Source organism: Rhinoderma darwinii, chromosome 3, assembly GCF_050947455.1.
Source record: "Rhinoderma darwinii isolate aRhiDar2 chromosome 3, aRhiDar2.hap1, whole genome shotgun sequence".
NCBI classification, from domain to species: Eukaryota; Metazoa; Chordata; class Amphibia; order Anura; family Rhinodermatidae; genus Rhinoderma; species Rhinoderma darwinii.
This window is the reverse complement of record NC_134689.1, coordinates 53,866,847-53,938,935: the sequence shown is the minus strand read 5'-3', so window position 1 is coordinate 53,938,935 and position 72,089 is coordinate 53,866,847. Positions and strand designations below refer to the sequence as shown.

The 72,089-nt window shown below is 43.4% G+C and overlaps 1 protein-coding gene across 1 annotated transcript; it reads right to left on the bottom strand.

Moving 5' to 3' along the window:
* Window positions 1–23,800: 23,800 nt before the first annotated feature.
* Window positions 23,801–51,619, bottom strand: LOC142748488 (uncharacterized). Its single transcript, XM_075855577.1, has 6 exons — window positions 51,448–51,619; window positions 51,085–51,232; window positions 50,801–50,970; window positions 50,293–50,625; window positions 24,920–25,253; window positions 23,801–24,710 (listed from the first exon to the last, which is right to left on the bottom strand). The coding sequence occupies exons 1-6, from the start codon at window positions 51,617–51,619 to the stop codon at window positions 23,891–23,893; spliced, it is 1,977 nt and encodes a 658-aa protein (XP_075711692.1). The 3' UTR covers window positions 23,801–23,890.
* Window positions 51,620–72,089: the final 20,470 nt, after the last annotated feature.

Genomic DNA, 72,089 nt, shown 5'->3' with positions numbered 1-72,089 from the left:
CGTGTGAACATACCCTAATAAAACACAACCATTTTCAGACTCTTTCCATTCTCCTGCTACTAGCTACAGGGGACATCTCTCCCAACCCTGGTCCTCCTTTTTCTTCTGCCAAGCTCAACTCCTTACCTGCCACACATAGAAACCCTGCAAATCTTAACATTCCTTGTATGTCTACTCCTGTCTCTTAACTGTGATCTCTGGGATTCTCGGTCCGTGTGCAACAAACTCCCCTTTATTCATGACTCATTAATTTCTAAATCTCTCAACCTCCCGGCTCTTACAGAAACATGGCTACACCTGTCTGACACTGCTTCCCCTGCTGCTCTATCTTATGGTGGTCTCCACTTCTCTCATGCCCCCAGACTTGAGAACAGGCAGGGTGGAGGAGTACGTACACTTCTTTCCCCCCACTGTACTTTACAGGTCATTCCCCCGGTACCCTCACTCACACTTCCCTCTTTTGAAGTCCATACCATCAAACTCTTTCGCCCATTCTCTCTCCAAGTGGCAGTTGTCTACCGCTCCCTGGGATCACAGCATCAATTCCTGGATCATTTTGCTGCCTAGCTTCCACAATTCCCATCATCTGAAACACCAACTCAGCATGGGTGACTTTAATATCCCCATTAATAACCCAATCACCTCATCTGCCTCCCAGTTTTTATCTTTAACCTCCTCCCTAGGTCTGTCACAACTTTCTAACTCTCCTACACATGAAGACAGGCATTCACTTAACTTGGTCTTCTTCCGTCTCTGCTCAGTTTCTGACTTGAATAATTCTCCTCTCCCGCTCTCTGATGACAACCTTCTCTCCTTTACTATCACAAATGCTCTGCCACCTAAGAACACACCTACCCATCAGACAAAGAAATCTACATGCCATTAATACTCAGCAACTCAGACGGTCTACAGTCTACATTGTCCCCACATCTCTTCCCTCTCCTGTCCCAATCTGGCCACCAAAGATTACAATAAAACCCAAAAATGCTTTGGATGAAGAAGCCCCTCCTAAAATCCAAACCACCCGGCAAAGACGTCCACAACCCTGGCGCACACCTCAATCCCGCTTTCTTCCGCGGTGCTCGAGATTCGCCGAACGTCTGTGGAGAAAATCTCACTTGTCAGCAGACTTCCTCCATTACAAATTTATGATGAGAACTTACAACTCTGCCCTTCACCGCGCCAAACAAGCCTATTTCACCTCTCTCATCTACCCTATCTAATAATCCAAATATGCCTCTTGTTAATTTTCATTCCCTCCTTAGTCCTAAAGTGCAGACGACAATCACAGAGCTCAGTGCTGAAGACCCGGCCACTTATTTTAAAGGTAAAATTGACAACATCCAGCATATTATCTCCCACTCCCCTAGTAACATCGATCCCCTACCCTCCCTCTTCTTCACTTTCAGCATTTGACCCAATAACAGAAGAAGTAGTCTCTAGGCTCATCTCTTCTTCTCGTCCTACTACCTGTCCTAGTGATCCTATCCCCTCACACCTCCTCCAGTCCCTCTCCTCAGCTGTCACTAGTCACCTGACTAAAATGTTTAACCTCTTTTCTTCTGGTATGTTTCCCTCCTCTTTTAAGCAGGCCATTATAAACCCATTACTGAAAAAAAACAACTCTTGACCCATACAGCGCTGCTAACTACCGGCCGATCTCTAATTTCCCCTTCATCTCCAAACTCCTGGAACGCTTGTTCTACTCTCGCCTCATCCGCTATCTCTCTGCTAACTCCATTCTAGACCCCTTATAATCTGGTTTCCGCACTACACTCTACAGAGACTGCCTTTACTAAAGTCTCAAATGATCTCTTGGAAGCTAGATTGGACGGTAAATACTCTCTCATGATTCTTCTGGATCTCTCTACAGCCTTTGACACTGTAGACCACAAACTCCTACTTAACATGCTCCACTCTATTGGCCTTTAAGACACGGCTCTCTCTTGGTTTTCCTCCTACCTCTCTGACCGCTCGTTCAGTGTGTCATTTGCAGGTTCTATTTTTTCTCCTCTTTCTCTTGCTGTCGGGGTTCCTCAGGGATCAGTCCTAGGTCCGCTCCTCTTCTCTCTCTACACAGCTCCTATTGGACAAATTATCAGCAGATTTGGCTTCCAGTACCATCTCTACGCTGATGACACCCAATTATATGCCTCTTCCATTGACATCAGCCCTGTTCTAATAAAAAACACCAGTGATTGTCTGTCTGCTGTCTCTAACATCATGTCCTCCTTCTCTCTGAAACAATCTACTAACCTACCTAAACCCGATATCTCTATCTCAGTGTGTGGCACTACCATAACTCCTAGGCAGCACATCCGCTGTCTCTGGGTTAGTTTTGACTCAGATCTTACCTTTACTCCTCACATTCAATCACTTACATGCTCCTATCATTTTTACTTCAAAAAAACATCACCAGAATCCGCCCTTTTCTTACTGAGGAAACAGCCAAAACTCTCATTGTTGCTCTGATTCACTCTAGTCTTGACTACTGTAACTCATTATTAGTCGGTCTTCCTCTCAGTAAACTCTCCCCTCTCCAATCTATCCTCAATGCAGCAACCAGGCTCATCTTTCTGACCAACCGCTACACCAATGCCTCTACACTGTGCCAATCACTACACTGGTTGACCATCCACTTCAGAATTAAATTCAAACGTATTATTCTCACCCACAAAGCTTTCCACTGTGCTGCACCGCCTTACTTCTCCTCCCTCATCTCTGTCTACCAGCCTACTCGCACTCTACGTTCTGCCAACGACCTTAGATTAAAATCCAACATAATCCGAACCTCCCACTCCCGTCTCCAAGATTTTTCTCGTGCTGCACCAGTTCTCTGGAATGTGCTACCACAGACAATCAGATTAATTCCCAATATCAAGTTTTAAACATGCCCTGAAAACACATCTTTTTAGACAGGCCTATAACATTCCCTAATCTGATTCCTTTCCTTGGCCCCATTAGTCATCAGAATAAGATTCCCTCACACTCCTAGCACTGTACTGCATTTCATGTCCGTCATACACGGATACTGTCTGGTGACCGGCTCATGCAGCTTTGTGTGTACCCAGGGGCGTAGGTAAAGGCTCATGGGCCCGGGTGCAAGAATTCAGCTTGGGCCCCCCTACCCCTCCCCAGCACCACCATCATCATCAGAACCCTGCGCGCTCCTATGCCCAGACGCCTTGCCCAACAGCCCCCATAGTATAATGCTCCCATAGCTGCCCCCACACAGTATAATGCCCCATAACGTATACTGCCCCCCCATAACAGCCCCATACCGTATAATGCTCCCCATATCAGCCCCCCATACAGTATAATGTCCCCCCACACAGTATAATGCTATGAGTGACTCAGCGAGGCAGGCGTGATGATGTCGCTACATCCCGCCTGCCTGCGTCGAGCCGCTCAGGGCACAGGGAATGCTGGATCAAGGAGATGTCAGCTCCTTGCTCCAGCATTGATTGGAACCGGGACCTCGGTGAGTGACTCACGAACCCCCAGGGGGACGCGACCCACAGTGTAGGGATGTCACGATAACAAAATTTGGACTTCGATACCGATACTTCGTTTACTTTGCCAACAGGCAGGCAGTACAGGCAGTACACAGGCAGTTGTTAGTACATACCTCAGTATGCCCTAACAACAGGAAATATGGTAGGACAGCCCTGGGGTCCTTCAATAGACCCTGGGCTGTCTGCCCATATATGGTATGTCCCTTAATCGCGTCACAGGAATTCCCTGTGATGCGATCCATGGGCATCCCCCCTTCTCATTTTCCCCTGAATGCTGCAGTCAGCTTTGATCGCAGCATTCAGGAGAATAGCGGCGGAGATAAGAGGTTTCTCTGATCTCCGCCGTTATAGAGCGGGGCTGCGGCTGTGTAATACAGTCATTGCCCCGCTCCTGACAGGAAGTGCGCGCACGGTCAGCATGGGGTGATGCGGCCGGCGCTGAAGTAATGAGCGGCGGTTCAGGCACTGAGGACAGAACATGGGGGTGTTTTGCAGTGTGCCCGCCATGTTCTGTCTTCAGTGCCGCAGATCATTTGTGCAGCGCCGGCCGCATCGCATCATCCTGACGGCGCGCACATGTCAGGACTCAGGAGCGGGGCAGTGACTGTATTACACAGCCGCAGCCCCGCTCTCATAGTCATGTGTACTATACTGTATTGTGCAGTTTGCGGTGGAGGAGGGGGGGGGGCTGTGATTTAACGCCCCCCCCCTCTCCACCGCAAACAACACAATACATTACAAGGCATCACAACACAATACATTACAATACATAACATTACAACACATTACATTACACTGCAGCTTACCTGGAGTCCTCCGCACCGACTCTTCTGCTCTGTCTGGAAGCCGTGTCACGTGACAACACGGTGTGACCGTAACCAGGAAGTGCCGGCTTCACGGTACAGAAGATTAATAGGAGACATGCTGTATGGCAACGGGGGCCCGTGGGCCCCCCAGGCTTAGGGGCCCGGTCGCAACTGCGACCGCTGCGACCCCTATAGCTACGTCACTGTGTGTACCACCCATATGTATAAAAGATGTCTGGACCCTTGTACTGAACAAAACACTTTTACACTTTGTGTCTCCCTTATTTCCTCATAGATTGTAAATGCTTGTGAGCAGGGTCCTCAATCCTTATTATTTTTATTACTGTCCTTCCCCCTCATGAATTCAGAAAGCGTGTGCGTATCCAATCTCAGATTCACACAGTTTGTAGACCTTGATCCCATATGTGCAAATATTGGCAAAACTTTAGCCTGCCCTTGAAGTTTACCAGGTATTCATCAATTGAAGTTTCTTTTTCGGGGGTGTACATTTCTGAAAAATTTTGGGAGAAAATATTAACGAGAATTGGGATCATCTGGGGAGCACTGGAAGTTGTCAGTAAAGTGCAGAAATTTATGGAGGGCCTCAAAGCGGGTTCTAGTCATTGTATTTTGGTACAGCGGACAATGATACAAAATGTCCGTGGACTAGTAGGATCTCACTTAGGGCTTTTTAATGAGACCCATGTTGGGGACTATCCCCCAATACTTCTGCATTTCTGCACTATTGGTTGGTTGCCACCGATTGGGCTGGGCATAAAAGGAGCTGGGGTGTTCAGAAATAGATTGGTGGACATAAACGTTGGTCTGGTCCACCATAAGCTGGATCAAATTGTCGGTGAAGAACAATTGAAACAAAAAAAGACCATTAAAGGTAGCCCTTCCGTCTGCACACGAATTCCTGCCGCAGCGGTAAATTCTAGGATTGGGGGGGGGGGGTGTAATTTGCTGGGGGTGACCAGTCACTGCCAGCAGTACCAGGGTCAGGCAGAATGGCAGCTTCAGGGTCTGGCAGAAAAATTTAGTGTTAATAACAAATAAACATGAATAATTATTCATGTTTATTTGTTATTAACACTAATTTTTTTGTATCATTATAGATCCTAACAAAACTCCCAACAAAACTTCGGGACCACCTTTTCACGATATCAAAACCATTTGTTAAATTGACAATGTGCATTGCTGTGTGTTGAGTTTGGTTCTAAACAATTCGACAATGTAATTTTTACGGTAATTTGTTCCTAGTCTCCATTTGAGGATAAGCAGCGTTGAGATATTGAAATTATATATATATATTTTGAAATCCTGGAAGTGAGATCGTTCTGACCACGTGATAGTAGTCAGAGATCCACATACCCACGTGTGGACCAGATATAACATTATTCTTATTTCAATGATGAACACGTTGATGTGCGCTCTCTTTTTATATATATCTCCACTGCTTACCTTTAGGAGCACAATCATATATTGGTCTTTCCTATTGTGTGTTGTATGGAACTAAACTACTCACAATAGCAATGTTACTGGAACGATACAACAGCGATGTTGGCATTCTACTTATTTGTTGTGCGGTGGTTCCGAACGGGTTGCTTGGCACCGGAGGACGCCACTATCCATGATGTTTACACAGTGGAATACACTGTGTCGTCACCACGCTACTTGAGCGTCCTGTTGCTTGGCAATGAGACACTTCCGCTTTTAACTCATGCGCACTCTACACTGTTACAACTTGGCGTGGAGCGGTGTATCACTACGAACACAACCTGATAGATATACATATTAATAAAAGTTCTGAATGAAGTTCTGATTGGTGAGTGGATCTTCTGCACAACTGATGCATATTTGATTATGTCATAATCACATGATTTTATGAATTTTGTATTTTTTATCGCTGTTTACGGCACATTGTATAAGCACATGCACTTTAAGTATCAATTTGTCATTTTGACTGATACCTTAAATGACTTGTTGAGTATTTTTTACACTATGTACTTTATTTGTATTTTAATGAGATTAATTATTCAAGTGGATCTTTGCCCTATATACGTCTGTAGTATTCGATGTCTCACTATGCTTGATAAAGGTCCTGTAGGACAGAAACGTTGCTTTGTGTTTGACTGAATAAACCACCACTTTTTAATACTGGAGTGCTGCAAGTTCTCTCTTTTTATATATAATACTCCATCCTAGGATCAGGACGACTTGCTGGGCACCCGTATTACAGTTTTTTTTGAGTGCTGCGGCTTTCTGCATATATATATATATATATATATATATATATATATATATATATATAGCAAATATTGGCAAGGTTTACATATACACACACACACACACATATATATATATTATACATAATGCATATTTATTTATATTCAGCGGCTTAGGTGACATTGGTGTTAGAAGTGTGCTTCGCCATTTTTTGTGTGCTGTCGAAATTTGTAGTCACAGGCGCGTGTGTGTATATATATATATATATATATATATATATATATATACACACACACACACACACACACACACCTATACATACACACACACATATATATATATATATACACACACACACACACATACACAGTAGCTCCGTTAACTAACAAACAGTTGTATAACAGATTTTTTTTGTTTTTCGACAAAGCACTAATGCGAACACACGTTTTTGTTTACACTTTTCACGTAAAACACTAAACATGAACACAAACAAAGAATTTTTTTTTGGGGGGGGGGGTGGGTGGGTTTATAAAACACTTTGTAACACTTACTAACTGACCGTGATGGATTGACGCTGACAACGGATTGACGAACTGACAGTGAATAATGAAGAAAAAAAAATGAAAAAAATAAATAAAAAATCTCCCTTACACAGGGAGGTGGTGGGGTCACACACCGGGAGCTGGCAATGAGGGTTTATTCAGTTTTTTTCACTCTGAGGGGCACACAACACGTCACAGGCTCTGAGCTCTACAATTTCTCTTCACCAACAAAGAGATCAGAGCCTGTGTCAGGTAATTTTGACTCACCCTGGGTAAAAACGCACTGTGATTGGTGGGTCTGTTCAAACCCACCAATCACAAAAATTACCAATAATGGACCACTGCTATTGGTCCATTGCTGGTCATATGGGACATGGGGGGGGGAGGCGTCCATAGTCACCGTTCCTGGACTTAACTAGAAGTCCCGGGGATGGTTTTTTAAACACTTGATTCTTCGATACAATGTGATCGGTGGATCTGTGCCGGTGACTGGGGAGTGTTAACGGTCGCGAACAGCTGCTCTCCAGTTTCCTGGTGCACACTGTCACAAACAGTGTGCCACGGGAATGTCTCAGTAACTGTACGTCCTAGTGCGCAATGTAACCTCCCGCTAGGACATACAGTTGCGTCCTGATGCGCATAGGGTTAATCATTGCATTCAGGTGTTTCATTCAGTCCCATTGCCACAGCTGTATAAAATCAAGCACCTAGCCATGCAGTCTGCCTTTACAAACATTTGTGAATTAATGTTCTGTTCTAAAAAGAGCTCACTGAATCGGAGCATTGTACTGTATGTAACAGGATGCTACCACTGCAACAACACAGTTAGTGAAATATCGAGGAGGGAAGAAATTTCACAAATCAACTGTAAGTGGTATTATTGCAAAGTGGAAGTGTTTAGGAACCAAAGAAACTCAGCCACAAAGTGGCAGACCACGAAAAGTTAGAGCGGGGACATCAAGTGCTGATGCGCATATTGCATAAAAGTCACCAATGCTCTGCTGACTCAATAAATTCAGAGTTCCAAACCTCTGGCATTAACATCTGCCTGCACAAGAACAGTTTCCTGGTAGCTTCATGGCCTGGGTTTCCACGACCAAGCAGCTGCATACAAGTCTTATATCATCAAGAACAATGCCAATTGTGAGATAGAGTGGTGTAAAGTACCCCACCACTGGACTCTGGAGCAGTGGAAACTTGTTCTGTGGAGTGATGAATCACACTTCTCCATCTGGCAGTCTGATGGAAGATTCTGGAATAATGCCGTGGAGTTGGTTTTCAGGGGTTGGCCTAGGCACCTTAGTTCCAGTGAAGGAAAATCTTAATGCATCAGCATACCATTTTGGACAATTGTATGCTTCCAAATTTATTGGAACAGATTGGGGAAGGCCATTCTCTTCCAGAATGACATTGCCCCAGTGCACAAAGGCTGGCCCATAAGGGCATGGTTGGGTGAGTTTGGTGTGTAAGAACTTGGCTGGCCCATACAGAGCCCTGATCTCAATCCCATCGAACACCTTTGGGATGAAATAGCACGGAAATTGTGAGCCAGGTCCTCCCATCCAAGATCAGCGTCTGACCTCACAAACGCTCTTCTGGATGAATAGGCAAAAATTCCCAGAGAAACACTTCAAAATCTTGTAGGTGTCCCATTACTTTTGTTCATAATATATATACACATATATATATATATATATATTTATGAACACCCATTCTTTAACCCCTTCACGACATTTGTCGTATGGATACGTCATGGAAAGCTAGTGCTTCCCGCATTTTGCCGTATCCATACGACAAATGGTGGACACCTGCTCAGAAGCGGGGTTGATGCCACCATCCACTGGTGTCAGCTGTATGTCACAGTTTACACCATGGGGTAATGGCGGGGACCAAAGCTTGCTCCGAACCCCGCCATTAACCCCTTAAATGCAGAGGTCAAAAGCAATCGCTGCATTTAAGGGGTTTGCAGCTCATCGGCACCTCAGCAATGAAATTGCCTGGGTGCTGGTGGCTGCAAAGGCAACCGGAGGCCTAACACTAACCTCCCGGTATGCCTAGTACAGAAGCATTTCAGCCACCGGCAAGATGGTGCCGGCTCAGGAGCTGAGCTGGCGTTATACAGCTGACATCCACCGCTGATATTATAGAAAACATCCACCTGTAACAGCTTGTACTATAAAAATATTATGTTATTTATTCCACGCGGTAAACTGCGTAAAAAAAAAAACGAAATAAGAAAAAACTTGAAAAACAATGCCAGAATTTCAGTTTTTTTGGTCACTTTGCAGTACAAATATTGGAATAAAAAGTAATCAAAAAACCGCATATATCCAAAAATGGTACCTATAAAACTATAAATCTTATCGGAAAAAGCCTTGCTCAAATACAGCTCCGACGAAGTTATGGCTCTCACTACATGGCGACAGAAAAAAAAACACATTTTTCTATACACGTTTCTATACATATATTTCATCAGGGGTCTATAACTTCGTCATTCTGGCTATGGTGCCAGCGATATTCAAACAGTAGCAGATATTCTGCTATACAACACGGAAGCTGGCATACCGCTGGCACCATAGCCAGAATGACGAAGTTATAGACCCCTGATGAAATATATGTATAGAAACGCGTAGGGTCAGGTTAGTGAGGGATCATAGCGTAGGTGACAGCGGCACTGTTGTCCACCCTAGCACCAGGTGATTTAGGAGCGGTAACTGCAAGCTCTGGTGTGTTTTAGGGTCAAATCCACTGATTCACCAATGTTGAAACGCTGATCGCATATATGTATCTTTCAAGTATACTCGGTTAGAGAGGGTTCACAAATGAACCAGTAATTGGAGTATTTGTTTAATACGTTTTTAATGCACACGGTGGGGCTTCCTCACAGTGGTGATTGTACCCCTGTTTTTAGAGAGTTATGAAATAAAATGTATACGTTTTACTCATTTATCACTTCAGTGAATCACAATTTCTTATACCTTGTGGGAGCAGTAAATACAGTGAATTACCACAAAATAGTACCAATTATAACTACAGCTCGTCCCGCAAAATAACAGCCCTTATGCCACTAGGTCTATGAAAAAATAAAATTACTTAAGGCCCCAATAAATCAGGAAAGAAAAAATATGCAGTTGTGCAGGCCCGAAGGGAACATTTCTTCTGTTTCAAAAGGCGATTTATCAAAGCCCTAAAAGTTAACCAGGAAGGGGAGGGCCCAAACATACCTGCTGGAAGAGAGGGTGCCCGTATTATACCAGGACAACACTTCCTAGCAAAATTCTTCAAACCGCAAAGGTGCAGAGTGTGGACCAAAAGTAGGATAAAGACACTGTTTATCAGTTTGTCACTTGCCTGCGCATAAAGGATTGCTTCACAGCGTAACACACATCTATGGATTATTTTATGGTTTTTCTTTTACCCATTATACCACCTTATTATGCCCTGATGTACTCTGCCCGGTTTACATGTGCACCCACATTATAAATCGAAATACCAGTGAAACTCCAAACAAAACTACTACCAAGCAAAATCCAAGCTCCAAAAGCCAAATGGCGCTCACTCCCTTCTGAACCCTACAGCGTGCCCAAACAGCTGTTTACTTCCACAAATATACCCGGAGAACCCTTTTAACAATTTTTGGTGTGTGTGTGTCGCCAGTGACACAAGCTGGGGACGACATAATTGCCACTGAAATGGCATATCTAGGTAAAAATTTTACTTTTTACTTTGCACCATCCGCAATGCATTTATTTATGGAAAAGACCTGTGGGGTGAAAATGAGAACTACACCCCTTAAACGGTCTAGTTCAAAAATGGTGTCACTTCTCAGGGGTTTATTTTATTATTTCACATCAGAGCCTCTGCAATTGTGAACCAATACTTTGTAAATTGCCAATTTAGGCCTAAATTTTGCATGGTACTCTTTCAACCAGGCTCAGGAGTGAATGTCCAGGCAAAAGATTAGGGATTAGGATTAGGGCCACATGTAGGGTGATTGTAAAACCGGGAAACACCGCATAATAACTAGGGAGCGGTCTTGTTATGGTGGTAGAAGCTGGACACCACATATTGACATATCTATGGAAAAAAATCCCATTTTCACTCTGCAACATCGAGTGCACGCTAATTTCTGCAAACCACCTGCGGGGTTAACATGCTCACTGCACACGAATGTGAGTACCTTGAGGGGTGTAGTTTCCAAAATGGGGTCACTTCTGGGGGGTTTCCACTGTTTTGGTCCCTCAGGGGCTTTGCAAATGTAACATGGCCTCCGCAAACAATGCCTGCTAAGTTTGAGCTCCAAGAGCCAAATGGCGCTCTTTCCATTGTAAGCCCTACTGTGTGTCCATACAGCAGTTTATAACCACATGCAGGGTATTGTTTTACGTCGTTTGTAAAGAAATTTCTTCCTTTTGTCCTTCTGGAAATGAGAAAAAATTTGCTAAACCTATATTTTCTTTGAAATAAAATTTAGATTTTAATTTTCACGGCCTTCTTCCAGTAATTTTTGCAAAAAACCAGTGGGGTCAAAATTCTCACTACACCCCTAGATAATTTCCTTGAGGGGTTTCGTTTCCCAAATGGGGTCACTTTTGGGAGGATTTCCACAGTTTCGGCACCGAAAGAGTCCTTCATACCTGACATGGTGCCTAAAATATATTGTAATAAAAAGGAGGCCCCAAAATCCACTAGGTGCTCCTTTGCTTCTGAGGCCAGTGAGTCAGTCCATTAGCATACTAGGGCCACATGTGGGATATTTCCTAAAACTGCAGAACCTGGGCAATAAATATTGAGTTGCGTTTCTCTGGTAAAACTTTGTGTTAAAGAAAAATGTTGATTAGCGATGAATTTTAAAATGGGGTAACTTATTGGGGGTTTTTAATATATAAGGCCCTCAAAGCCACTTCACAACTGAACTGGCCCCTGTAAAAATAGCCTTTTGAAATTTTCTTGAAAATATGAGAAATTGCTGCTAAAGTTTTAAGTCTTTTTACATCCTCGAAAAATAAAAGGATGTTCAAAAAACGATGCCAAGCTAAAGTAGACATATGGGGATATTGATTAGCAACAATTTTGTGTGGTATAACGGCCTGTCTTACAAGCTGCTACATTTAAAAAAACTGTAAATTTTTTAAATTTTTCACAAAATTTTGGTGTTTTTCACAATTAAATGCGGAATGTATCGAGCAAATTTTGCCACTAACAAAGTCCCGACAAAATCTCAGAATTACTTGGATAGGTAAAAGCTTTCTGAAGTTATTACCACAAGTGAAACATGTCAGATTTGAAAAACGAGGCTGTCAGGAAGGTCAAAAGTGGCTAAAGCAGGATGGGGTTAAAGAGGCTCTGTCACCAGATTTTGCAACCCCTATCTCCTATTACAGCAGATCGGCGCTGCAATGTAGATAAGGGTATGTTCACACGTAGTCAACCAAAACGTCTGAAAATCCAGAGCTGTTTTCAAGGGAAAACAGACCCTGCTTTTCAGACGTTTTTTTACCAACTCGCATTTTTACCAACTCGCATTTTTACCAACTCGTTTTTTTACCAACTCGTTTTTGGAGCTGTTTTCATTGGAGTCTATGAGAAAACAGCTCCAAAAACGTCCAAAGAAGTGTCCTGCACTTCTTTTGACGAGGCTGTATTTTTACGCGTCGTCGTTTGACAGCGTTTGCAGGTAAGTAGCTACATCGATTTACCTGCAAACGCCGATGCTGCTGCAGAATCAAATGTAGCCTCTGGTGCCGATGTGTACTCGCTCGTCCGACACGATGCAGGACCTGGGGCAGGAAGTGAGTGACGTCACAGCGTGATCTCTCGAGAACACGCTGTGTCTGTGCACTGCCAGAAGCTGGGCGTTGTGTAGAGAAGTGGATGATACTTCTATTCACAACGCCCAGCTAGTAAAAGCAGTAAAAACGCCCAGATGTACATACACAATACACGCCCACTTGTACATAACGTTAAACACGCCCAGTTGTACTTTAGAAAGCCTAATTTGCATAAATATAAAAATGGTCATAACTTGGCCAAAAATGCTCGTTTTAAAAAAAAACAAAAAACGTTACTCTTATCTACATTGCAGCGCCGATCTGCTGCAATAGGAGATAGGGGTTGCAAAATCTGGTGACAGAGCCTCTTTAAGCATGAGCTGTTACGAACAGCTCCTGTTCTTAGAGAAGCCTAGTGAATACAGCTGGGATCAGAGGAAATTCCGACCCCATCTGTTTAACCCCTTGATTCCCACGGTCTGACTTTGCGTGAATGGGATAGTGATGCAATACCTCGCACAGCCACTACAAGTGTAACGGTGCGCGCAAGTACGAACGAGAAGAACCACGTAAACAATAAGGTTGTGGCGCTCGGATAGGCCATCAATTTTAAAAACCTGGATAACCCCTTTAACTGGTTTAGTACCGGGCTATTTTGAGCCTTCAGGACCAGACACCGCTTAGCCAGGACGCGTTCGTTAAACGGCTATTACTTTTTTTATTTGTTTGGCTAGCGACATAATTTTTGCGACGTGTTTTTCGTAGACAATACAGGTTTTTTAAAAAAATATATAATTTCTATACACATCCTTTTTAACTATTTTAGAATTTCTAGGCTTAAAGAGGCTCTGTCACCAGATTTTGCAACCCCTATCTGCTATTGCAGCAGATCGGCGCTGCAATGTAGATTACAGTAACGTTTTTATTTTTAAAAAACGAGCATTTTTGGCCAAGTTATGACCATTTTTGTATTTATGCAAATGAGGCTTGCAAAAGTACAACTGGGCGTGTATTATGTGCGTACATCGGGGCGTTTTTACTTCTTTTACTAGCTGGGCGTTCGGACGAGAAGTATCATCCACTTCTCTTCAGAACGCCCAGCTTCTGGCAGATCACGCTGTGACGTCACTTCCCCAGGTTCTGCATCGTTTCAGACGAGCGAGGACACATCGGCACCAGAGGCTACAGTTGATTCTGCAGCAGCATCAGCGTTTGCAGGTAAGTAGCTACATCGACTTACCTGCAAACGCCGATGCTGCTGCAGAATCAAATGTAGCCTCTGGTGCCGATGTGTCCTCGCTCGTCCGACACGATGCAGGACCTGTGAGTGACGTCACAGCGTGATCTCTCGAGAACACGCTGTGTGTCTGTGCACTGCCAGAAGCTGGGCATTCTGAAGAGAAGTGTATGATACTTCTCGTCAGAACGCCCAGCTAGTAAAAGAAGTAAAAACGCCCCGATGTACGCACATAATACACGCCCAGTTGTACTTTTACTTTTAAACACGCCCAGTTGTACTTTTGCAAGCCTCATTTGCATAAATACAAAAGTGGTCATAACTTGGCCAAAAATGCTCGTTTTTTAAAAATAAAAACGTTACTGTAATCTACATTGCAGCGCCGATCTGCTGCAATAGCAGATAGGGGTTGCAAAATCTGGTGACAGAGCCTCTTTAAAGTTTGAAAAGAATAGCAAAAAAATTAAACTTTTCAACTACATTTTTTTCTTGTTATAATATAGTTTTACACAAAAATAGACATGTTATTTGTGATAATTTTGATATATTACAAGTCTTTTTTAGGGTAACTGGGTCAGGGCTAGTGTTACAACTGTGATTGGTGGTGTGGGCTTTTTTTGGGTGGGTATTTTATGCGTTTTTATTATTACTTTTTTTTTTACTTTATTTTTATTTTTGTATTATTATGGTCTGTCCCTCAAAGGTCTGACGAGATCTGGGGGGATGGCTATTTTTTTCTTCTTACACAGCTTATTTTTCCACTGTAACTGGGGCGCACAGCGGGAATGGGGAAATCAGCCCTCCTATAGTTACTACTGTCACTAATAGGGCTGAGCAGCTTGCCGTTAGTGGCAAGCTGCTGCTGGGTCTAACTAGACCTAGTTAGACCCAGCAGCAGGTTGCGCCACCAATGCAACCAGCGATCATACGACCAGTCACATGATTACCGGGACCAATGATCACCAGGACCAATAGAGCGCGGTGTACAATAGAACGGAGAAGAAAGAAGCAGCGAAAGCTGCTTCTATCTTCTCCTCAGAGTCTCAGTCAATCACTGACTGCCGGGGACCTGACATTCAGATGCCTGACCGCTCGGGCAGCCAGCTAAAACCCCCACCGTAAATGGAGAGGGTTTTAAACATCCAGCGGTCAGGTTCCTTATATACAGCTGGCTGTCTGGAACTGGTTAAGGTATTTTCAGGTCTGGTCATTAAGAGGTTAATACATTACTAGATGTTTATTTTACAGACCGGTCATATTAATTCTGAACATTTTTCAAAACACAACTACAAGACTCCTAACATATTGTTTCTCATAGCAGTCATTGAGACACACGTTGATATTTACTGTTCTTTTACTTCCCATTAACAAAAAAACTGGTTTTAAACACCATGTTTATTTAAGATTATAGGATACAAAGCCTTTTGAGGGTATTATTTATAGTACAATGTAAAGAAGAGAATACAATACAGAGCATATTCTATTACCAACACAATCTAGCATGCACTAGAAAGTACTATTTCCTAGTCATGTAAAAATGTAATCAGGAATATGACTCCCTTTTGTATACCGGTTTATCAAACCTACAGATGCACTAAGAGTTTTTCTAAACTAAAATTGGTCTGCTTGTGCCATTCGTGCATGCGCAGAAATTAATATAACTTTCATCTGCACTGCAAGTTTACTTCACAGACTAGTAATTTTAAGGCCCCAATAATTAGTTTTTGCAGACACTCATAAGGTCATGGGATGAGAATGACCCATTTACTATACCTCTAGCAGTTCCAGTTACTATAGAATTCTTTTATGAAAACATTTGTGTAAATCCACCATCAGAAACATGTGGGCCCCTTAAGCCAGGTACTCTGAACTCTTATGTCTATTAATCTCCAGGTCGTACCCAATTGCATACAGTGTTTGGCACAGGAGGAAAGCGGTTTTACTCAAGCACAGTGAGAAACTAATTTTGAAATAAAGGGTAAGAATATGATTTATATGCAATCGCTCAATCATGTGCTATATATATGAGTCCGTGCCATCATCGCCGGGTGTCAGCTGTATGTTACAGCTGACCCCCAGCTGTAATGGCGGGGACCAGAGTTAGCTCCAATCCCTGCCATTAACCCGTTAAAGAGGCTCTGTCACCACATTATAAGTGGCCTATATTGTACATGATGTGATCGACGCTGTAATGTAGATTAAAGTAGTTTTTTTTATTTAGAAACATTTTTAACAATTTTTGGGGTGTGTCTCCAGTGGCACAAGCTGGGCACGACATATTTGCCACTGAAATAGCATAGCTAGGGAAAAATAGCAGATTTTTTATTTGCACCATCTGCAGTGCAATTTATGGAAAAGACCTATAGGGTCAAAATGCTCACTACATCCTTTAATAAATGCCTTGAGGTGTGTAGTTTCCAATATTGGTTCACTTCTCAGGGGTTGCTATTGTTTCACATCCAAGCCCTGCAATTGTGAACGAATACGTATTAAAGTTGACAAATTAGGCCTCAATTTCACATGGTACTCTTTCTTTTACTCCTGAGCCCTGTCGAATGTCCAGGCAAAAGATTAGGCGTTTCTAAAACCGGGATACACAGCATAATAATAAGAAAGCTTTCAATTCATGGTGGCACAAGCTGGGAACCACATATTGGCATATCCATGGAAAAATTGCCATTTTCACTCTGCAAAATCGAGTTCACACTAACTTCTGGAAAACACCTGCGGGATTAACATGCTCACTACACCCCTGGATGAATACCTTGAGGGGTGTAGTATCCAAAATGATGTCACTTCGGAGTACAGTTCGGTTGTACTGTTTTGGTCCCATAGGGGCTTTGAAAATGCGACATAGCACCCAGAGACCAATCCAACAAAATCTGTGCTCCAAAGGCCAAATGACGCTCCTTCCCTTCTGAGCCCTATGAAACACCTGTGGGGTCAAAATGCTCACTGCACCCCTAGATACATTCTTTGTGGGTGTAGTTTCCAAAATGGAGTATTTTTTGGGGTGTTTGCTTTGTTTTGGCATCACAAGACCTCTTCAAACCTGACGGTGCCTAAAATAGAAATAAAAAAATATCCCAATATCCTCTAGGTGTTCCTTTGCTTCTGTGGGATATTTCTAAAAACTGGGCAATACATATAGAGTTTGGTTTATCTGATAAAACCTGTGTTACAGAAAAGAAAAATTGGATTAAAAATTAATTTCTGCAAAAAATAAATAAATAAATTAGTAAATTTCACTTCTACATTGCTTGAATTCTTGTGAAACGCCTAAAAGTTAAGAAACTTTGTAAATGCTGTTTTGAATACTTTGCGGGGTGCAGTACTTAAAATGGGGTGATTTATAGGGGACTTTTTAATATACTAGGCTCTCAAAGCCATTTCACAACTGAACTGGTCCCTGTAAAAATAGCCTTTGGAAATTTTCTAGAAAATTTGAGAAATTTCTGCTAAAGTTCTAAGCCTTGTAACGTCCTAGAAAAATAAAAGGATGTTCAAAAAATACTATGACAATCTAAAGTAGACATATGGGAAATGTTAATTAGTAAATATTTTGTGTGGTATTACCATCTGTCTGGCAAGCAGATATAGATACGGATTGTATCGAGCAAATTTTACCAGTAACAAAGTCCAATGTGTCACAAGAAAACAGTTTCAGAATCGCTTGGATAGGTGAAAGCATCCCGAAGTTATTACCACATAAAGTGAAATATGTCAGATTTGAGAAAGAAGGCTCAGGAATGTCAAAAGTAGCTGCAGCGGGTTAATTTGTAGGGTTACAGTCTGTTTAGAAATGATCGTACTAAAGAGGCTCTGTCACCAGATTTTGCAACCCCTATCTGCTATTGCAGCAGATCGGCGCTGCAATGTAGATTACAGTAACATTTTTATTTTTACAAAATGAGTATTTTTGGCCAAGTTATGACCATTTTTGTATTTATGCAAATGAGGCTTGCAAAAGTCCAAGTGGGAGTGTTTAAATTAAAAGTCCAACTGTGCGTGTATTATGTGTGTTACATTGGGGCGTTTTTACTACTTTTACTAGCCGGGCGTTCTGACGAGAAGTATCATCCACTTCTCTTCAGAACGCCCAGCTTCTGGCAGTGCAGACACAGAGAGTGTTCTCGAGAGATCACGCTGTTTTTGCATCACCGCATTCCAAGAGCCGTAAGGTTTTTATTTTTCCGTCGATGTGGCCGTACGTGGGCTTGATTTTTGCGGGCCAATGTGTAGTTTTCATCCGGCGGTTTAATTAATGTGTTCATTTTATTGTTCAAGTCGTTACAATCGCGGGGATACCATATATGTGTATGTGTGATTTGTTTTGACACTTTTACTAAATAAAAGTTTTATTTGATTTTCACTAATTATTATTTATTTTTTTTCACCAACTTTATTTAACTGATTGACATTTTTTTTTTTAGGTCCCACCAGGGGACTTCACTATGCGATGTGCCGATCGCATATATAATGCTTTGGTATATTTAGTATACCAAAGCATTATTGCCTGTCAGTGTAAAACTGACAGGCAACCTGTTAGGTCATGCCGGAGGCATCGCCTAACAGGCAGATGCTGAAGGCAGACCTGGGGGTCTTTGTTAGACCCCCGCTGCCATGGAAACCCGACGGCGACCCGCGATTTCTTTGCGGGGGCGCCGATGGGGTGACAGAGGGAGATCCCTCCCTCTGTCAAACACATTAGATGCCGCTGTCACTATTGACAGCGGCATTTAATGGGTTAAACTGCCGGAATCGGAGCGCCCTTCGATTCCGGCAGTTGCAGCAGGAGCCAGGCTGTGTATAACAGCCGTGCTCCTGCCGCTGATCGCGTGGGTACAGTGGCAGTACCCGCGCCATCACAGGACGGATATATCCGTCCTCCTGCGCGAACTAGCAGCTGCAGAGGACGGATATATCCGTCCTTCGGTGTTAAGAGGTTAAATAAGATGTGTAGTAGAGCAGCTACAAAAACACAAGTTCAGAAAGACCAATTTTCATTGGCTAAGGGGAGACCTTAATGGCATAACCTTGGAAAAAGTCCTAAAAAAAACAAACAAAAAAGTAAGAGGTTTTTAAAAATGTCCCATTTAGATTGTGTTTTTTTTTTAAATACCAGTGCGATTGGGTCAACTTCCAATATACTTTTCATTAAAAAAAAAATTTGATTTGAGATACAGCTGCTTTGTATTCTGTAAACAGAGAAGATATATCGTGTGGTAAGACCTGAATCCATCAGTACCGCGGGACTGGTGGGGTCAGGGACAGTGGGTCCTGCATGTCTCTGAACGCAGGACCTACTGATACTGAGCAGTCAGTCTCGCGGACCAGACAGATAAAAGGTTTTAGCAGTAGATACAGCTGCTCTGTATACAGTATGAAAAACAGCTGTATCTCAAAATAAAAATACAGGCACGAATCACACTGGTAGACATTTATAAAAAAATAACTATTTAAAAAAGGCGTATATGAAAAATATATACCCTATCCGAATAAACAAACCAGAAATTGGACAAAATCGATGTGGTTATAAACAAAAACAGTAAGGCCTCCCACAAACAAGCGTGTTCGGTCCGTGATATACGGACTGTATGTCGGCAGTATTTCCCAGACCGAACACAGTGCACACTAGATTCATAGTTATGTACAATGCCACGTGTCACTGCCTCGCTGCGGAAAAACTGTCCTGTATTGTAATCATGTTTTCAGCACGGGACAGTACTCCCGCGGGGATGCAGCGACACCTAGCATCAAACATAACTGATGCTAGAAGCCCGGCTCCCTGCACGGTGTTCTGTCCAGGAAACATGGCCGACATGTGGTCTGTATCTCACGGACCGAACACGGTCGTGTGAATTAGGCCTGAATGCGGGTAATAAATGACAAAAAAAAAGAAAAAGGTAAAACTTCTAAAGATGAAGAAGTTGTGAAAAAGACAAATAAAAGGAAGCAAAGATTGAAACTTGCTGGCAAAGAAAGTAGAAATAACACAAAAATATTTTTCAAACTACATAAATAAGAAACTAAAAACTGAAAAAGTGTTGGCCCTCTCAAAAGAAGATCTGGGTGTAATGAGGACGAGTAAAATCCAATCTATTGAATGCCCTTTTCTCTACAGTATTTACACAGGAAAATCCAATGTCATATGACATGATTAGGGATACAGATTTAGGCGTAATGCACACGACAGTATCTTTCACCAGTAATTACGGTTCGTAATTACGAACCCATTAATTTCTATTGGCCACGGACACCTTTCAGTATATTTACGGATGAGTGTCCGTGCTGAAAAACGTATTGAACCTGTCCTATTCCTGTCCGTAATTACGGCAGACTCTCCCATAGAAGCCTATGTTGGCTTCCATACATACGGACGGCTACGGATGTGCATCCGTAAACCATCCGTATTTATGAAAGCGTTGCTAGGCAACATGTTGGTGACAATTTGCAGCCTTCCTTTTTTTTACGGATCCGTATATACGGATCAAATACGGATGCAATACGGACCGTATTTGTGGATACCATTCTTGATGAATTACGAATGCCTACGGATCTGTAGTTGATGTTCTGCTGCTTCATTTATAATTGAAGACTTAGGCCCCATGCACACGACCGTAAAAAGCCTCCGTTTTTGCGGACCGCAATTGCGGACCGCAAAAACGGACCCATTCACTTCCATTGAACGCGGACACCTTTCCGTATCGCTACGGATGAGTGTCCGTTCCGCAAAAGTGGCCCGGGAATTATGGAGCATGTCCGTTCTTGGTCCGCAATTGCGGCACGGACTCCTCCATAGAAGTCTATGGGGGAAGCCAGAATTGCGGATGGCTACTGAGGTGCATCAGCAAATACGGATAGCCATCAGCAAATGCAGAAAAGTTGCTAAGCAACACAAAGGGGACGTCCCATCAACCAGGTCAGATGCCAAACCACAGCACTTCAACCAAGATGTCTCTCACCAAACCACAGGTGGAAAAACTCATTTTGGCCATCCAGCATCGCCCAGTAATTTGGGACAAGCGCCTGGATGATTATAAAAGACACTCTTTTGAAGGACAAGGCCTGGATTGAAGTGGTGAAGGAGCTTCTCCCGGAGGAGTGGGATACTGCCTCAAAAAAGAGCAGAAAAAGTTATGTAAGTATACACCCCACCCAAACTTAAACAACCCTCACTCCCCTAATTAACTTTTAATTGCAATCTTATTTATTTTTTAACAGGTCAAGATCTAAAATCTAGGTCTAGAGATCAGTTCAGAAGGGAGCTGATGTCAAAGGGCCGCAGTGGGGATGGTTCTTTGAAAAAAAAGCCATATCTCTATACTGAGCAACTGCGCTTCTTAAAGGACGTCATGCATATTGGGCCGTAAGTATAAATACACATTTGTAATAATTGTTGAATAATCTCCTACCTATCGTGTTCTTCTGGCTCATGGGTGCACATCAGGCTCTGCTATGTTGCACGGATACCTGCTCAACATTGCATTGATTTTGCAAGACATGGAAGTATGTAAAGTTGCACAGTTATCTATGCAACATAGCAGAGCCCAATGTGCACCCATGAGCTATAAAAACCCTACTAGATTGTTACAATTATGCAACACTTGGAAGCATGCAACCTAGTTGTGTTCTTCTGGCTCATGGGTGCACATCGGGCTCTGCTATGTTGCACTGATACCTGCTCAACTTTGCATGAATTTTGCAAGCCATGGAAGCATGCAACCTAGTTGTGTACTTCTGGCTCATGGGTGCACATTGGGCTCTGCTATGTTGCACTGATACCTGCTCAACTTTTGCATGAATTTTGCAAGCCATGGAAGCATGCAACCTAGTTGTGTTCTTGTGGCTCATGGGTGCACATTGGGCTCTACTATGTTGCACTGATACCTGCTCAACATTGCATGAATTTTGCAAGCCATGGAAGCATGCAACCTAGTTGTGTACTTCTGGCTCATGGGTGCACATCGGGCTCTGCTATGTTGCACTGATACCTGCTCAACTTTTGCATGAATTTTGCAAGCCATGGAAGCATGCAACCTAGTCGTGTTCTTCTGGCTCATGGGTGCACATCGGGCTCTGCTATGTTGCACTGATAACTGCTCAACTTTTGCATGAATTTTGCAAGCCATGGAAGCATGCAACCTAGTCGTGTTCTTCTGGCTCATGGGTGCACATCGGGCTCTGCTATGTTGCACGGATACCTGCTCAACATTGCATGAATTTTGCAAGACATGGAAGTATGTAAATTTTGCAGATATCTATGCAACATAGCAGAGCCCAATGTACATCCATGAGCTATCAAAACAATACTAGATTGCTAGAATTGTGCAACACATGGAAGTATGGGCTAGGTGTGTATGTGCAAATCAATATAGGTGTATATCAGGCGATTCATTATTTATTATGTATTAATTTTATGTTTTCTATTCTAGAACTAGAGACAATCTCCAAGAGGACTCTGATGAGACACAAACAGAGTCTACACATGCGGAACCCTCCCAAGCTACGCCAGATGCTGTAGCACAAGACCCAGAAGGCCCCGTTGACCCTCCTTCGGAACCTCAACCATCAAGATCAAGAGGGCGCAAGCGTGGTCATGCACAGGACACTGGGGCCATGATTGAAGCCCAGGTGCTGGCCCATTTGAACAGGCGTCAAGCGGAGACCATGGAGGATACATTTGCCATAGCGGTGGCAACGCACTTGAAGCAGGTGCCACGGGAACGCCTCTTCAAATGCGAGTCAGCCATTCTGGGGTTGATAGAAGTGTTTGCCTCCAGTGCTTCTCCGATGGAACTCTATAATTCCATAGAGTTTCATCGGAGCAGGCTGGGTGTGCAAACAGCCCCCCTGCCAACTCTACCACCACCACCGAGGCCTCCTCAAATATAGGGATTACAACCCATCACAGCCTCTTTTCTCCCAGGATAGGGGTATGTACCAGACCCCAAGCCCCTATTCAACAAGCCAGTACCACTATCCACACTCCTCACAAGGGCAGGTGGCGGATCAGTCTGGAAGCACAATTCATGGTGCTTTGTCACCACAATTTTCAGAACTATAATTTTATTTTGTGTTCTTTAATATATAGCGTTGTAATTTATTTTTACATTTACAAAAAGATTATAAAAAATCTTTATTTTTTTTGTTAAAAAAATAAGTTAATAAAAATGTATAACCAGTTAACTTTGCCTTTTTGTAGTTTCATTTTGGTGTACATCTGATGTTTTGGAGTGTTTGGTGTTGTATGCATGATATATTGGCTTGTGTGATATATGTAGGATGTATGCAGAATTGAAGTACACCACACACCACTGATTTTTATATTTTTTTAATTTATTTTTTTAACACTATTTTTGATCTCTGGTAGTTTTGACCTTTTTCTTTTATGTAAGGTTTCATTGTGAATGAAATTTTATTTAATTTTCTAAACTATCTTTCAATGTGTATATATAATGAGGTATTTGTTTGTATTTCTGCACAAAATACATTGATTTTTTTTAAATTAATTTTATCACATTTCTAACATTTTTATAATTTATTTTTTTTGTATTTTGTCAGAAATGCATAAGCTCGCAACCCACGTCAACGGTCCTCATTCTATTGCGAGTCCCTAACTAATAACTAAAACCGGGAACAACTAACTAGCTAAAAGCAACAGTCCAGAACAAACAAACAATCGAAAGACAACTGTCCAAATAAAACTATCTACTGCCGTGGATTGCATCCATCTGCCAAGGTACCGCCCCGGCCAAGGACACAAAGTAGTCTGCATAGAAATCCCGAGTCAACATTCCAGCTGTCCCGGGTCTTCCATGCGTGGAGTAGTCCACTGGATGGTAGAAGTGGTAGGAAACTGCTCCAGGTCAATGTCTTGCATAGACTCATGAAGCCGACAGAAATTATGTAGAATGACACTCGTTTGGATAACAAGCATCACGTTCTGTGGATCCATTTGAAGAGGGCTCTGGAATACCCGCCATTTGCTGCTGAGAATCCCGAAGGCACACTCGACATACCGTCTGGACCGTGTGAGCCGGTAATTAAAAACATGCCTCCTTTCATCCAAACCACGCTGCGGGAATGGGCGCAACACATGAAGGGAAAGTCCAAATCCTTCATCTGCCACGATGACAAATGGCGCTGGAGGTCCAGTAGATCCAGGCAGTTGTCTCGGTTCTGGAAGGGCGAGCTGGTTAGACTGAAGCCGTTCACCCATTTTGGAAGCCCTAAAGATGCCAGCATCCGAAGAGCTCCCATAGGCCCCTATATCTACAATTACAAATCGGTAGTCGCTGTCAGCTAAGGCCAACAGCACCACCGAGAAATATTGTTTGTAATTAAAATATAGGCAACCTGAGTGAGGCGGCTTCTGCACACGAATGTGTTTCCCATCCAGCGCGCCGACACAGTTGGGAAACTGTGCAGATTGGTAGAAGCCCTCAGCAATCCGTAGCCAATCTTCTGCCTTGGGCTGTGGCATCACCGCCGCTCTCAGACGCTGCCAGATGACTTCGCAGGTCAGACGGATGATCTGCGAAATGGTGGAGCAACCCAGCAGAAACTCAAAATGCAGTGATGCAAATGAGTTGCCAGTTGCCAGGAATCTGTGAAGAAAATAAATATATAGTACTGCTGGTACAGGATGACAGGACATCAGTACACACAGGGGACAACGGTTATGCAGGACATGGGACAACTACAGTTATAACAGCTAGCGGTGCATGGCGGGAATGGGCACAGGGGACAAGTACTGTTATACAAGCTGTAGCAGGGCATGGCAGGAATGGGCACAGTGGACATCATGTGTTCGTACCGCAGGGTGACGATGAGCCGTTCCTCTGGAGAGATGCACTGTCGCATGTTGGTGTCCTGTAAGGTGATTCCAGGACCGAGGTCCGACAGCAGACAGTCAAAGCTGGAGATCGACATGCGGCAGAAGTTGTGAAACTTCTCCGGGTGCTGCCGCAGGTCATCATACAGAGTGTGGAAATGCCCCTTCCTGGGCCTTTGGGAGACAATGGGGTGAACCCAGTACCTCCTCCTCTTCCGCAATGGTTCTTCATCCAGCATAGCTTGCTGTCTGAAACGTCGATAGATGAGCCAGTCCAGAAGAGCATGATCCGCAAGTGTGTAGGGCATCCTTTCAACTAAATAAAATGCCAGAAATCAAAGCTATAGCAGCCGAGAAATCCAACACAGCTCTCTCAAAGCACAAATACCAGAGAAAATGGGACCAGAGAGATCATGTGACCGTTTTAAGGGGTTGGAACTTGTTAGTGACATAATTTGCACCCTCCCTCTTTATTTTGCGGATCCGTATATACGGATGCACTACGGACCGTATTTGCGGATACTATTCAGCAGAAATGTGTACGTTGCTGATGATTATAAAGCAATACGGAACCGTATTTGCGGTCAGTATTTGCGGATACGGTCGTGTGCATGAGGCCTTAAACTCCATCAGTATTTTATTTTCTCCTTCCACCCATAGGAACTCCCATTTCATCACGTAGGATGGGATTTAGACAGGATTTACATATAAGCAAACCCTCGCCCTTTCCTATGATCATCATCAATAAGAAAAATGCACAGAAGGTGGTGCAAAATAAAAGTTGTATTTTTTCTTTCAGTCACTTGAAATTACTACATTTTGAAAACTACTGCAGAAAGGAGCTTTTTTTGCACAGTATTTTCCTTTATACTTTTCGTTCTTTTTGATACACTCCTGTGTTGGTCTCAAGAAACTGCGTGTGTGATTCCAGCATAAGGCCCCATGCACACAACCATATTTTCATTTATCCCGAAATACTGTCCGTAAATACCGTAGAAATCTGTATTCCATCCGTATATAAGGATCTGTAAAAAAGGAGGGAGGATGCAAATGATGTCATCAGCATGCTGCATAGCAACGCTTCAGTAAATACGGAGGGTATACGGATGCATATCCGTAGCTGTCCGTATTTACGGAAGCTCCCATAGACTTTTATGGGAGAGTCATTGCCGTAATTACTGACAAGAATAGGACAGGTTCTATAATAATTTTCAGCACGGACACACATCAGTAAAAATACTGAAAGGTGTCCATGGCCAATAGAAATGAATGGGTCCGTAATTACTGCTGATGAAAAATACGGTTGTGTGCATGAAGCCTTAGGGCATGTTCACCCGCACAAGTAAACACGGCTGAAAATTAGAGCTCTTTTCAAAGGAAAACAGCCTCTAATTTTCAGCCGCTTCTGAAGCTGTGAAAGCGTTTGAGGCCTTTTTTTCTTTTTTAGAAGTTTTTGGAGCGCTTTTTCAATTGACCCTATGAAAAACCGCTCCGAAAAAAACGGCTGAAAAAGCGACATGCTTTTTTTTATGGAGCGTTTTTTTTACCCGCCTTTTTTTTTTTTAAAGAGGCTCTGTCACCAGATTTTGCAACCCCTATCTGCTATTGCAGCAGATAGGCGCTGCAATGTAGATTACAGTAACGTTTTTATTTAAAAAAAACGAGCATTTTTGGCCAAGTTATGACCATTTTTGTAGTTATGCAAATGAGGCTTGCAAAAGTCCAAGTGGGTGTGTTTAAAAGTAAAAGTCCAAGTGGATGTGTATTATGTGCGTACATCGGGGAGTTTTTAATACTTTTACTAGCTGGGCGCTCTGATGAGAAGTAACATCCTCTTCTCTTCAGAACGCCCAGCTTGTGACAGTGCAGATCTGTGACGTCACTCACAGGTCCTGCATCGTGACGGCCACATCGGCACCAGAGGCTACAGTTGATTCTGCAGCAGCATCAGCGTTTGCAGGTAAGTCGATCTTACCTGCAAACGCTGATGCTGCTGCAGAATCAACTGTAGCCTCTGCTGCTGATGTGGCCGTCACGATGCAGGACCTGTGAGTGACGTCACAGATCTGCACTGTCAGAAGCTGGGCGTTCTGAAGAGAAGAGGATGTTACTTCTCTTCACAGCGCCCATCTAGTAAAAGTATTAAAAACGCCCCGATGTACGCACCTAATACACACCCACTTGGACTTTTGCAAGCCTCATTTGCATAATTACAAAAATGGTCATAACTTGGCCAAAAATGCTCGTTTTTTAAAAATAAAAACGTTACTGTAATCTACATTGCAGCGCCTATCTGCTGCAATAGCAGATAGGGGTTGCAAAATCTGGTGACAGAGCCTCTTTAAATAAACAGTTTTTCCTATTGAATTCAATGGGCAGATGTTTGTAGGAGTTTAGCTAGCGTTTTTCAAGGCGTATTGCGAGGCGTTTACACCTTGAAATACGCCTGAAAACTCTGCGTGCGAACATACCCTTAGAGTCCTATGCTAATTTGAGGACATAAGGAAACCCCTAAAATGTGACCCCATTTTGAAATCTACAGCGCCTAAAAGTAAGTTCTATATCCAAAAAAATAAAACAAAAAAATATACATACAGCAGGTAGTGAGAGAATTATAATTAGTTCTTAGGAGTGGGCAAGGGGATTAACTCTCTCAAACCTTGCCCAGTTACCACCCATGTCACATTGGCAAACATAATATTTGTCACATTTCTTACATTCCCTACCCACCCCCAAGCTCCCATACACGGCTTTTAAAACGCTCGGCTCTGGACACAACAAATGAACTCTCTACATGTTCTACAAAGCTTCTTATATCCCAAGTATCATAGTTTATGTCTTAATCATGAGTGATTCAAATCTGCATAAGATACCCCTAGATAGAGAAGATATGATAATTATCAGAAGGTCCTCTAAACCAAGGGCGTAACTAGGAAAGACTGTATGGCGCTATCTACGGAGGGGGCTGTATGGCGCTATCTACGGAGGGGGCTGTATGGCGTTATCTACGGAGGGACTGTATGGCGTTCCCTACAGGGGGGGACTGTATGGCGTTCCCTACAGGGGGGGACTGTATGGCGTTCCCTACAGGGGGGGACTGTATGGTGTTCCCTACAAGGGGGGACTGTATGGCACAATCTACAGGGGGGGGGGCTGTATGGCGCTATCTACAGGGGGCTGTATGGCGTTCGCTACAGAGGGGGCTGTCTGGCGTTCCCTACAGGGGGGGGGTCTGTAGGGAACGCCATACAGCCCCCCTGAAGGGAACGCCATACAGCCCCCCCTGTAGGGAACGCCATACAGCCCCCCCTGTAGGGAACGCCATACAGCCCCCCCTGTAGGGAACGCCATACAGCCCCCCCCTGTAGGGAACGCCATACAGCCCCCCCCCTGTAGGGAACACCATACAGCGTCCCCCCCTGTAGGGAACGCCATACATCGTCCCCCCCTGTGGAGAACGCCATACAGCGTGTGTCCCCCTGTAGGGAACGCCATACAGCGTCCCCCCCTGTAGGGAACGCCATACAGCCCCCTGTAGGGAATGCCATAGAGGGCCCCCCCTGTAGGGAACACCATACAGCCCCCCCTGTAGGGAACGCCATACAGCGTCCCCCCTCCCAAAAAAATTTGACCTACAGTGTGTCCTAATAAAAGACATGTATCCCCTATCCACAGGATAGGGGATACATGTGTGATCGCTGGCATTGATAGGGAGAACGGGGGAAAGTCCCCCAAGTTCTCCATCACTAACCTCTGACTTCCAGCGTCTGCGCAGTTCACTAAAAATGAAAGGAGCGCTAGTCACGCATGCGCACAAGCGGGACCGGCGCTCCATTCATTTCTCCAGGGCTGCCGACACAGACCCCGGAAGTCCGAGGTTTGTGATGGAGAACATTGGGGGACTTTCAGTCCACCGTTCTCCCTATCGCTGCCAGCGATCACACATGTATCCCCTATCTTGTGGATAGGGGATACATGTCTTTTGTTTAATGGCAGAGCGGGGAGATACCTACCTGCTCTGCCGTAGTGTTAAGTGGCGTCCCGCTGTAGTAGCCATAGCGGCTGCTAGCGGAGCCTCCGGCCATGGTGGGGGCCCGTGCCGGCGGGCGACACGGGCCCCCTCAAGCCGCGGGCCCCGTAGCAGCAGCTACTGCTGCTACGGCGGTAGTTACGCCACTGCTCTTAACCCTTTCCCGTCAAAGACCTTTTTTATTTTTGTTTACATTTTTTTCCTCCCCTCCTTTCAAAAGCCATAAAGTTTTATATTTTTCTGTTGATAGAGCCATATGAGGGCTTGTTTTTTGTGGGACAAATTGTTGTTTTTCACGGCACCATTTATTGTACTGGGAAACTGGAAAAAAATAAATCTTTGTGGGATGGAATAGGGGAAAAAAAAAACAGCACTTCCTCAATCTTTTGAGGGGTTTTGTTAACTTTATTTTACCTATCAATACGATTATGGCCATACCAAATTTAAATTTTTTATGTTTTACTACTTTTACAAGAAACTAGTTAAAAATAAAATTTGTATTTCGTCGCCACATTCTGAGCCAAAACTTTTATTTTTCCATCGATTGAGCGGTATGAGTGCTTATTTTTTTGCGGGGTGAGCAGTAGTTTCTATTGGTAACATTTTGGGCTAGATGAGGCTTTATCACTATTTAATTTTTTGGGGGATATGAAGTGACCGAAAAACAGCGATTCTGGCTTTTACATTTTTTATGGCGTTCACCGTGCTGGTTAAATAATGAAATATTGTAATAGTTTGGACTTTCACAGATGCAGCGATACCAATTTTGTTTATTTTTTACATTACTTTAGGGGGAAAAGCACGGGAAAAGTTTTTTTTGGGTAACTTTTAATACAGCCTTTGTAATTTTTTTACACATTTTATCAGTCCACCTAGGCGACATGAACCAGCGATCGTTAGATTGCTGGTACAATACACTGCAATACTATTGTATTGCAATATATTTACATTTTTACAGGCTCCTGATAAGCCTTAAGGGCTTAACAGGAGATAATGAAAGGCAGTGCAGGAGGCCTTCATTATGCCCCTGGGCTGCCATGACAATCATCGGCACCTACCAATCGCATCGCGTCTTAGATGCTGCATGTAAGGGTTTAAACTGCCAGGAACAGCGCAATTGTTGTTTCTGGCCATTAGTATCGGGTGTCAGCTGTAATACACAGCTGACACCCGCTGTGTACAGAGCGGGCTCAGCAAGTGAGCATCAAACATCACCCCCCTCACCACGCTGTGCTATTATGTCTTGGTGCGCGAACACGTTAAAAACAGATAGAATTTCAATAATCTGGAGAGTAAAGACTCCTGGGATACCAAATATCACCTCTGCACGCTGCCAAGTTCACCAAGAGGCGTTAACGAATGGAAAAGGTGAATGGATCGGATATCGGACTGCTTAACTCCAGAGCCCACCTAACGTTTCTGAAAATGGCTTGAGTCATCGAGAAAGTACAAAAGAAAACGTAATAGTTCAAAGCCATCCCTCTCATAATTCAGGTTGGAAATAACTTATGTATTTATGATCATGGAACTCAGCCGCTTCTCTTCTCTCCACCGCAGGGGAAGTCGCGCTTTGGAAACCACAGAACTATAAATTGGCTCAAAACATGGATATTTCATATTCATGTTTAGTATGCCTAGGTTGGTGAAAATATGCTTTTCAACTTGCAGGTCATATTATTTAGCTAGCAGATTCCTATGAGGACATGGGATATAAGCTTGAATTATGTCCTGCTACTGTGTCCTCTAGCATATAAGTAGCCGACTTTCTGTGACCTGAGAAGGACGTAGGGGAGCTGGGACCCTTTAAAATCTTATATTAAGATACTAACTCGGTGAGACACAAAAGATGCAAGCCAAGATTGTAGTTCTGTCCAAACTTCAGCCATTCTTCTCAGCGGGATCTCTAAGCCGATCCAATTAGTAAGAGCACAGTTATTCTTTATATTAATCCTTTTTATTTTTAGAACGGTTTTGCCTCGATGTGTATGTTGTTTTTATCATATAATTTTTAAGCACGGTTTTGGTCCTCATAGGCTTCCTGTCAGCGTGACTGCCACGTCACAATGACAGTTAGAACACATTACACTACGTAGGTAGTGAAATGTATTCAAGCAGCAATCAGAGCTGAAAGACTTGTAGTCCACTAGTGGGACAAGTAAAAAAAAAAAGATAAAAACGTTTTCTAAAAGTTTAAAAATAAAAAAGTTCTAAGTTACATAAACAAAAAATGCTTCTTTTCCTATAAGAAGACTTATTATAGGAAAAAAAAATTAACACGTTAGAAAAAGTACATATATTTGGTATCACCGCGTTCGCAACGACCCAAACTATAAAACGATAATGTTATTTTTCCTGCACGGTGAACACCGCAAAAAATATACAATAAAAAGTGATTAAAAAGTAAAAAACTAAAAATAGTACCAATAAAAACTACAACCCGTCCCGCAAAAGACAAGCCCTTACACAGTTTTATTGACTGAAAAAATAAAAAAAGTTATGGCTCTCAGATTATGGTGACAAAATAAATAATTTTATAAAAAAACACAGACGCTGCAAAACATAAAAAAAACAAAACAAAACTATATACATATGGTATCGACCCTCAGAATAAAGTAAAATTGTCATTTATAGCCCAGTGTGAACGCCGTAAAAATAATGAATAAGAAACAGAATTGATGGTTTTTGGTCACCTTGCTTGCCAAAAAATTTAATAAAAAGTGATAAAAAAAAAAACGCATGCACCCCAAAATGGTACCAATGAAAACCACAGATTGTCCTGCAACAAATAAGCCCTCACACAGCTCCGTTGGAGGAAAAAAAAAAGTTCTGGCTCTCAGAATATGACGGTGCAAAATGTGCAAAGTGTCCCAAAAGCAGATAACATCTGGTACCATTTATCAGTGCGACACTGGCCACACATCTGCGGATTATTATTTATTTACCCCATTATTATACCCTCTTATGTCCTGATGTACTCCGATCAGATTACATATGCCCCAACATTATAAACTGAAATACCAGTAAAACCCCAAACAAAACTATTACCAAGCAAAATCTGCGCTCCAAAAGCCAAATGCCGCTCCTTCCCTTCTGAGCCCTACAGCGTGCCCAAACAGCAGTTTACGTTCACAGATATGGCATCGCCATACCCAGGGGAACCAGATTAATATTTTATGAGGTATTTGTCTTCAGTGGCACAAACTAGGCAAAACATATAGTGCACTAAAATGGCATATCAGTGGAAAATTTAAATGTTCACTCTGCACCATCCACTAGGCATTAACCCTTTCATGCAACACGGCTTAATAGCATGTGGTGGTTTTGGTGGTAATGTATGGAGCCGGCTCACGCTGCGGTTGTCAGCGGTGTATTAAATGAACAATGATCGCGCTGTTATAGGAGCCTGTAAAAATGACAATATGCTGCAATACATTAGTATTGCAGTGTATTGTACCAGCTGTATACTGATCGCTAATTCAAGTCTCCTAGGGTGACTAGTAAAATGTGTAAAAACAAAAGTAAATAGTTTTTATTGGTAAAAAAATTTTTAATAAAACATTTAAATTCCCCACAAAAAAAACAACCTTTTCCCATTTTTTTCTCAAGTAATGTAAAAAAAAAATACACAAAATTTGTATCGCTGTGTCTGTAAAAGTTAGAACTATTACAATATACCATTATTTAACTCGCATGGTGAACGCAGTGAAAAATAAAGAATTTAAAAACGGCAAAATCGCAGTTTTTTAGTCACCGTGGCTCTACCAAAAAAATGTAATAAAGAGTGCTCAAAAAGTTGTATGTATAAAAAAATTGTACCAATAAAAAAAGACCGCTCGTGCCGCAAAAAATAAGCCCTCACACCACTCCATTGTTGGAAAAATAAAAAAAGTTATGGGTCTTGGAAAGCGGAGAGGGAAAAAAAAAAAAAAAAGCAAAAAAATGTATCAGTCCGGACTGTGTTAATTAATTTCTAATGAAAAAACATTTATGACCACATGTGGGGTATAGCCGTATTCGGGAGAATTTGCTTTACAAATGTTGGGGTGCTTTTCCTTCTTTATCCTTTGTGAAATTGAAAAAAATTCTAGCATTTTAGTGGAAATAATGTTGATATTAATTTTCACGGCCTAATTAAAATAAATTCTGCAAAAGACCTATGGGGTCTAATTGCTCACTATACCCCTATATAGATTCCTTAAGTGGTGAAGTTTTCCTAATGGGGTCACTTTGGGGGGGGGGGGGGGGGGTTTCCACCGTTTTGGCCTCTCAGGGAATTTGCAAATTCGACATGGCACCCGAAAACCATTTCAGCTAAGTTTGAGCTCCAAAAGTCAAATAGCGCTCCTTCCCTTCTAAGCCACGCGGTGGGTCCAAACAGCAGTTTATTACCACATACGGCATATTTCCATAATCGGGAGAAATTGTTTTACAAATGTTGGGGTGCTTTTTCTCTTTTATTCCTTGTAAAAATTAAAAGGTCTAAGTTTTTTCCTGAAAAAAAATGTCAATTTTCACCTTTACAGACTAATTCCAATGAATTCAGCAAAACAACTGTGGGGTCAAAATGCTAACTTTACCCCTAGAAAAATTCCTTGAGGGGTGTAGTTTCCAAAATGGGGTCACTTTTGGGGGGTTTCCACTGGTTTGGTCCCTCCAGTGCATAGCAAACGCGACACGGAACTTTAAACTATTGCAGCAAAATCAGAAATCCAAATGGTGCTCCTTCTCTTCTGAGCCCTGCTGTGGGTCCAAACAGCAGTTTATTACCACATATGGAATTTTTCTATAATCGGGAGAAAATTGCTTTACATGTTGGTGTGTTCTTTCACCGTTATTCCTTGTAAAAATGTCAAGTAGTTTTTCATCTCCACCTACTTAGGCCTTATTCACACGAACGTGTCAGTTTTGCACGCGTAAAAAACGCAGCGTTTTTCCTGCATTGCTGTTCCGTGTGACATCAGTGTATGGTGCCTGTCTGCGTTTTTTACGCGCGTATGTCATCAGTATATCACGCGTTTCACGTGAGCAAAATAAACTGAGGGAGGTATTTTTCTTTAAAAATCATTCCTTTAGCAACTGTTGCGTGAATCACGCACAGCACATGGATGTGTGTCCGTGTGCTGTCCATGATTTGCACGCACCTATTGACTTCAATGCGTGCGTGATGCGCAAAAAACGCACAAGTATAGGACATGCAGTGAGTTTCACGCTGCGGAATCACGCGGCGTGAAAAACATGTCTGAATGGCCCCATTGACATGCATAGGTCCGTGTGATGTGCGTTATTTTCACACGGGTAACACGGACGTGAAATACGCTCGTGTGAATTAGGCCTAATTCAAATAAATTTTGCAAAAAAACTGTGGGTCCAAAATGCTAACTATACCCCAAGATAAATTCCTTGAGGGGTGTGGTTTATAAAATGGGGTCACTTTTAGGGGGTCTTTACGGTTTTGGCAATACACAAGATCTTTTCAAACCGGACATGGTGACTAAAATATATTCTAAAAAAATTGAGTGCCCAAAATCCACTAGGTGCTCCTTTGCTTCGGAGGCCTGTGCTTCAGTCCATTAGCACACTAGGGCCACATGTGGGATATTTCTGAAAACTGCAGACTTTGGGCAATAAATATTGATTTGCATTTCTTGGGTAAAACCTTCTGTGCTACAGAAAAAAAACCTATCACAAATGAATTTTGGCAAAAAAAAAATAAAATAATTTTTTTTTTATATACATTTCACCTCTACTTTGCTTTAATTCCTGTTAAACACCTGAAGGGTTAAAACACTTTCTGAATGCTGTTTTGAATACTTTGAGGGGTGCAGTTTTCAAAATGGGGACTTTCTAATATACAAGGCCCTCAAAGCCACGGTTTGCATCCGTTTCGGGCCGTGTTGCCGTTTTGCATCCGTTTTTTTCCCTGTCCGTTTTAAAATCGCATGAATTTCATTTAAATTTGTAGCCACACACAGCCCTTTGTAGATAATGCCACCCAGCCCCCTGCTGGTAATGCCACCCAGCCCCCTGCTGGTAATGCCACCCAGCCCCCTGCAGGTGATGCCACAAAGCCCCCTGTAGGTGATGCCACAAAGCCCCCTGTAGGTGATGCCACACAGCCCCCTGTAGGCGATGCCACACTGCCCCCTGTAGGCGATGCCACACAGCCCCCTGTAGGTTGCACCCACCCCCCCCCCCTTCCAGGAGTAGTCACTGACTTCAATGTCCATATATGGACAGTGTAGTCACTGACTTCTCCTGGAGAGGAATTCCCTGCCACCGGGCGGGAATTCCGCTTCAGAAGTGAATGACGTCACTGTGTCCATATATGGACAGTTTGGTCACTCACTTCTTCTGTAGCGGAATCCCCGGCCACAGGGTCAATGATTCCGCTTCAGAAGTGAGTGACGTCACTGTGTCCATATATGGACAGTGTAGTCACTCACTTCTCCTTTAGCAGAATCCCCGGCCGGGGATTGGGGATTCAGACTCCTACATGGAGCAAAAAAAGACCCTCCTCCTCCTCCTCCTCACATGCACTCTGCACTGTGAGGAGGAGGAGAGAGAGCGCGACGGAATACATGGCCATCACTCGGGCATGACCTAGCAGGCATTCACTATAGGCAAACCGGCTGCCATCGGAGACACAGAAACTCGGCGGTCTTATTGCCGGGTGTCAGTGGGAAGAGAGGGAGCTCCCTCCCTCTCTCCAAAACCACTCAGATGCGGCGCGCGCTATTGAGCGCCGAATCTGTGGGGTTAAACGGGTGAGACCGATACGGATATCGAGCTCACACGTTCGAGCAGGTATGCCCCCAGCTACCTCTGGTAGCTGAGAGCAGGGAGATTTAATGGCTCCCTGCTTGGTTTATTTATTCTGATGCAGCGCCGTAAAAAGGCTTATGCATCAGAATAAAGCCCATTAGTGGCCGCCGTGAAAAGGCATATTGGCAGCCACTAATGGGTTAAATCTCCCTGCTCTCAGCTACCAGAGGTAGCTGAGGGCATCCCTGCTCGAACATGGGAGATCGATATCAGTATCGATCTCACCAGTTTAACCCCTCAGATGTGGCGCTCAATAGATTAGATCGCCGAGTGTCTGTCGCCGATGGCTAATAAAGGCCCCCAGGTCTGCCTGTAGTGAATGCCTGCTAGATCATGCCGGAGGCATGGCCTAGCAGATGCCTGCCCGTTTTAAACGGACAGGCAGTAATACACTGCAATACAAAAGTATTGCAGTGTATTATAAAAGCGATCGGATGATCGCATATTAAAGTCCCCTAGTGGAACTAGTGAAAAAGTTTAAATAAAGTTAATAAAAAAAAAAAATGTGAAAACAAAAAATGAAAAACCCACCCTTTTCCCCTTACAAACTGCTTTACTATTAAAAAAACTAAATAAAGTAAAAAAGTTACACATATTTGGTATCGCCGCATCCGTAACGACCCCAACTATAAAACTATTAAAATTATTTAACCCGCACGGTGAACGCCGTAAAAAATAAAATAAACAATGGAAAAATTGCTGTTTTCTGTGAATCCTGACTTTAAAAAATTTTTAATAAAAAGTGATCAAAAAGTCGCATCTACTCCAAAATGGTACCAATAAAAACTACAAGTCGTCTTTCAAAAAAAAAAAAGCCCTCATACAACTGCATCGGCAGAACAATAAAAAAAAGTTATGGCTCTTCAAATCTGGAGATACAAGAACAAATAACTTTGAAAACAAAGCGTTTTTACTGTGTAAAAGTAGTAAAACATTCAAAATCTATACAAATTTGGTATCGTTGCAATCGTAACAACCCCTTGAATAATGTTAGTTTATTTATACCACACGGTAAACGGCATAGATTTAGGACGCAAAAAAGAGTGGCGAAATTTCAGTTTTTTCTATTCACCCCCAAAAAGTGTTAATAAAAGCTAATCACTAAATAATATATACCTCAAAATGGTGCTGTTAAAAAATACAACTTGTCCCGCAAAAAACAAGACCTTATGCAGCTATGTCGACGCAAAAATAAAAAAGTTATAGCTCTTGGAATGAGACGATGGAAAAACATAAAAAAATACCTTGGTCATTAAGGTCTAAAATAGACTGGTCATTAAGGGGTTAAATGAGAATTCAAAAGTGATTTTTTATTTTTTTTGAAATATAGAAAAGGTCAGTGTGTTTTGTGCAATTTTAGAATTAAAAACTTACATTTGAGATACAGCTGCTTTGTATTCTGTATAAAGAGAAGCTGTATCGTACACTAGGGTTGCACGATGCATCGAAACGTCGATACTGTTTCGATACCTCAAACGGTTCAATACCGCTAATTCATGTCTTTCGATATTAAGCTGCACAGCTTAGTATAGTAACAAATGAATGTTATTAGAGTGGGGCTGCGGCTGTGTAATACAGCCATTGCCCCGCTCCTGAGTCCTGACAAGTGTGCGTGCAGTCAGCATGATGTGACGCAGCCGCTGCTGCACTAATGAGCGCCGGCACTGAAGACCGAACATGGCGGGTGCACTACCAAACACCCCCATGTTCTGTCTTCAGTGGCTGCACCGCCGCTCATTAGTGCAGCGCCAGACGCATCCCCTTATGCGGACCACGCGCACACTTATTGCTAGGAGCGGGCCAATGTTCGTATTACACAGCCGCAGCCCCACTCTAAGGGCTTGTCCACATGTAAAGAAAAACTGCACCATTTGCGGTGTTTTTTTACGGCAGAAAACTGCGCGTATTTTGCTGTGTTTTTGTCAATGTTGGGAGATGGGGAAAAACGCAGCATTTCTGTCCACTTTCCGCAGTAGGAATGGACATGCTGCGGTACGAAAAATATGCACCGCTGGTCAATTTTTGCTCTGAAATTTTACGCAGCATGCGAATGAGATTGGTTTAATCTCATCTACTATGCTGCTACTGTATTCTGCTACGTATTTTCTGCCCGCATTTCCGGACGGAAAATACGCAATTCCGCTACGTGTGGACAATCCCTAACGGCAGCGATCAGAGAACCTCTCATCTCCACCGCTATTCCCCTGAATGCTGCGATCAAAGCTGACTGCATCATTCAAGGGGTAAATGAGATGGGGGGATGCCCTTTGTATCATATCAGAGGGAATCCAGGTGACGCGATCGAGGGACATACCATATATGGGCCCAGGGTCAATTGAAGGACCCCAGGGCTGTCTGACCATATTTTCGGTTAGGGAATACATACGAATGTCCTAACAACTACCTGTGTACTATAAGAACACATGCTAATGTACTGGCATATAGATATATGACAGTACATTAAAGTTTAAAAATTAAAGTAAAAAATACAAAAAAAACAACACTTTTTTTACAATAAAATCATTAAAATAAGTCTCAATACATAAAACATACACATTCGGTAGAGTCGCGACCGTAATGACAAATTTATAGCGTCATTTGTGATGTTGATATGGTGATAAAATAAAATAAAAATAAAAAACTGTTTTCTTTCACTTAATAACTAGAGGAACGAGGTATTATGAATTTTGAACCTCCATGTGCCTCACATTAATATTAATTAACACCATCATGTACCTCACACATTAACCCAATGTTGACTATTATGACTGAGGAACATGAAGTTAACTACTATTAACGCCTTCCCAACATTTGTCGTATGGATACGTCATGGAAAGCAAGTGCTTCCCGCATTTTGCTGTATCCAGAAGATGAGTCGATGCCACCATCCCCAGGTGTCGGCTGTATCTTACAGCTGACACCCTGGGGTAATGGCGGGGACCAAATTTTTCTCCGATCCCCGCCATTAACGACTTAAAAGCAGCGGTCAAAAGCGATATCTGCATTTAAGGGGTTTGCAGCTCATCGGTACACTAGGTGGCTACAAAGGCAACCAGAGGCCTAACACTAGCCTCCCGGTATTTCTAGTACGGAAGCCTTTCAGGCCCTGCCTGGAGGTGGGGCCTAAAATGCTTCCTTTGCCACTGGCAAGATGGCGCCAGTTCAGGAGCTGAGCCGGCGTCATCAGCGGTTGATGTCAGCTGTATGTTACAGCTGACATCCATCTATAAAGGCAGGAACCGGAGCTAGCTCCGATACCTGCCATTAACCCCGGAGATGCAGAAATCGAATACGATCACTGCATTTTAGAGGTTGGTAGCATATCGGCAGCCCTGCCTAACAATGGCCTCCTGCTCTGCTATTACGGAAGCCGATTAGGCTTGCTGTCAGTGCATGACTGACAGATCTAATACTTTGCACTAAATAGAGTTCAATGTATTAGAAAAAAGAATCTGACAGTTAGACCTTCAAGTCCCCTAGTGGGACTAAAAAGAAGCGTAACAAAAATGAAAAAAGTGAAAAAACAAAAAAGTTGGAAAAAATATAAAAGTTTCAAGTCATAAAATAAAAACACAAAATCGCCCTTTTTCCCTTATCAAGTCCTTTATTGAAAAAAGAAAATAAACCATACATATTTGGTATCGCCGCGTCCGTAACGGACTGAACTATAAAATGTTATTTACTCCACGCGGTGAACGGCGTAAAAATACCGCCAGAATTTTTTTTTTGTTCACTTTGACCTACAAAAATTGGAATAAAAAGTGATAAAAAAAAAAGTCTCATGTATCCAAAAATGGTACCTATAAATAAAAACTATAGCTCGTCTCACAAAAAAACAAGCCCTCATACAGCTCTGTAGGCGAAAAAATTAAAAAACTATGGTTCTCACAACATGGCGACAGGAAAAATTTTTTTTTTTACAAAAGTAACTTTATTGTGAAAAAAGTTTTAAAACATAAAAAAGTGCTATAAATTAGGTATCGGACAGAATTATACTGGCCGGAAGAATAAAGTTAAACACTTAGTTTAGAACGCATGGTGTACGCTGTATAACAAAAAAAAGCCTAAAAAACAATGCCAGATTTTCCGATTTTTTTTTGTCACATTGCCTTCCAAAAAATAGGATAAAAAGTGATCAAAAAGTTGCATGTAACCCAAAATGGTACCAATAACTACAGCCCGTCCCCCGTTTCAAGAGGCGATTTATCAAGGCCCTAAAACTAGGGAACCAGGAAGGGTAGGGCGCAAAAATATCTGCTGGAAGCGAGGGCCCCCGTATTATACCAGGACAACACTTTCCCAGTAAAATTCCCCAAACTGCAAAGGTGCCGATTGTGGACAAAAATGGGGATAAGTAAGGACACCATTCAGAAGTGTGACATTGGCCTGTGCAGAAAGGATCGCTCCACAGCGTAACAAAAACATCTATGGATTATTTTATTGTTTTTTCCCCCTCCATTATTATACCACCTGACTAAGCCCCTGATGTAATCTGCCCAGTTTACATATACCCCCACACTATAAACTGAAATACCAGTAAGGGTATGTGCACACACACTAATTACGTCCGTAATTGACGGACGTATTTCGGCCGCAAGTCCCGGACCGAACACAGTGCAGGGAGCCGGGCTCCTAGCATCATACTAGCTCCCTGCACTGTGATCGGTCCGGGACTTGCGGCCGAAATACGTCCGTCAATTACGGACGTAATTAGTGTGTGTGCACATACCCTAAAACTCCAAACAAAACCACTACCAAGCAAAACCCTCGCTCCAAAAGCCACATGGCGCTCCCTCCCTTCTGAACCCTAGAGCGTGCCCAACATATATGGGTTCACATATATGGAATCGCCATACCCGGGAGAACCCTTTTAACAATTTTTGGGGTGTTTGTCTCCAGAGGCACAACATATTTGCCACTGAAATGGTATATCTAGGGGAAAAAAAAAAAATGTTTACTTTGCACCATCCGCAGCGCAATCATTTATGGAAAAGTCATGTGGGATGAAAATGCTCACTGTACCCCTAGATAATTTCCTTGAGGGGTGTAGTTTGCCAAATGGGGTCACTTTTGGGGGATTTGCACGGTTTTGCCACTGCAAAAACACTTTAAGCCTGCCATGGTGCCTAAAATATATTCTAATAAAGAGGCGGCCCAAAATCCATTGGGTGCTCCTTTGCTTCTGAGGCCTGTGGTTCAGTCCATAAGCACACTAGGGCCATATGTGGGATATTTCCTAAAACTGCAGAACCTGGGCAATAAATATTGAGTTGTGTTTCCCTGGTAAAACGGTTACAAAAAAAATGGATTAAAAATGAATTTCTGCAAAAAAAATAAAATAATGTAAATTTCCAATCTACTTTGCTTTAATTCCTGTGAAACGTCTAAAAGGTTAAGAAACTTTCTAAATGCTGTTTTGAATACATTGAGGGGTGATGTTTTTAAAATGGGATGACTTATTGGGGGTTTCTAATATATAAGGCCCTAAAAGTCACTTCACAACTGAACAGTCAGCAGGTTGGGTTTTGAACTTCAATGTGATGGTTAACAGGTTGATCCTTCGTGTCAGAGACACGCAGGACCCGCAGACGCTGAACCAGTCAGTCCCGTGGACCTGACGGGTGCAGGATTCAGCTGCTCTGTATACAGAATACAGATTAGCGGTATCTCAAAAATAATCTTTTAATACAAAACTAAAATGATAAAAGTTGCAATTAAAAAAAGAAAAAAAAAAAGAAAGGCGCTTTCAAAAGGTTTGTATATCCTTTAAGGGATGTTTGACTAACAAAGTTATTTGAAGTTCGAAAAATAATTTTCTCTCTTTTGCTTTGACCAGATTCCATATAAAGTGTGGTGTAGCATTTTGCTCCCTTATCTAAACTACTGCCATGTGTTGTAATCACTCAGGGGTGACTGCAACGAAAGCACTCCCTTCTTTAAATTTCCCTTGTTTTCTACCAGTTCGATAAGATTTTAACCACGCAAGAAAAATGGTTTCTGTTCCAGGCTGACAGGATCATCTTTGAAGCAGCCTCGAGCGCACCTGACTCTAGGAATGCATGAAGTCATGGTCCCTAAAATAGACATGGCGACTCTAATGGTACACTTTTTCTGGAATGAAGGTTTTGTTTTTTTAATTACCATGGTCATCTTGTCCAAAAGGTAGGTGAAAGAAAGATCTATTTCTCTGAATCTCGCAGGATTCCTGTGTGTGTATAACAGTGTGTATAACAGTGGTTCCAAAACTTTGGGGCCGGGACCCACTTTTGGCAAAGACTTTTGTTTGGGTCCCCCCCACTACCGTACCTAACCCCATTTCATCGGACTATGTCAACATCATTCGTAGATAGATGCCGGTACTTAGCTCTGTTCAAAAAGTAAGTCCCTGCGACATCGAAAACAACAATAATTGTGCAGGCAGGCTCAAGGTATCCTGCTGCTGTGCGTCGCTGAGGCACGACTATGGCCGCTGATGGTGGGTCATGTGACCTGACGCATCCATCAGAGGCATAGCCAGGGTTTTCATCACAGGGAGGGCTAAACACATCTAAGTGATCCCTAACCCATTGGGCCCTCACACAGTAGAATGCCCAAATAGTGTCTCCACACAGTAGAATGTCCCTAAAGCAGTCTGCCACATAGTATAATTCCAATATAGTGGTTTCCACACAGGATAATGCCCCACACCTGCCCCATTCAATAAAATGCACCACAGTGGCCCCCCAAATCCAGTAGATTGCCCCCATACAGCATAATGTCCCCATACTGCCTAAGAAAAATAAATACTCGCCTATCCTTGTTCCTATGATGAGTGGAGGAGGAGATCCCTCTTGCTCGTCCGATCTGGGCAGTCTGTGGCTCGGCTCACCGCTTCGTGAATGCACCGCTTCGTGAATGCACCGCATAGTGAATGCTGGAGCAAGGAGCAGTCAGCTGCTTGCTCCAGCATTGGATTCAATTGTATCTGCGTCCTGAGGACGCACAGTTGAAACCGGGACATCAGCGAGTGTCTTGCAACCCCCTCGGAGGTCTTCACACAACACCCTAGGGGGTTGCGACCCACAGCTTGGGAAACGCAGGTGTAGAAGATTTTTCTTTGTTCATTATCCACCCCAAGTTTGTTAACAGGTCAAAGGTCTTTGTTATGTTGCTTTGAAGGTCTGTTGCCAAGTCTACTATAAAAAGTAAAAGATTGTCTAGATAGGGGCACAATGCTTATTTGAGGCACCTAAAATGAGCCACTACCACGGTCATGATTTTTGTAAAGATTCTCGGGACAGATGAAATCTTAAATGGCAGAGATGCGAATTTAAAGTAAACTACTTTTTGGTTCATCCATAATGTAAAAACAAAGAACTTGTCATGTCCGCCTCTTTTTTTGTATACTCACCACTTCGTGGCATCTTCTGTCCCGGCCAAAATTGTGCCGCGTCCATCGCTCTTCTTCAGAACCTCAGCTATCGGTGTCAATTCACACAAATTTCCAGGGTATTTGGTACCCTCCCCCTTGGGCCGATATATTTGGGTTCCATACCTAGCCTGCTAATGTGTTCAATGCTGGTTTGCCTTTTGGATGACCGTTACCGACTCTGCTTGACATCCTGTCTGCTGCCTGACATGACCTTCTGCCCATATTCAGTTACGATCCTGAAGGTCTTTTGTCGGCATGTATGAGTTTTGCTGTATTAATGAAATGGTTGATCTTATCAATTCCATCTTAAACGTGCTATTGCACAAACTTGTTTAAAAACGTTATATTTATGATAGTCCTGAAGGACACATTTAGTTTTTCTGACTAGGAAAAGACGCAAGTAGCGACCTTTGTTTTTGTGATTACCCATATGTTCATTAGGTTTATGACACTTTTTGCCAACTACCTTTGCAGAGAGGCAGATTGTTGGGAAGTTATAGCAGATTTTCTTGAGGCTAGGAGACAAAAACTATTTTTTGTATCGCTCTAGGATTAGGATGACAAGAGTGAGAGTGCTTAGAATTTTCCACATACAAATATAATCTGCCTCCCACTCATTTGACATCAGTGTTTCAATGGTTAAGAATTGTTGGGGTAAAATTGAGTATTTTTCTCTTTACCTCCTTTGGGGATTACTCCAACTCTGTTTTTACCTTGGTCTTGAATTATTGATTTTCAGACCTTTAACCGCAAAAGGACTGCTTTCTCCTAAAGGTTTTTGCCTCACGTAGGGCCCCAGTATTTTTGTTCACTGCCTTTTTTAGGATCTTATCCAGAGCTGTTGTAAACATAGTCTCTCGAATTGAACATCATTTGGACTGTATCTGCTAACCAAGTATTTCACAGGACTGGAAAATCTTTCAGCCATCTTGACAGATATTGGCTTTCAAGTTGATCAACCCAGATGAACGTTGATCTGTGGCTGCCAAATGCATTTTAAGTGATGACGCAGCCTCAGGACGCAGACACAATTTATTATTATGCTCTGCCATTCACTCATCCTGGAGCGAAATCCCCAGCCAGAGCATTGCCGATGTTCTGGCCAGGGATTCTGCTCCTGGAGAAGCCCCTGACATCACTATCCATATATGGACAGCAACATCAGGGGCTCCTCCAGTAGGGGAGTGCACAGCCAGAGAAGGGATTCTTCTCCTAGAGGGAGCCCCAATGGCGCTATCCACAGGGCGGAACGTGTGGCACGATCTACAAGAGGAGGCTGTTCATTATGTCACCATATAGTCTCACTAGCCTCAGTTATACAATCAGTTTTAGTCAGGCACACTTTTTTTTTAAATATTATTTTAATTTATTGTTATCTTAACTACCTTGCATAAACTATATTGCTTGTAAAATGTACAAATTGTTTCATGCTCGAAAAAAAAATAAATAAAAGTGAAAAAAAATTAAATTACACCTTATTCATTGGTCGAGAAAGCAAAAACATATCGAGGGGGAAGGCGATGTCAGGAAACCAGTTGTGGGGGGGGGGGGGGCACCAAACTGAATCTTTGCCCCGGTTGCCGGAGAACCTAGCTACAGCTCTTCGTCCGGTCCCTAACTTGGGTGGAGTCATCAAAGGGTAATTCAGTCTTTTTATCTCTATATATTGCAGAGATCATTGGGTGTATATGTTTATTTTAACCATTTTTTATGTGTGTAAATTTATGTGAATTTAAATGTTATGCGGCTATATAAACTTGTTAATTAGACACGTCACACATGCCCCAGAGGAAGCCGGAAGGGCGAAACCCAGGGTCGGGCAAGAGTGTTTGGCGTGCTGCCTAGAAATCTTAAAGATTTTTACTTACCTTGATGCTTTTATTTCTTGTTACTTCTGTGAGTATGGATTAAACTTGGCGTGGAGCAATCTTTTTTCAGAGGGTGTTGCACTATGTGTCTTACTTTTTCCATCTATTAGAGACATAAGATCCTTTTCCTACCGGGAGTTCTTCGAATGTGGAGAGACACGATAAGGAGCTTGGTGGAACTACAAGGATAAGAATTACCATCCACACCCTCATTGGATTGTGGATTGTCCACTGCATTTTTCTGGGAGAGAGTGTCCATACTGAATGATATTGGACTGTTACCAGTGCCGTCTGAGCGGTAAACTTAACTGTACTTTATATATGTCATTTAGGGTATTTGTTGGATCATACCCAATTTAGTTTTGCCTGCTCCGGTCTGAGAGAGATTTTGTGGGTATTTGAGCCAAGAGAAACCACCATTATATTTCAGTCTTTTTTGCCACTTTGGCTAATCAAGCATCTATCTCATCTCAGAGTTTAAAGTCTATGGACACAAACATTTTTATTAAGACCAATTACAGAAATGGTTCTGACTTATGAAGCTGAAACTTGCATGTATTACAACTTGACTTGATAAGATTTGAGATTCGATTTACATTCAGGAGTAGACAGGAGGGGCTAGAAACTGAGCTGACAGCGAGCCCGGCTGCACGGATTAACCATGAACAGAATTGAGCAGCTGGTAATGTATTGTAATAAATACAGACTGCAAATGCAAAAACAATCAAATTTTAATTAAAACCAATTACAAAAAAATAAAGAAATCACAATGCTTGCATTGATTAAAAACACAAAACAAAATGAAATAAAAAAATAAATATTGCAAAAAAGGCGTCCACAGCCATATTTTATTCAAGTTTTTTTTGGGGAAACAAAGTGAACAAAATACAGAAATTCTGTGAATGTACTCTCCTACGGCGTTCCCCCGGCAGGTTAAAATACGTGATACTTTAAAAGTTCAGACTTTTACAGATGCGAGGATACCAATTAGCACTAAGGGATTGCTCATGCACTGCAGTGTATTTCCTTTATCTGTGCTGTACTACACAGTCGAGTCATATTATTATGACCACCAGCTATACCACCGTGTGCAGCACAGACAGCAGCTAGACGGGCTGGTAGTGACTCAATAAGGTGCTGGTAGGTGGTCTCAGGTATCTGGAGCCACGCTGACTGCAGTGCATCCCACATTTGCTGGAGGGTGCATGGGGAGGATCCATAGAGCGAACAAGAAGATCGAGGTTGTCCCACAGATGCAGAATTGGGTTCAAGAATTAGGGGGCCAGGGAAATACTTGGAAGTCTTGGTCGTGCTCTTCCAACCACTCTCTGACATTTCTAGCCGTGTGACATGTAGCATTGTCTTGTTGGAAGATTCCATCTGCCACAGGGAAGACAAACAGCATGTATGGGGGGGGGGGGGGGTGGGGAGGGATACAATGATGGATTCATACCCAAATCAGTTCAGAGTGCCTTCCACATGGATGAGCTGGCCCAGAGAATGCCATGAAATATTCCACAGACCATAACGCTGCCGCCACAAGCTTGTGTTCTTCCAGCAATGGTTGCAGGGTGTTTGGCGTGTCAGGCCAGAAACATCAGCACAATGTCCATATGTTCGATGAAGCAGAAAACATGACTCATCGGAGAAGACAACCCATTGCCAATCATTGGTGGTCCAATTCCAATATGGCCGTGATTAATTTTTTTCGATGCACCATTGTTAGCAAAGGAGCAGTGACCATCCATCTGCTTCAGAGCCCCATGGGCAGTAGGGTTCATTGAACTGTTTTAGACACACGTCTGATAGCCCCCTGGTTGATTTTCACGGTGAGCTGCTCCACTGTAGCTTGTCCTTCGGCCCTCGCGCACCTTCATAGCAGACGTTCACCTAACATCATTGGCACGGCGTACTCTGCAGTTTCCACGTCAGTTTGTCCAAATCTTACCATTTGTCCACTCACTATACACTTTCACCACAGCAGTACACGAACAGTTCAAACTGCGCTGTTTGAGAAATACTGTCACCCATGGCCCAATAATCATCCCTTTTTGCTACTCTGTTAAATCGCCCCTTTTACGCATGGCAACGAGTGATATAGGTTCAGAAATCCTATCGCACACATTACATACCCACCAAGTCAGCCCATGACACAACGTCCTTCATGGGCTACACTCTGCCGATGTTGAAAGTAGGAGTTTGTCATAATAATGTGACTGGACTGTGTACTAACCCCCCTTATTGACCGCCCACTGCCTTGACGGCGAGCAGTGCAGGTCCAAAATCTACAGCGACATCTTTTGGTGTTGCTGTAAAAAGGCTTATGAGTTCTCCAGTGAGCACTCTAAGCAGCAGCTGTAACTAATAGCTCCTGTACATAGAGAAGTCTCCTGAGTACAGCTGGGATTGGAGTAAACACCGACCCCAGCTATTTAAACCTTTGATAGCCGCAGCCTGCGACCGCAGCAGGGTCAAGAGAGAGTCCCCTCTTCAACAACATCCCCAGAAACCATGTGAAGCAATCAGAGACTGGAGAATCCTCTGCAGTCAGCCCTGGAGACCTAGAAAGGACCCTAGGGCTGTCTGTTCTGTATGCCGCTGTTAGGACTCACTTTGTGTCGCCCTAACAGAAACCTGTGTCATAGTGACAGTGTAATGTATTAGCATACAGAAGTATGCCAATACATGATAAGTTATTTATAAGCTGAAAAATCGGATTTCCTATATTCACACCACAAAAATAAATTTACAAAAACATTAAATTTCTCCCACATAAAACAAGGCCTCATATAGCAACATCATCGAAAAAATAAAAGTTATGGCTGCTGAATGGCAGAGGTGCAAAAATCATAAAATTTAACTGGTGATTGACCCCTTGAGGACAGAGCAGTATTTTCCTCTCTGAATCCTGGTGCTCATAACTATTTTTTGTTTGACATAGCTGTTTGAGACATTGTTTTTTGCAGGATGAGTTGTACTTTATGTAGGTGCCATTTTTGGTCACATTTAGGCCTCGTTTACACGAGCGTGTGCGTTTTGCGCTCGCAAAAAATGCAGCATATTGCGCGCGTTGCAAATGCGTTTGTCATGCGTATACGCAGTTGCAGCGTTTTTAACGCGCGTGCGACCAGCGTTTAAAACGCGCGTAAAAAACGCAGTGGGCGTTAATGAGAGGCCAGCCTACAAAAAGGCAGGCTGGCCCAACCCCTGCTTGCTGGGTGAACAGGTTGTCCGCCTTATTTCATCCTCTGCCAAAACCAGTGTTTGTTTAAACTGTTGACACGTGTCTTGACTTGCAAGCAACATTTATGCCTTCTCCGTCGCTGGCACGTGTGCTGCTCGCGTGGATGATTTTGCGTCGATTTGGCGAACGCCGACCCATGCTGCAGCACCAGCCGCGTCGAAGAAGTCGGATTTGGGTTGATCCACTTGTGGCCCAACGAACCTCCAAAGGGCACTTTCATACACTATGAGGACTTACGGCGTCACCCTGAGAAATTTTGTGCGTTTTGCCGCATGTCTGTGGCCACTTTTTGATCTGCTGCTTGCGCAGATTCGCACTGGAATCACCTACCGGAATACCAACATGCGACGCTGCATTTCCCCTGAGGAACGACTGCTTGTGACCTTGAGGTATGTGTGCTGCTGCAATTAGTTCTTAGAGGACGCAGTATGCTTTACAAGTCCGCCATAACATGTGTTCTTTATGGTTTCTGTTTTATCTTGCATTTAGATTTCTGGCCACAGGCAATAGTTACCATTTGTTATATTTTGAATTTCTTTTGGGAGTGACCACCATTTCCTTCATTGTGACATCCACCTGTGTTGTGCTGTGGCAGAGATTAAAGCCCACGGTCATGCCTCAGCCCACGACAGAACAGTGGCTTCCAATTTCTGACGCATTTCTTCGTGCAACGTTCGTGTGAAGAAGCCCCCACGCAGTGGCTCCAGATACTATAACGACAAGCAGTTTTTTTCGATCGTGTTGTTGGCCTTGCCGTACAGTAATTATTGTTTCATGATTGTAGACATAGGCTCGTATGGAAGCTCTGCTGATGCCCGCCTATTCCGTTCGTCCAGAATGGGTAAACGACTTGGGAATAATCAACTGGCGGTGCCGGAACCTACCATCCTCCCTGGCTCCAGCGGCCCACCAATCCCATATGTCATAGTTGCAGATAAGGGGTTTGCCCTGACAAGGCAGGTAATGCGGCCATTTGCAAGAAGGGGCTTGGATGAGCGTCGACGCATGTTCAATTAGCGCCTATGCCGAGCTCGAAGATGTGTGGAATGCGCCTTTGGCATTACGTCTAACAGGTGGCGGGTGTTTCTGTCTACAATGCAAATGTCACCGCAGAATGTGACACGTGTCATCCAAGCGTGTGTAGTTCTGCATAACTACTGCCGCATTCATGATGCAACTTTTGATGGCGAATATATACTAACACATGCACCCACCAGCAACACTGTGCCGGCAATTCCACTAGGGAGATCTCTCACATCTGGACTCCGAGTGCTGGAAAGTTTTGCTGCATATTTTGAGAGCCCATCAGGAGCCGCACCATGGGGGCGCGATGACATTTAAAGGGTCGCATAGTTCTTAGTTTATTGTGTCCACAGGTCCGAAGTGGCCAGTGTTTGTTGTTTTAGGTTAGGGGCTTGTAGTGTTAGGGACTCGCAATACATGAGGACCCTTGACGTGGGTTGCGAGCTTACATCTGTTGGGGTTTGTACTTGCCATTTGACAGTCATGAAAGTGATTGCATGAGAATCAATTCTGGTCGACAAAATTGAGTTCTCCTCCAATCCCGACTGTCCATTCTGTGGCTATTGGCAAATCACAGCACGCCAACATTGACATCTGTTTCAAACAATGGCAAACCCCTACAGATGAACTAATACCTCATTGAACACGTGCCATTATTTTGGCGCAAGCTCAGCAGTGTGTGAGTGTACAGTAATATACAGTTTAGGTAATCATTTTGAAGAGGACGGTAAAAAAAAAAAAGGTCAACACGCAATTGAAACTTTAAACACCTTTGTTTTTATGTTGAAAGCACACAAAAAACGTGGTGCAAAATAAAACACAAAGAAGTAAACGTCGCACCAACATGGTGCAAAACACATATGACCAGACAATGCAGGCCTACAAACATAAACCTTCGTCGGATCATCCTACAGCCACTTTTACAAATGGTGGTATTGCTGGCCCGGGGAACTATACGCAGGCATTTCAGCACCGCTATGCTGGCCATGGAGCTGCTGAGGATGTTCGTCTCCAGCATAGTGGTGCTGATGAGGTGCCTGGTAGCTGGGTCCAGGGAAAGGCGGAGCGAAGGTTTCAGGACCTCTGCTGTATTGCGCAAAATGGCGCTCACGGGCAGGCAGAGGACCAGGGGAAAACCGGTCAGGCCCTGCTCTATATGGGTGTAGGCGTGCGCTGGGGGTGGCTGGTTGGGATGGGCCTGGGTAATTAGAGGTTGTCGAAGCCTCCGTGAATCCTCGCCAATGCTCAATTGCAAAGAAACACTGGCGAGGATTGTTGGGGGGTGTGGCGCTATCAATAAGGGAAATTATCGCGGAGTGTAGGCGTGCCACGTTATCGTCTGGTACCTTCCGCAACAGTGGCCCGATTCCCCAAGCAAAAAAGTTGTGCCCGTCTTCGTCGGCCGCACGACGCAGGTATTCAAGGACCCTTGTATCAACTTGCGCCCCAGCGGCTGGCAGCTGACTGCGTCGGCGTCTGGCTGGTGAATTTTCTGCCGGAGGGGCCGACTCTACTGGAGCAGGGTCCTGGGGTGTAGGCTCCGGGGTTAGGGGCAGCAGTCGACTGCTGGGAGGATGCGGCTGGGACTCTGTATGGTCACTCTCCTCGTCCGAGTCGTTTAGATTGTCGGTTGTTCTGGAATAGAAAAGCATAATCAGAAACCAATAGTCAACATTGGACAAAGATGCTTTATGGCGAACATGACATGTGCAAAGCAACATTTACGCAGGCAATAGGACATTTACTTACGATCTCATCTCCATGATATCCTTGAGGAACATGAGCTGCTTCGTAGATATGTACCGCCGTTTTTTGGATGCCCCATCACCACTTCGGCCCCCAAACTCGCGGCGAAATTTGTCCCTGCAGCTCCTCCACCGGGTTTTAATATCCTGGACTGTAGGATGAACACCAAAAACATGGTCACTCATTGTCGTAACGCACAAACCACTCGACCGTCAAATACATGACGGTCCCTACACAGCAAAGTACATTCCACACGGTGATGCTGCAGCGACACAAAACTAAAGTTGGGCATTTTGCAAAAGAAAAACACAGGGACACACTACTTCAATAGGGGGGACATTGCATCGTTTTAAGACATGTACTCACCAATTCTCTGGCGGTCTCGGGTGGTGCTTTTCTCCCATTCGCTGTAGAAGAGCGCCTGGGCTATGTAGTCCCATGCGACCTCCTTGGCCGAGCGGTCATGATAGGAATCCGCACGGGTGTCCCAGATCTCGTGCCTCTCCTGCACAAGGCAGATCATCTTCTCCACGTCCATCCCACCCAGCATGCCTGCAGTTGTCTGTGTGGAGGTTGGACTGTGGCAAACACGCTGAGGAATCTCAAGCACTTCCTGGTTTGTGCTGGTTTGGACCAGTTTCATCAAGTCATTTACATGGACATAACAAGTGATGCGTGAAAAACGCGCATCCAATGCAGGTGATTCCGTGTGGCATGCGTGATTTTCACGCACCCATTGACTTCAATGGGTGCGTGATGCGCGAACAACGCACGAATATAGGACGTCGTGCGTTTTACGCAACGCACTCACGCTGCGCAAAATTCACGCACTGTCTGCACTGCCACATAGACACGAAATCACGCTCGTGTAAACGAGGCCTTACATTGTTATATAAGTTTTTATTTAGGTAAAAATGCAGAAGAAAAAATAAAAGCAGTTCTGCTGTCGTTTTTTTTTATTTTTTATACCATACACCAATCAAAGAATGTTATACATTTGTTGTACAGGACGTGGCAATGCCAAATATGTGTATATTTTTTGATGTTTTTGTAAAATTCGTTAATTGTAAAAAATTTGCATTTGTGTATTTTTTTTCAGATTGTTTTATTTAAACATTTTTTTTTTAAATAAATTTTACTTTTTTTTTTAATCACAACGGGGGATTTTTCATTTCGATTTTTTAAACTTTAATGTATTGGCATATATCTATATGCCAGTACATTAGCCTGTGTACTGATCGTACACAGGCAGTTGTTAGTGGTTAGACAGCCCTGGGGTCCCTATATGGACCCTGGGCTGTCTGGCCATACAGCAGGGGGGTAGCTGGGGGGGGCAGGCGGGGCATGTGCCCCGGGCGCAGTTCAGAGAGGGGCGCCAGCACCACCTCCTCCTGCACTATAATTGTACCTGTGTCGCAAGGACACAGGTACAGTTAGAAGCAATGAATGACCGGGCATGTTCCGTGCCCGGCCATTCAGCGCCTTTCCACGAATTAAGCAACTGGTACCTTTTGTATCAGTGACGCTTCCGTCGATGAAAGGCGCTGACTGATTGACAGGGAAAGTCATCCTGCCCAGCCAATCAGCGCCTTTCATAGACGCTGTGTTCAACCCCCTGGAGATCTGCGCAGAAGAGAGAAGGTCCCCATGGCTGCCGGACCGCGTGGGAGCGGGAATAAGGTGAGTTTGAATTTATTTTTATTTTTTTTAAATGTAATAGAAGTGTGTGGCTGTATCTTCGGGGGGAGGGGGGACTTTGTCTACACGGGGGGGGGACGACTTTGTTTATGGGGGGTGTCTATCTACAGGGGAACTATATCTACAGGGCTGGGCTATATACAGGGGGAATATATCTAAGGGGGGGCTATATCTACAGAGGGGGGGCTATATCTACAGAGGGGGGCTATATACAGGTGGAATATATCTACAGGGCTGGGCTATATACAGGGCGACTATATCTACAGGGGGGCTATATACTGGAGTGGGCTGTCTATAGAGCACCATATACAGGGGTGGGCTATAGCTACAGGGGGGCTATATAGTATATAGCCCCCTGTAGATATAGCCCACCCCAGTTTATAGCCCCCCCTGTAGATAGTCGCCCTGTATATAGCCCAACCCTGTAGATATAGCCCCCCTGTAGATATGTTCCCCCTGTATATAGCCCCCCTCTGTAGATATAGCCCCCTGTGTATAGCCCCCGTGTAGATATAGCCCCCCTGTGTATAGCCCACCCCTGTAGATATAGCAGCCCTGTGTATAGCCCAGCCCTGTAGATATGGTCCCCCTGTAGATATGGTCCCCCTGTAGATATGGCCCCCCCCTGTATATAGTCCCCCTGTAGATATAGCCCACCCCTGTATATAGTATCCCACAAATAGCTCCCCCTATAGTGCTCCACAGAAAGCCCACCCCTGTATATAGCCCCCTTGTACACATAGTTCACCCCTGTATATAGTGCTCCACAGATAGCCCACGCTTGTATATACAGGGGTGGGCTATCTGTGGAGCACTATCTACAGGGGTGGACTATCTAGTGGAGCACTATATACAGGGGTGGACTATATGTGGAGCACTATATACAGGGGTGGACTATATGTGGAGCACTATATACAGGGGAGGACTATATCTACAGGGGGGCTACATACATGGTTGGGCTATCTGTAGAGCTCTATATACAGGGGTGGGCTATATCTACAGGGGGCTATATACAGGGGTGGGCTATCTGTAGAGCACTATAGGGGGAGTTATTTGTGGGACACTATACAGGGGTGGTCTATATGGGGGCACTATCTACAGGGGGCTCTATGGCAGGCACAGTGTGTGTGTGGGACACGGTGTATGATGCTATTATAATTAGAGGTGCAGTGTATGGCGCGATTATATTTAGGGGCGTAGTGTGTGGTATAATGATAACTTTATATTTATTTATAGTTGCAGAAATGTTGGAAAAGTGAGAAGCTGAAGACATCTGAGCGGCAAACTGCAGAAATGGGCTGTGACCGGGAGAAGTCATCATAGATGTCTGGACCGGAGGGAGAAGAAAAGAACTAGAATCTGAGACGTCACCGGTGAGTCACTTAATGTAAATGTTTATTCTGCCTCTAATCAGTATTGTAGTCACTGTATGATCTGCAGCGAGATGATGGGTGGTATGATTATGATAGGATTTATTTTTTGTGAAACAGCAACTCCCAGCATATCCTTATCATTGTTCGGGCCATGCTGGGAGCTGTAGTTTTACGCCGTACACACCTATACAGCAGGGGTTGCACTAAATTGAGCTGTATTTGTGCTGGTGCTGTATTTATGTACTGAGCTTGGTTCTGGTGTTGTGTATAGAACTATATTGCTTGTGAAATGTACAAATATTTTTCTGCTCGCGTTACATAAAAAGAAATGACACGTAGATTGGTAGAGAAAACAAACACGGTGAGGGGGAAGGAGATGTCGGGAAAGAGGTTGGGGGGGGGGGCGCCAAACTGAATCTTTGCCCCGGGTGCTGGAGAACCTAGCTACGCCTCTGCCATACAGGGTGTGGGCGTCGATCGTGTCACAGGGATTTTCCCCCTTCTCATTTTTACTTTGAATGCCAAGGTCAGCTTTGATTGTGGCATTCAATGGGTTTCTCCTCTCTCCGCTGTTAGAGTGGGGCTGCGGTTGTGTAATACAGCCATTGCACCGCTCCTGATTGCGCTGGCACACTGGTTGTCACAGGACGAGAATGCTCGTCCTAATGCGGTAAGCACCCGCCGCTCAGGATGAGTATTCTTGTCGTTTGTCGGCAACCAGTTAAAGGTCTTTTCAGGCCTGGTCATTAAAGGGGCATTCCGGTTAGAACAAGTTACCCGCTATCCGTGGAATAGGGGGTAACTAACTTGCTGTTCGGTAGGTATCAGACAGCTGGGACCCCACTGGGTCCCATAACCTGTTTGAACGGAGCGGCAGGTCGCTCATGCGCACTGCCGCTCCATTCACTCTATGGGAGCACGAGATTTAGCAGAGTACAGCGTTTGGCTATTTCCAGCACTCCCATAGAGAATGAATGGAGCGGCAGTGCGAATGAGCGACCTGCCGCTCTGTTCAAACGGGGGGTATGGGACCCTCCCGTTCTCGTGAACGATGGGGTCCCAGCTGTCTGATACCTACCGAACAGCAAGTTACCCCCTATCCTAAGGCTAGGGGGTAACTTGTTCTAACCGGAATACCCGTTTAAGTCTCGATAGATTACTGATGAAAAACCTGGAGGCATTCAATAGGCCTCCAGCTTCCATGGCAACTGATCAGAACCCTGCCGCAGGGACGAGCACCCTCTGTCTAACCACTAGGATGCTGCAGTCCCTGTTGATTGCGGCATCTGAGGGGTTAACAGCGGAGATCTGAGTTATCTCCGATCACGGCTGTTGCAGGTGGATGTCAGCTGTATGAAACCATTCCTGAACTCGCGTCATATTGGGGTAGCGCACATCCGCCGTACATGTATGTACAGGAATGTTGCTAAGGCTTAAGCGCTGCTCTTCCAAAATCAATGTGTTATATTAATGGAAAAGGACCAATTTTTTTCCTAGCTCTGCCCTTGTATTGAGTTTGTGTCTTTTCCCTCATACACCTTAAAATGGTGGGTGAAGCTGGAGTTTTTCACAGAATTCACACGCACATTTATGCGACATCTGTCTTCCTTGTAAGGTAAATACTGCAACAATTTTGTTAATCAACGGCAACAATTATTCTAATAATTTTATAAAGCCGGCCCCAAAGTCTTAGCATTTCTTCTTGGTCGACTGGATGAAAGATGCTGCCTCTGGCATAAAATTATTGTGCTAGGCTGGATTTTGCTCTGCCTGCTGCGTCTTTGTTGTATTTTGTTATCACTGTAGGAGGACAGCAACAACAACTTTTCGTCATTCTCACTAGCGCAATCAATGTCCGAAAAGGTCATAGCATTGGGCTCCTCTGCTGTACACAACCATTGAGACATTTTCAGAACTACAAAGACAATATAATATATAAACTTTTTTAAATAATTTTAAAATCAAAGCCCTAAAATGTCCCTAGCACACTAACCACAAAACTGCAAGTTTTGTTTTTATAATATGTATTTATTTTTTGAAAACACCGAACGACCTTCATCTAACGGCCTATATCTAACAATACCTTAACGCTAAACTATTATTTTGCCATTTTAATTTTTATATGAACACAAGATTAGGCATTAGCGGTAGGGGGGGGGGCAATATTTTTTTTTTTTTCACACTGGCCGTGAGAACAGGTGACACAGCTCAAATCTACCAAACTCTGACAGGAATGAGGAGATCAGAGTAGTGTAGTAGTTTTTTACACTGCCTCCCTGACGTTTATGGTTCCGATCGGACAGTTATTAAATCCCTGAAGAATGACTGAAAAATCCATGACAAAAGTTGACATGTCCGTGCAGGTTAGGGTCACCCGACTGACAAATTTATGTCACTGGTAGGGAACGGGTTATAGTCATTGGTAGCAATATAAATACATATGCAGCAAGCTCCCCCAGTGGTGCACCTCTCACTCCCACACTATGCCTAAAGAAACCAAAGAACCCTGAGGAAACCCACACAAACATGAGAAAACATACAAGCAGAGGTTTTTCTTGGTCAGATAAAAATGAAATACATAAGTGCTCCAAGACATCAGTGCTATGGATAGATGACAAATGTGTAAAAATACCTTTAAATGGTGGTTCAGGGGTTAGCACTATTGCCTTGCAGCGCTGGGGTCCTGGGTTCAAACCCAATCTGCATGGAGTTTGTATGTCCTCCCCGTGTTTGCGTGGGTTTCCTTCCACGCCCCACAAACATGCCAATAGGGAATTTAGATTCTGTCCCTAATGGGGACAGTAAAAGAGGACCTGTGTACAGCGCTGCAGAATATGTTGGCGCTATATAAGTAACAATTAAATAAATGAGCACTGTGGGCAATACTGTGTTATGCCTAATGCAGGACATGAGGAGGCAGCGAATTAGACAGGGATACTTTTTGGTGTTCTATGAATCCCTGTATCAGATCCTTAGGTTGAGCACTAGGCATAAAAGAGTACTTCAGGTTAAATGGATAAAAGACTTACTCCGAGGCTTGTAAGTGGTACAATCTAACGTGGCCCATGGAATAGGAAAGTTGATGCACCACTGATCTAGACAAACAGATGTGTGGGATATCAGTGTGTTAAGCACAGAGATCTAATATTTTATGTTGGGTAGGATATTTTTGTATAATGTATTTAGGTGAAAAACAGGATTTTTTTTAAATATTTTTAACCCGAATTACTGGGGAGGTTTCTTAAATGATATGTATCTAAAGAGGTATTCCGGCTACTAAAAGTTGCGGAAATATTACTGGCTCCACATGCAGGATAAATGGAAATAGAAATAGTCATATTTATTAAATTGCACTTTTCTGAACGTTTACCATCCCTCCGGGCCATGTGGTAAGGCTATGCGTAGTATCGTCTGGATGCCGCTCTCACACAATTCCTCTGCAGTGCTCTATAAGCAGACATGACCTCATTCCCACAGTGCTCCTGCAGACAGCGAAAGTTCAGGGAAAGTAGTATGACAATATCAGGAAGTATCTGTCCTGCGCAGCCGCAGAACAGATATTATACACAGAAGAGATTCTAGTGACAAGACACAGAACTGCGCATGTGTGACCACCTATCCAAGTGCCACTGAGAGAAGTTACCACCGTCAATGGGATTTATAAACATAAATCACATGTGGCACTGGTAAGCTACTAAATTCTGAAAGAGGACCTTTCAAATATTGCATTCAATTACAGTGCATAATATTTTAGCAATACCTGATGTTTGTGCACGTGCGCACACACACACACACACACACACACACGTCTGCTGCTGCGGGGTCTTACTAGAGCCAGCACAGCCCTATAAGTGACAATAGTCACTGTAAGAGGGCTGATTTCCCCTGCAGCCCCAGTTACAATGGAAAAACATGGTGTAAAAGAAGTACCTTTGAGGAACAGATCATTAAAAAAATAAAAGTAAAATAAAGTGCAAAAAAATAAAATAAAAACACACATAAAATACCCACCTCAAAAAAAACTTTACCCCCCCCCCCCGCCAATCATTGTCATAACACCAGCCCTGACCCAATTACCCTAATATAGACATGTAATATATTAAAATTTATGTCAGAAAAGGACGATTACATATAAAAGGTCTATTTTAGGGTAAAACTATGAAAAAATTGCTAAAAAGTAAAAAAGCTTATTTTTTTGCTATTATTTTCAAACTTTAAGCCTAAAAATTCTAAAATAGCAAAAATGGTGTGTATAAAAAGAAAAAAAAGAAACCTGCATTGACTACGGAAAAAAAACAATCGCAAAAATCACGTCCCTCACCCAACAAATAAAAAAGTTATAGCCGTTTACCGAACGCATGCTATAAATGGCTAAACCATGTCTGGTCCTGAAGGCTCAAAATAGCACGGTCCTGAACCGCTTAACCTGAAGTTAGTCCACCCCTTTGCAGATAAAACATCCTCCACTCTCCTGGGCAGACCTTCTAGAAGATTTTGGATAGCGTCTGTGGGAATATTTGTCCATTCATCCAGAAGAGCATTTGTGAGGTCAGAAACGGATGTTGGATAAGAGGGCCTGACTCGCAATCTCCGTTCTAATTCATCCCAAAGGTGTTCGATGGGGTCGTGATCAGGGCTCTGTGCTGGCCAGTCCAGCTCTTCCACACCAAACTTACCCAACCATGCCTTTATGGACCTTGCTTTGTGCACTAGGGCACAGCCATGCTGGAACAGAAAAGGGCCTTCCCCAAACAGTTGTCAAATAGTTGAAAGCATAAAATTATATATAATATCTTTGTATGCTGAAGAATTAAGATTTAGCCATGACTGGAACTAAGGTGCCGAGCCCATCCGCTGAAAAATAACCCCATGGCATTATCCCTTCTCCACTAAAACTTTACAGCAGGCAAAATGCAGTCAGGCAGATAACCTTCTCCTGGATTTCTCCAGACTCGTCCATCAGACTGTTAGAGAAGCGTGATAGGTAATTCCACAGAACACGTTTCTACCAGTGGCGGATTAAGTAGACCATAGGCCCTGGGCTGTTACCACAAACTCGGGACCACTTCTCTGCCACTTTGCCGTGCCTATAATCAACACCACCTTTCTGTGCGAGCATTGACAAATGGGTGTTACGACTCCCCTTGTCATAGGGCTGTGTCCCTAATTACTGACAGTCTCCAACCATCGCTGATAGCATCATACTGTGTAGGGACAGACTAAAATACAGAAGCCAGACCTTAGAATACATACAGACCCCAGATCTTAACGACTGCAGTCCCCAGACCAGACTCCCGTAAACAAATACAGAACCTAAACGAATAGACCCCAGACCCCCTAAATACAGACCCTAAAATAGACCCAAGACCCCCTAAATACAGACCCTAACAGACCACACCCCTGACTCCTAAACGAATAGAGACTTCAGACCCCTTAAACGAATAGACCCCAGACCCCTAAATACAGATCCACTAAACAAATCTATCATTATACTTACATAACCGCTCAGTGTTCTCCATGGAGTCTTGCTGCTGTACTAGGACCTCTCTAAAAAGTTATGTGACCTACAGGTCTCAACAGTAACAAGAACAGCAAACATAAGGTCATCTGACCTTAAGTCTGCAGGTCCTTTTGCAGGATATACGCAAAGCAGTTTCGCGTTTCAGGCAAAAGAAGCGACAAAACTGAAATGTACTTTAGGCGGCCATGGCCCATGGGGACCTCAGATGATCCGCCCCTATGATGATCCGCCACTGGTTTCCACTGCTGCAGAGCTCAGTGGTGGGGTGCTTTGCACTACTCCATCCGACGCATGGCATTGTGATTGGTGAGGTAAGGCTTGCATGCAGCTGCTCGGCCATGGAAACTCATGCCATGAAGCTCCCGGGGCACAGTTTTTGTGCAGATGTTAATGCCAGAGGAGGTTTGGAAACTCTGCAGTCATTTAGCCAGCACAGCATGCGCTCCTTTTATGCATGGTGTGCCTCAGCACTGTGACCCCACACTGTAACTCTACATGGTCTTAGCTGCTCTGTTTCCTAAATGCTTCCATTTTGCAATAATACCAAACACAGTCGATCATGGAATATCTAGGAGGTCAGAAGTATCACGAACTTAGACGGATCCATTCTTTCTTAAATGTTTGTAAAGGCAGACTGTACATATACATACATATATATATATTGGAGTGCTGCTGAATTTTCTTCTTGGATATACATTTTATATATATATATATATATATATATATATATATATATATATATATATATATAAATAAACACACATGTATACACACACACACACACACACACACACACACACACACACATACAAAGCTGTGTGAAGTTGCTGCCACTGCAGTAGGTGTCTCCAGTGGCAGATTAAGTGTACCATGGGCCCTGGGCTGTTAACACAACTTGGGCCCCCTCCTTCCACCCTCACACACAATCCAACACCCCCCCCCCCAACCTGCTGACACTGCAGAATATAAAGCAGCTGTATCTCAAAAAAGTAAAAATCATTTTTAATAAAAAGTATTTAGAAAGTTGCACCAGACACTGATACACTGTTTTATTAAAGAAAAAGTAATAAATAACACTAATAATAAAAAAAATAGTAACAACTCTCTATAAAGTGTAACTAAACTTTTAACATGTCATACTGATATGTCAGAATTTTTAATCTGATGGGGGTCCGAGCACTGAGAACCCCACCGATCGCTAAAGTGAAGCGGCAGAATCGCACGATTGAATGCCGCGCCACTGATCGGCATTCCTAGGAGTGGTGTACGTCCGTACACCGCTTGCACGGCTTTCCGAGAAAAGCAGATCAGAAAGGAAGCGGCACAGCAGTCACCTGAGTGCTTCTGCGACTTTGTTTTAGCGATCCATAGGGGTCTCAGTGCTCGGACCCAGACCGATCAAAACTTCTGACATTTCACTATGGCTTGTCAGAATTTTTTTTTAGAAGTTTAGTTTAACTTTAAAGGGGTTTTCCAGTGAGGGAAATTTATGACATATCCTGGCGCACGCGCGCGCGCACACACGCACGTGAAATCTGAGGATTAGGTAAAAAGACAAAACCCCAAAAAATAAAAGGAATTGCTGTTTGTTTGTTTTTTTTCTCATACAATTTTTCCCCATTTTCCCAGTACATTATATGGTATTTTAAATAATGCTATTAAAAATGACAACTCGTCCCACAAAAAACAAGCCCTCATACGGCTATGTCGACAGATAAAAAAAATTAAATGGCTTTTGAAACGCGGGGTGGAAAAACTAAAAAGGGGAAAACCTTCAAAAAGGCTGCGGTCTTGGAAGCTCCTGCAGTGGTCACATTAATTCCACTTTTTCAAAAAGAAAATATAAAAAAAAAGTTACCAAAAAAACCGATTGGTATTGCTGCATCTGTAAAAGTCTGAACTATTACAATATAACATTTTAACGGTGAACGCTGTAAATTTAAAAAAGTAAAATGAAAACACATATATATATATATATATATATATATATATATATATATATATATATATATATATATATATATAAAAAAAATTGGGTCCCCTTTGTTTCCCGCAAAAAAACCTGAAAATTGTGTTTTTTTTTCCTTATTACTCGCCACAAAATAATTTTCCAAAGTTTCCCAGTACATTAAATGGCACCATAAAAATCTACGACTCGTTCAGCAAAAAAGCCCTCATTCAGCTAGGTCAATGGAAAAATAAAAATGTATGGCTCAAATGTAAGGCGAAGAGGGAAAGACGTAAATGAAAAAAAAAAAATGGCCTAGTCATTAAAGGGTTAATGAAATTTTCCACCGCGTTGGGAATTTTTTTTTAGCATACATATGCATATTTCCATACAAGTGGAGTACAAATAAAAAGCTGAATTATGAAAAGAAAAACAGTATGTACATATAAGGTGTGACATGTAAAGGGTTTGCAAAAATGAAACCCAAACTTATAGATCGCAAACTTGCAAAAAACGTCCAGCCACTTGAGCAAGAACAGCACCCACATTTTCCCCATACATATGGCCCCTACTCAATCACATCATACTGGGTCAGCCTCTGCAGGAACATTCTGTTGGGAGTATTTGTGATTAGCTCCCTGATATCCCATCAGGTGCTCACACACTGATTTTGCTTTTTATTTAGTTTTTTTCTTCATAAACTGTGCTTACAGTTGTTTACAAGAAAAATGGGATACAAAGTAAATATTTATTTTTCCTATCTTATCAAAAAGAAACAAAATCCCTATTTCTATATATATATATATATATATATATATATATATATATATATATATATATATATATATATATAAAAATCTATCACAAATAAAAAAGCGATAGCAATTAAACTAACAAGTAATAAAAATGGTAAAAATGTGTCTGGTCCTGAAGGCCCAAAATGCCCAATAACTAAACTGGGTATAAAAAAGGTAAAGAAAATAAAATAAAAAAAAACCAGCTCCGGTTGTTAACTCCTTAACGACCGCCCACCGTCTTGACGGCAGGTGGTGCAGTTGCTTTATCTACAGCGAGGTCTTTTGGCGTCGCTGTAGAAGAAGCTGGTGAGCGCTGATCCTCTAACCAGGAGCTGTAGCTAAGGCCTCGTGCACACTTCCGCCACAGTTTTCACGGCCGTTTGTGACGGATCCGTGTGACCGTTTTACCGGCCGTGTGCACTCCGGTGTGCACTTCGTGTTTCCGTTTCCGTGCGCCGAGCATGGTACTGTGCAGGGTGCTGAAAGAGTTAATGGGCTGCACTGATCGGCTGTAACTCTTTCAGCAACCTTGACAGTACCATGCTCGGCGCGCGGAAAATAAAATTTTAATGTAATTTAAAAAAAATAATAATAAGTTCATACTTACATTCCTCCTGTCCGGCCTCCAGCGATGATGTTTCATCCATGTCGCCACTGCAGCCAATCACAGGCTGTAGTGGCGGTCACGCACTTCAGGATGACGTCAGAAGGCCGGCCTCCAGGGATGACGCTCATCCCACGTGACTGCCTCTGCAACCAATCACAGGCTGCAGCGGCCTCTGCAGCCAATCACAGGCTGCCGCGTCAGAAAAAAAGGTCGGACTGGAGGAAGAAGAGCGACTCGTCACCAAGACAACAACCGGGTACGTATGAAATGCTTTTTATTTTTAATCAGCAGCCTCTTTTCTCTATCAGTGATTGATAGAGACAATTTGCTGCCGATTAGTGTAATATTTTTGGAATGTTTTTCTGCCCGCCCGGCGGTTGCCAGGCAACGGCTCCGTCACACGCGGATGCCTTCAGGTTTTTTTTTTACGGCCCCATTGACTTGCATGGGCCTCACGGTCACGGATATTCGGACCAAAGTAGGACATGCTCTACTTTGGATCGGAACGGAGCAACGGACCGTCAAAAAAACTGAAGTGTGCATGGCCCCATTGAAATGAATGGGTTCAGGGTGCTATCAGTGACAAAAACGGATAGCATCCTGAAGGAAAAAACTGAAGTGATCTTAGAGAAGCCTGATAAATACAGCTGGGGGCGAAAAATTCCAACACCAGCTGTTTAACTCTTTGATCACCGCGGTCCGCGGCATGATCAAATAGAGGTCCCCTCTTTGATCTCATCGGAAACCCGATGACGTGATCGAAGAAAAGGGAATCCCTCTGCAGTCAGCCCTGGGGACCTAGAAAGGACCCCAGAGCCATCTGTTCAGTTTGCCTGCTGTTAGGGCACACTATGTGCTGCCCTAACAGCAGCCTGTGTCAAAGTGACACAGTGTAATGTTTTAGCATACAAGAGTATACGAATATATTACAAGAAAAAATAAAAGTTATAAATAAAAGTTATCCCTTAAATGGGATTTTAAAAAAAGTAACAAAAATAAATAAAAAAAATGTCCCGGAAAAAGTGTCATTATTTTGCATAAAATATATTTTACTGCCCCTATATTACATAAAAACAAAAAACCTACACATATTCGGTATCTACACGACTGTAACAACCTAAATAATTAATTTAACAGGTTATTTAGTGTGAAACGTGAACGGGATAAAAATTAAAAAGAAAAATTATGTTGAGAATCGTTTTCTCCTATATTGACTCCATAAAAATAAATTTTTATACCCCCTCAAACTGCGAAAGAAAAAAAAAAATTATTCTCCCGTATAAAACAAGGTCTCATACAACCACGTCAATGAAAAAATAAAAAAAGTTATGGCTGTTGAAATGCAGAGAGCCAAAAACAGAAACATTTATCAGGTCATTAAGGCCTTTTCATTATGGGGTTAAAGGCTTAGCGGCGAAGTATTCCGATCACATGACCACATCCCACTCAAGAGCTTACTGGGTACGGTTTTATTATTGAATCCAGTGTAACGGTATAGAGTAAGTGCCCTCTAGAGGTAGATATAGGCAATCAGAATGTTATCCTTTTACCCTGTCTAAGCAGGATGTTTGGAGCTCTGTATTCGAGAAACAAAGCACTAACCACTATATAAAAGATATATTAAGAAATTAAATCAGTAGCTTGTTTTTTTTAAAAAAAAAAAAGAAGGTATTCAGGGTTAGCGGTTGCCTTCAATTTGCTGATAGTCTAAAATAGGACTAGTTAGTCAGTATGTTTGAACATTTACAGAGAAATAATGGATGTTAGGGTAATTCATCACTAACATACCTGTGTTTTTAGGTGCCTCCATGTACACTGGTGCTGGAGGTTGACCGCTTTGCCAGCCAGGTGGAGGATATCCTTGATAGCCTGGCTGCCCTGGCTGATATCCTGCAGGACCGGGTGGATAACCAGGATACTGAGCTGGGCCACCTTGTGGCGGTCCATATGGTGGGTAAGGTCCAGGTGGATTAACCCCTGCGTATGGTGGAGGATTTTCATAATTCATGGTGAACTGAAATCCATAAAACCCAAAATTATTTTGCATACAAGAGCTCATTTTACAGCGGTAAGCCAGATAAATGACTGCAATAAAAATTTTAAAAAAATTTAAAAATAAAAACAACAAGTATATTCTTGGCGTAATAGTTGCCAGTCTCTACATTTTAGAGCACTAAACCCTCAGCATGTTGTTATACAGTTAGGGTTTAGCGTCCTAAACATGCCCCTCTCAGCATTTTGTTAATAAAATAAGTTATAATACAGCATTGGCTGAATGTAAATGACCGGAGAGGAGTCCAGAAAGAAGTTCAGGTGTCCAGGCCTCAGCTCCATCTTGGCAATGAGCATGTGCAGGATGCAGTTGGACTCATCATAAGACCCTTATCTGGCCATTTACATACAGCGAAAGATGTATTATAAATTCTTTTTGGAGAAAATGCTAAAACGGACAGTTTTGAGAGGGCCGTGCTTAGGATGCTAAACAGTAGCAACAAAGTGGGTGTGAATGAACAATCAAAGGTCATCCACACGTTGCAGAAAACGTCAGTCCAGAAATACACCTGCGGTACATCGTTTTAATTACTGCTGCGGAAAGTGGATGGAATTCCTGCGTTTTTCAGGAGTTATGAGCATCACACAGGCTTGAAAAAAACCGCAGGAAAATCCTTACTATTTTCTGCAGTAAAAAACGCAGGAAACTGTACGGTTCTTCCGCAGCTCGTCTGCCAGTTCAAGCGGAAATGCTGCAGAAATTTCCTGCAGCAAGTCTATTACGTGTGGACAAGCCCTTACAGTATAACGACATGCTGGTGGTCTAATGCCCTAAAATCTAGTGACTGGTTTTCTTTTAACCACATTATTCCAAAACACGGACATAACCCACATCTCCTCTAACACTATCACTAACATACAGCATCTTATAAAGCTTGCTATCATTTTCATGCAGCTGCACACAAACTACTATGGCATACTAACACCAGAGATCAATTCTCGGTCTGGATGTTTCGGCATAACCTCCTGCCACAACTGGACAAACCGTTCTTTTTAGACTGCCAACCCAAGAGGAAAGCTGATCGATGGAGATTCCAGCAGTCAGGGAGAGCAGTCTAGAGAAAATGGTTTGTTCCGGGTTAACCACTGGAAAACCCCTTAGGCCTCATTCACACGACAGGGTCCGAGTGTCGGCCGGGAAAATCGGCCGTTTTTCCCGGCCGGTTTGCATCCGTTTCGATTCCGTTCCGGGCCGAGTTGCCGTTTTTACCGGCCGATTTGGACCCGATTTGAATCCGTTTTTTTCCCTGTCCGTTTTAAAATCGGATGAATTTCATTTAAAATTTGTTGCCACACACAGCCCTTTGTAGATAATGCCACAGCCCCCCTGGTAGGTAATGCCACCCAGCCCTCTGTAGGTAATGCCACCCAGCCCCCTGTAGGTGATGCCACACAGCCCCCTGTAGGCGATGCCACACAGCCCCCTGCAGGCGATGCCACACAGCCCCCTGCAGGCGATGCCACACAGCCCCCTGCAGGCGATGCCACACAGCCCCCTGCAGGCGATGCCACCCAGCTCCCTGTAGGTAATGCCACCCAGCCCCCTGTAGGTAATGCCACCAAGCCCCCTGTAGGTAATGCCACCAAGTCCCCTGTAGGTGATGCAACCAAGCCCCCTGTAGGTGATGCCACACAGCCACCTGTAGGCGATGCCACACAGCCACCTGTAGGCGATACCACACAGCCCCCTGTAGGTGATGCCACCCACCCTGCCCCCTGTAGGTGATGCCACCCACCCTGCCCCCTGTAGGTGATGCCACCCACCCTGCCCCCTGTAGGTTGCACCCATCCCCCCCCCCTTTCCAGGAGAAGTCACTGACTTCAATGTCCATATATGGACAGTGTAGTCACTGACTTCTCCTGAAGAGGAATTCCCTGCCACAGGTCGGGAATTCCGCTTCAGAAGTGAGTGACGTCACTGTGTCCATATATGGACAGTGTAGTCACTCACTTCTCCTGTAGCGGAATCCCCGGCCATAGAGTCGGGGATTTCGCTGCAGAAGTGAGTCACTTCGCTGTGTCCATATATGGACAGTGTAGTCACTCACTTCTCCTGTAGCGGCATCCCCGGCCATAGAGTCGGGGATTCCGCTGCAGAAGTGCGTGACTTCGCTGTGTCCATATATGGACAGTGTAGTCACGCACTTCTCCTGTAGCGGATTCCGACTCCTACAGCGAGCAATAAAAGATCCTCCTCCTCACATGCACTCTGCACTGTGAGGAGGAGGAGAGAGAGTGCGCGAGCGACGGTAGACCCGGCCATCACTCGGGACACATTCCGGTGATGGCCGTGTATTACCCGGCCCCATAGACTTCTATGGGAGCCGGGCGGCCGGGCACCCGGCTGAAAATCGAGCATGTCCTATTTTTTGACGGCCGGTTTTCCCGGCCGTCAAAAAATCGGTCGTGTGAATAGCCCCATTAGGGGTCTATTATTACTAATGCAGCCGGGTGCCGGACGATTTATGAACGGCCGGCACCCGGCCGGGAATCCCTGTCGTGTGAATCCCGCTGGGTTCACACGACCATGTTACGTCCGTAAAGTACAGAACGTACGGACCGAACACACTGCAGGGGGCCGGGCTCCTAGCATCATAGTGATGTACGATGCTAGGAGTCCCTGCCTCGCTGCAGGACAACTGTCCCGTACTGTAATCATGTTTTCAGTACGGGACAGTAGTTCCACAGAGAGGCAGGGACTCCTAGCGTCGTACATCACTATGATGCTAGGAGCCCGGCCCACTGCAGTGTGTTCGGTCCGATCCTTCCGGCTGAAATACGTTCCGTACTTCACGGACGTAACATGGTCGTGTGAACCCAGCCTAAAACTACAAGCAGCACAATAGAGAGTATTGTGAAACATTTAATTACTTACATCTAGGAGGGAAAAAATTATAAATAAAATCATTGCCACATCACAGTAGATTACCTCATCAGCAGGGCAAGAAAACAACCTAATCTCTGCAATAAAATTGCCACTATAACTAAAAGATAAACAGTACGCCAGCAAATCAAAGAATAACATTAAATTCCTTTACTTCTTGCGAGTCATTAGCAGCAGAACACAGCACTGCGCTCTGGATGAAGAAAAATGCATCAGGGCAGGGACTTAGAGAACCTTTCACCTCCCCATACACGTGCATCTGAGTGCAGCATGTAATGGGAAAGGCTGCACAAACCCTGGGGCACTTTACATTTTTTTTTTTCTACCTCCCTCCATTATTTAGAGACCGGTGCCGTTATATGTGGCGCCCGATATTTAAATAACCCCCTCAATGGGGCGTGTACTGTCAAAGGGGACGTGTTACTAAGGATGTGACACTGTCCAATAAGATATGGACAGTGTTACAGCAAAAGCGAAGAGAGAAAGTGCGCACGCTCGCTCACTCTTCAGCTTTGAAGATCAGTCTTATGCCGTACTGGCAAGGGGGCGTGTCACTGCTACGGACAGTGTAAAGAGCTGTGGAGAGGAGAGTGCATATGCGCGCTCTCATCTCTTCAGCTCTTGTGAAAGCTCAGTCTTGTACTTTGTCTGCCGAACTGGCAAGGGGGCAGGTCACGGCTACGGACAGTGTTAAAAGAGCTGGGGAGCGCTTACACTGTCCGTAGCAGAGACACGCCAATTGCCAGCTCAGCAGAAGACTGATCTTCAAAGCTGAAGAGTGAGAGAGGGTGCGTGCACACTCTCTCTCTCTCCTCGCTTTTGATGTAACACTGTCCATATCTGATTGGACAGTGTCACAGCCATAGTAACACGCCCCCTTGACAGTACACGCCCCGTTGACTATTCAGGGGGTTATTTAAATATCGGGCGCAAAATAGAACAGCACCAATATCTAAATAACGGAGGGAGGTAGAATTTTTTTTTTTTTAAAGTGCCCCAGAGTTTGTGCAGCCCTTCCCATTACATGCTGAACATGTATGGGGAGGTGAAAAGTTCTCTTTAAAAACAAAAAGCCTATCTTCCGGCAGAACTGGGACAGCAGCTTTGATATTTAGATCTATGCCATTCTGAACACAATAAAACTATTGCACATGCAAATATAAAAGCAAGTGTTTGATTTAAAAAAAACAAAAACAAAATTGTACTCACTGCCCATATCTGTACTTACAAAAAAATTACAATTAAATATAATAATCTTTTAAAATAAAAAACGGGAAAAATGCCCTGCTGCAGCACACATCTTATTGATCCTGTTAGAACTGGTCACATATAAAATGTATTACTGCAATTAAATTTGTTACAAGTACACATACATCCAGTAGGGGAATGAATAGGAGGCGCTACTAGGACTTCTCCTGTACGGCTAACACAAATGACCAATGGTCTGAGCCAGAGGTGTGCTCAAGATCCTGCATTCTCGTTTTCAGAGCTTCAGACTGTAGTGGCAAGATAGGAATGTTGTTAAGTTTCATAAACAGCTGGAGTATCAGTAGGTGCTAACCACTGATGTCATGTAAAACACTATAACAGGGCAGGACTGGGGTTGAAATTCAGCCCTGGCATTTGAAAGCACACATGCCCACCTCCTGTATGGTGAATGTGAAACTGCACTACATTGTGGTGCAATTATTCGGGCGGAATGTTCGCTGCGGAAAACAGCGATTTAAAAAATAAAAAATAAAGCTTACTTACCCCGGAATGGATAAAGGCCCTGTTGAAGATTGCGTTACAATGTAACTACTTCCTGTTTCAGGATACCTTTTATATACAATGCAGAGGAACAGTGTATCGCGCCATGGAAAATTATTCTAATAATCTAATAAAACAATTACAATATTCCAAATGCACCTAAAGTGTACTCTAAATAAAGAGATTCCCTGTCCATAATGTTTAACTAGATTTCCACACTATGTATATATCCACATACGCGTACATACCTATTGACACTCATATTAAAAACTCACCCATTACATATAGATTTATATGTGCACATTCAGTATCCTAATGTGTGATCAGCCCATTTAGTTAGGCTGTTGACTGTGAGAAGGGTGGGGGACAGTGCGGCGAGTGCAGTAAGCCGCGACAAATCTCACGGATAATGCACAGAAACCGCGCTAGAACCAAGCTCAGTACAGATACAGCGCCAGAACCCAGCTCAGTACACATATACTATAGGAATGATTGGATATACATTCAGGATGGAGCCTTTGGTTTTCCTCTGGCTGGTGGGGACTCGGTCCCATTGCCATGATATGGCATTGAAACGACTCCCTACCGCCCCAGGGTGAACCACAGACTCATCACCAGTCATTCTATTGTGATGTATTTAATTTGATCTATTATGATTTATCTATTTACGATTTAAATTTTATTTCTTTAATTTTTATTTATTTATGTATTTTAGTATTTTTTTTTATCCTTAATTTTCCTTTATTTTTTAATTATTTATTGTTTTTGGTTTATTTTATTTCGGAGAGGACATCGCTGATCATTCATTAAAATTATAGGGGTGAAAAATATTGCTCTGTGACCTATTATTGGTATATACCTTTTGACTATGTAAATTTTTCTCAATAAATTTTTGGATAACACATTTGTAACAATTTGGGAGAATGGAGAATTTCAGAATATTTATCTCTTGGTATACATTGTTGTAAAGGAAACATTTTGTTGTGTATTCAAAAATTGGGGACTTGTTCCCTTTAAGCAGGGCACTATAAAGATGCTGTATTCTCTTGCACTTAGTGAATAGCTCTGAGGAAATCCCCATCAGGGATGAAACGTGTTAGCTGATTAATCAAGGTGCTCATGGCAGGTAGGGACGTCAACCATGCCTTGTAAAAATCTGTGGGAGAATTGCGGCCCAATTCATTCCTATGGGCCCATGCACACGACTGTGGTTTCCATGGTCCGTGCATGGCCCAGGAGCCTGGACCGCAGAAAGAACGGACATGTCTTATTACGGCCGTGTTCTGCAGTCCAGGCTCATAGGAAATAATGGACGCGACCATGTGCACGGTCCACGGGTGAAACTCCATGGCCGGCCGACCCGAAAATCACGGTCGTGCGCATGAGGCCTTATCCCACATTCCTTGCAATATATGTTTCTCATGAACTCTGCTTCTCTTCCTTTGTCCTCTCGGTTGCCCCGAGTATTTGGAGGCAAAGAAACCCAGTAATCAAAACGAGCATTAAAGACCAGTTTGATGCATGAAGTGTAATCTCGTGGCGGTTGTGGATATTTAATGGCCGCTTTAGGAGGTGAGGAATCTGACTGGATCGATTAAAAAAAACAAAAAAAACATACCACCCCCCAACTTCACTCCTGAAAATAGGATGCAACCCAAAAGGAAGAAATTAAAAGCGCACTCTGGCCTTATTGGTGTACGATCTTGGACTTCTCATACTACGACAAGAGGAGTATGAAATGGTTATTTAGTTAACATTTTCGCTCTTACAAAATTACCATTACAATTGATGGACTGATTGTGCCAATTTATGATGGAAATATATGAAGACAAAAAACCGCAGGTGTGAATTTAGACTAGCTGATTCTGGAACCAAAAGGAAAGGTGTTGCCAGGCTCTTTAACCCCTTAACGCTCAGTGACGTACTATTCCGTCATGCTGACCGCCCCATTCGCGCTCAGTGACGGAATAGTATGTCACAGGGAAAATGCAGCGCCATTTTCCGTCGCCGCGTGCACGAGCTGTGACAGCTGCTGTTTCGGACAGCAGGCTATCACAGCTCAATACGCCGGTGTCGCGATGGTCTCGCCTCCACAATCGCTGCTATTGGTCAGTCCGTGAGTAACTGTCCAATGGCGGCAATCGATGTCTAAACTTCCTCTCCCTGACATCACATCCTGCCGCATCCACCCTGAACGCCTCTGTTGAAGATAGAGAGGCGTTCAGAGTGGTTGTGTGAAAGAGGGAGAGGGAGAGAGACCTACAAAAAAAGTCGAAAAAAAGTCAAAAGACAGACTAAAAAAAAATGACTTTTTTCTGTATCCCACCTCTCCCGTCCACTACCCACTCCTGTACCCTTCCTCTTTGTGTTCCCCCCACA

What these genes read in the sequence shown, in the direction of transcription:
- LOC142748488 (XM_075855577.1), bottom strand. Translation starts at nt 51,619, where the DNA reads ATGGACGTGGAGAAGATGATCTGCCTTGTGCAGGAGAGGCACGAGATC. An exon ending in CCGAGACCGCCAGAGAATTG is followed by an intron (nt 51,233 to 51,447) that starts GTGAGTACATGT and finishes TTCATCCTACAG; the next exon opens with TCCAGGATATTAAAACCCGG. An exon ending in ACCAGCCAGACGCCGACGCA is followed by an intron (nt 50,626 to 50,800) that starts GTCAGCTGCCAG and finishes CCTTATTGATAG; the next exon opens with CGCCACACCCCCCAACAATC.